Source organism: Zingiber officinale, unplaced genomic scaffold (assembly GCF_018446385.1).
Source record: "Zingiber officinale cultivar Zhangliang unplaced genomic scaffold, Zo_v1.1 ctg171, whole genome shotgun sequence".
In the NCBI taxonomy this organism is placed as follows: domain Eukaryota; kingdom Viridiplantae; phylum Streptophyta; class Magnoliopsida; order Zingiberales; family Zingiberaceae; genus Zingiber; species Zingiber officinale.
The window spans coordinates 14,932-77,140 of NW_024589861.1; the positions used below are offsets into that span (position 1 = coordinate 14,932).

The 62,209-nt window shown below is 37.9% G+C and overlaps 3 protein-coding genes and 1 pseudogene across 3 annotated transcripts; 2 read left to right on the forward strand and 2 right to left on the reverse strand.

Moving 5' to 3' along the window:
• Positions 1-36,763: 36,763 nt before the first annotated feature.
• Positions 36,764-39,986, forward strand: LOC122036541. The gene is made up of 12 exons (XM_042595890.1): positions 36,764-36,970; positions 37,053-37,131; positions 37,249-37,318; positions 37,410-37,490; positions 37,579-37,695; positions 37,872-38,246; positions 38,360-38,754; positions 38,915-39,014; positions 39,097-39,156; positions 39,223-39,309; positions 39,373-39,501; positions 39,595-39,986. Exons 1-12 carry the CDS (start codon positions 36,958-36,960, stop codon positions 39,907-39,909), a joined length of 1,821 nt encoding a protein of 606 aa, XP_042451824.1. The 5' UTR covers positions 36,764-36,957; the 3' UTR covers positions 39,910-39,986.
• A 238-nt stretch (positions 39,987-40,224) lies between these two features.
• LOC122036542 (E3 ubiquitin-protein ligase RHF2A-like) lies at positions 40,225-45,084 on the reverse strand. Its single transcript, XM_042595891.1, has 9 exons — positions 44,883-45,084; positions 44,488-44,642; positions 44,330-44,376; positions 43,834-43,896; positions 43,631-43,739; positions 43,223-43,551; positions 43,038-43,133; positions 42,646-42,957; positions 40,225-40,507 (listed from the first exon to the last, which is right to left on the reverse strand). Exons 2-8 carry the CDS (start codon positions 44,617-44,619, stop codon positions 42,660-42,662), a joined length of 1,074 nt encoding a protein of 357 aa, XP_042451825.1. The 5' UTR covers positions 44,620-44,642; positions 44,883-45,084; the 3' UTR covers positions 40,225-40,507; positions 42,646-42,659.
• A 1,520-nt stretch (positions 45,085-46,604) lies between these two features.
• LOC122036540 (probable auxin efflux carrier component 1c) lies at positions 46,605-48,924 on the forward strand. Its single transcript, XM_042595889.1, has 5 exons — positions 46,605-47,710; positions 47,782-48,031; positions 48,096-48,181; positions 48,245-48,479; positions 48,565-48,924. The coding sequence occupies exons 1-5, from the start codon at positions 46,666-46,668 to the stop codon at positions 48,629-48,631; spliced, it is 1,683 nt and encodes a 560-aa protein (XP_042451823.1). The 5' UTR covers positions 46,605-46,665; the 3' UTR covers positions 48,632-48,924.
• A 7,069-nt stretch (positions 48,925-55,993) lies between these two features.
• On the reverse strand, positions 55,994-58,812 carry LOC122036543 (annotated as a pseudogene).
• Between the last annotated feature and the right edge of the window lie 3,397 nt (positions 58,813-62,209).

A 62,209-nucleotide genomic window follows, 5' to 3' on the forward strand; every position in this document is an offset into this window, starting at 1 on the left:
CTAACCCGACCGTGTCTATAAGACACGGTTGTGCCCCACCCCGTGCGGCGCCGCCTACCTCCTCCAAGAAACCCTAGCCTCTACCTTTCTCTCTCCCAAAAACTTCCCCCTCCCCAATACACCTCATCTAACCCTAATTTCTCCTTCTAGAGTCCACTTTTTCTTAAATCTACATCTAGATCTAATAGATTTCCAAGCCAAGACTTTGGAAAAGGAAGCTAATCCCCTACACCTCCTCTCCCCTGCTCCTATCCTCTCACAATGTCGCAAATCTTGAAGAGACTTCGTCGAAGAAGTGGTGGATCTGGAGAAGAAGATACACCGGGAGGTGACAAAAGAAAAAGGAAAGCTTCATCATCAAGAGGCAAAGGGAAGAGGGTAACACACGACGAAGGTAACAAGAATACATTTAATATTGTTTTTAGAAATCAAGATAAAAAAGCTAGATATGATAACCTAGTCGCTAGGAAAATTGTATGCACGAAATATATGGATCCCGCCACTATAGATATATTAGGAATTAGGGATGATATTGATTGTATGATTAGCTCTTTAGATTGGAATGATATAATGTACTTTCCCCCCGGGGCCACATCAAGGACCTCCTTATCCCCCACCCCCGCCACCATATTGATTTCATCGAGGCGATGAAAAGTCTAAGTCTGGGGAGGGGTGTTGTTGCACAACCTGAGTCTGGTTGAGAGTCTTTCTTTTGTTTTTGCATATGTTATTTGCTTTCTTTTATCTGTTTAGTTTAGTTTTATCTATTTGCATTTTATTTGTTTCTGCATGCACATTATTTGCATTTTCTTATATGTGGCATATTTGAGAACATCAACCGTCCACTTTTTCGGCCACTTGTCCAATAGCAAAATGTCTAACTTTTTCTTAGTTCATGAGTGATCCAGATTGTGTTAGTATATTTGGTGTATCTGTTAGGGTTGCAAAGTTGCAAACATAGTCCCATATTGGAAACGCATGGGAAAGATCATGAGTTTATAAGAGAAAAGATATCTCCATTGGTATAAGGCCTTTTGGGGAGAGCCCAAGAGCAAAGCCATGAGGGTCTAGGCCCAAAGTGGACAATATCATGCTATTGTGGAGATATCTAAATTCTTTTCGATCCAACAATTGGTATCAGAGCCCGGACTGCCAGAAGGTTTAACCGCCGACTGTGCACAAGAGCTAGAGCAGTCAGACGGGTCAACCCGTAGCGAGGCGGGTCGGCCCGTGGCGGGCTAACCATTTGGTAGGGCGGGGCGGGCTAACCCACCAACTTGGCGGGTTGGGAAATTTCTAACCCAACCCATTCTAAGGCGGGTTGCGGGTTTGACGGGCCAACTCGCGGGCCGATCAATTTTTTAAAAAAAAATTAAAAAATATTTCATATCTTCAACATTTTACTTCGAAAAAGTTTTCTACAATTAAATGTATATATAAACATGTATTTTAAATATAAATGAACACAAACGAGTACTTATGTTGGATGAAAAATACTATTTTTATTTCAAAATTATAACAAAGAAAGATAATAAATTGGCATAAAACTTAGCTTACATATGTTTTTCAACCCGCGAGCCAACCCAAGCACGAGTGGGCCGACCCGCGCAAGTCGCGGGCCTAGGCGGGTCGGCCCACAGCGGACTTGGGTTGATAAAATTCCAACCAAACCCGTTTAAATTGTTTGGCGGGGCGGGCCAACCTGACGGGCCCAACCCAAATTGACGGCTCTAACAAGAGCTATGGTCTAATTGAGCCATGTGGGTACAATATTGACCTCGAACAAAGAAAGTGGGGGCTCCTATGTTCGGATCAAGAGGACCAGACACCAGGCAAGAAGTCCTAGTAGGTCGGGTGGACCGAGGGGCAGGAAGACCTGGTGGGTCGAGGATCGGACGTGGGAAGCCTATGATCTTTTGTTTGAGGGGGGGGGATTGTTGGGGTTGCAAAGTTGCAAATATAGTCCCATATTGGAAACACATGGGAAATATCATGGGTTTATAAGAGAAAAGATATCTCCATTGGTATGAGGTCTTTTGGGAAGAGCCCAAGAGCAAAGTCATGAGGGTCTAGGCCCAAAGTTGACAATATCATGCTATTGTGGAGATATCTAAATTCTTTTCGATCCAATAATATCCTCTTTCTCTATCTTTAGTAGCATGAAATAAGCTAAGTATTGTACGGAGTTCAGTATAAGTTTTTGGCCTAACCTTAAGGACTTACTTTCACTACACTTACGTACTTAAACTTGAATGGTAGATATACTTTTGAAATAGTTATGATTCATCCAAATTGTTTAGTACTTGTGTTCTCATGGTGATTCCTTATTTACATTTTGGTTACTGGATAACCTCGGATCATGGAAGCTCATTCAGAAAAATCTAAATCCCAACATATGCATCGCATGTGTAATAAATGCTACTCTATATCACTATGCTTAATAAAAAAATTTAAAAAAACAAATAAAAAAAATAAGGGATAAAAAATAGTTGTCGTGAGTGGAAACTAACAATTCACTCCGACCGAGTCAGGTTACTAGGGAAATGAATGTTACGTTTCTCTTGATTCCGAGAAGTACCCTTTGAGATCTTGTGTAATTTAAGGAAAACGAACCAAGTGTGCGGCAGGTAAGTGCCTATCACTGGGAATATTAGGAATTCAATTGTATGACGACTTAACTAGGACAAAGAATGGAAACTTGAAGAGCTTGAGCTACTTACTACACCGAGCACAGAGGACTTATGTTTAGGTCATACTTAGGTTATTCCACAGTCATGCTTATCAGTGAAGCTAGATGATAGAGTTAGGCGAATGCACTAAGGATTATGAAACACTACATGATTTCATGAACATAGTTTGTAGCATTTTGCTTGAGGACAAGCAAAGGTTTAAGTCTGAGGGTGTGATGTGCGCTAATATTATGATCTTCTACGCATGTTTTAGCACACATTCACGTGACTTATGCACATATATTCTTCACATGATCGCATCTTTTATCTTGTATTCATCATATCTATTGTTTTGTTCGGATATCTGCTCTTTGTTTGGTTTTATGTTGATAGGAAAGATTTTCGGAGCTTGAACGGAGGGTATTGATGCACTGGAACCAACCAGACAACACGGTCGTGCAACCCTGCACGGTCGTGTGCCCAAATAAGAGAGGAAGAGCACACGATCGTGCAACCCTGCACGGCCGTGCGACCACAACAACAGCCAGTCAGCACACGACCGTGCAACCCTGCACGCCCGTGCCACCCCAGACAGAGAAGGAGACTTGCACGGCCGTGCACCCCTACACGGCCATGCCCTAGGAGATAGAGCCCAAGGGCTACACGGTCGTGCAACCCTGCACGGTCGTGCAGCCACACACTGAATCGAAGAAGGGTACGACCGTGCCGCCCTTACACGGTCGTGCCGCCGCGGCCAAACCCTAAGGCTATATAAGGGTTTTACCCATTTTTGCCAAGGGGGAGGCGAGCCGTCAGGGAGAAAAGGATCTTGGAGCAATTCTACGCTGCTTTGGATCCCCGTTTAGCGAACTTCCACCACCACATCGACTCCAGAAGCTGAGAGTTGGATCCGAAGGCCACTCTTCAACACCCGATAAGCATATTCCTTCTTACTTGCTGAGAATTGTATGTTTGCCTATACTATATTTTCGGATATCTCTCTAACATTCATGGAGTAGATTCCCTTGTTCTGGGATTAGGGAGTAGTCGTGGTATAGATTGATATAAGACTCGAATTGTATTTGTACTTGCTGGATGAACCTTCATGCTTTGTTTCAATTGTTAATTGCTTACTTTTGATTGTAAAGAACTTGTCAGTCTCGTAGAGGATTACCACTAGATCGTACACCCGAGGGGCCCTAGTGACAGGGATAACCCGTTCACAGACATCTAGGATAGCTCCATGAGAGGAAGGCAAATTCTCCCCAAGGGAGCGAGAGATCAGGCTTAGCTCTACTCACCATTCTTAATTTACCAGTTAGAGTTATGCCCTCAATATTTGCCGAGGTGCCCTAGTAACAGGGGTAAATCGTGACAGGACTTCTTAGGGCATTACCCTATTATGTCTCTTGAGAATACCTACTTAGCTTCCAACAATAGCAGGAATAAGGACAGAGAGAATAAGACAAACCGAGACACATCAATACTACCACGACGAAATCGACCCCCTAGAACTCTTCATCACCAAGTAATATTTCAACCTTACGACTCTCGACTCTCTCCCTCGACCCTTCTTTTCCCTTAGCCTGATCAAGACCGTTGGTAGTCTAGCTAACCATAAGTGAGCGATTGCTAGTGCTTATAGTCGGTCCCTGTGGGATCGATATTTTTATTACTGACGATGAATCCGTGCACTTGCGGAAGTGTAACAATAGCTCAATAACCTTTTCTTGGTTTCTCTTCTCTGTATCTTTTCTCTGGTTTTTTTGCGATGGCAAGTTCCTCATAACCCCTCGTCGGCATCCCGTGGCTCTGGTACACTTCTACCGAGTCCCAGTTTGACGTCGGAGACGCTGAGAGTCTGAAAGCCGCCTTTGAGCTTCCTCCCGAATATGAAGTCATCCTTCCTTCTATTAGGACCGTGATTTCTGCTAGAAGGGGGGTGAATAGCGTTTCGTCGCGCTTGTCGGTTGCTTCGTCTTGATAATGTGCAGCGGAAATAAACACAAGACGCATACAATACTAACACTACGGATTTACTTGGTATCCACCTCAAGAAAAGGTGACTAATCCAAGGATCCACATGACACGCTCACTCCACTAATGAAAACCTCCTTCTCGGTCATAGCCAGAGGCGGAGAAGCCTCGTACAGTACTCACACACAAACACAAACACGAACCCAAGAAGAAGAAACAGAAATACAATGTAATACACCCTTCTTCTTGCTTACTTGTGCTTGTCGTCGCCTCTTGAACCTTGGAGAAACTCCCTAAGTGCCTTCAAGAACTGGCGTGAGTAGATCGGAGAAAGCTCGTAAAGAATCGTTGAAGAGCTGCGCAAAAGATCGCAAGAGATCTGCTGAGAAAAAGCTCCGCCTGGCTTTATACAGTGGCTCCAATCGATTGAATTCATCCCCAATCGATTGCCACATCACATCCGGATAATCCCAACCATCCATCACCTGCATCCTGCGCAACAACCACTTCCCAATCGATCGACCGATCGATTGGGATCGGCTGAATCGATCAGTCGATCGATTCAGAGCCTTTCTGTGCTCTCGCGATCGCGGGAGAGCTTCTGCTGCACAATCGATCGACCGATCGATTGGCAGCTCCCAATCGATCTCTCGATTGATTAGGAACGCTTTTGTGCTCGCGATTTCCTGACCCCAATCAATCGACCGATCGATTGGGCCATCCCAACAATCGCAGCACACTCCAATCGATCGACTGATTGATTGGAGTCTGTTCAATCGATCGCCCGATCGATTGAACACCCTGAACTTGACTCACACTCAAGTCCAGCTCCCCAAACTCAACTCTCGATCAACCGTGACTTGTTGGGTTTGCACGCCTAACATTTGGCTACTCCTGACAAACCTCGAACTAGCCTTCTAGCCTCCTACATCAGCCTTGCGTCCCTCGGATATCTCCCCATCCTTCATGCCTTGCCTTCTGGAGCTTCCATCGGCCTTATCCTAGTTGTCGGGTTCTCCTAGCCAAATCACCCTAGGACTTGCTTTGCCAAGATCACACTTGGGCTTTCCAATTGCCTGGCTCATCACCAGGACTTTTCTTTTGCCAAGGTCACACTTGGACTTTCCAATTGCCTGGCTCCTCACCAAACTTTCCTTTTGCCAAGATCACACTTGGACTTTCCAGTTGTCTGGCTCCTCACCAGGACTTTCCCTTTTCCTATCTATAATAGGACTTTCCAATTGTCTGAACTTATTAGGACTTTCACCATCCAGTATGGTCAACACTAACCTACTTGGATTTTCACTCTTGTCAACCTTCATGTTGGACTTACCTTTGCCTAATCTCCAATTAGGACTTTCCCAGTCAAGTCTCCTGTCAACCTTGACCTACTTGACTTCTCTCTTGCCTAACCTCGAGTTAGGACTTTCCCAGATGCCTAAACTCCAGTTAGGACTTTCAAGTCTCCTGTCAACCTTGACCTACTTGACTTCTCTCTTGCCTAACCTCGAGTTAGGACTTTCCTAGATGCCTAAACTCCAGTTAGGACTTTCCCATTGCCTAAGCTCTAGTTAGGACTTATCCGGTCAAGTCTCCGGTGAACACTGACCCACTTGACTTGTCTTCTCATCAACCTGGTCAATCCCTTGACCATCTCCACAATCGGACAATTGCTCCAGCAATCTCCATATATTGTCAAACAGACAATTGCCCTAGCAATCTACATATATTGTCAAACATCAAAACTCAAATCCCAACTCAAGCTAGACTCAACTCAAGCTTAGTCAAATTGGTCAAACTTGACCTAGGGAAATTGCCCAACACCTTCTCCTTCCGATCAGTCGAATTCTCCTCCGCCCGGCTATGTTTGCTTCTTTTGGTACCATTTTACCGTCGGTCTGCGGTTCCCTATCCACCCCTTCTTTTCCGCTGTGTGTAAATATTTCCGAGTCTCCCTTCATCAACAAGTGTCGAACTCCTTTCGGCTACTATGTGGGGTGGTGGTTCTCTTTCACTTACATGACATTCCCCTCACTCCCCAGGCCTTTCATTACTTTTATTATCCCAAGTTGTCTGAGCCGGAGACTTTTCTTTTCCAAACCCGAGTATGCTTGGTTTTCTTTGATAAAATGTTGACCTCTAACTGTTGGTATGCATACTATAAGCCTAACTTTTGTATGAACATCTGTTTTGAAATATTTTGAAATGAGAATCACTTTGGTCAAATGTTTACATTTTATATTTATATATATGTTAATGCAGTTGTCTATTTAATTTATATTGTAGATAACATGGTGTGTAGTGCCACACAGAAGATCATATTATCGGTTCCTTATAAATTATAAATAGTAGCTCATAACCAAGATGCATTGGGACAAACCATTTGAACGGTTGTAATGTAATTTGATATTAGTCTGTCTTGACTATAAAATTACACTAGTACACTATGTGTGTATTGAGCAGGACAATTTGAGGTCGTTTGATTTATACTGATTATATAATAGAACAGAACATCTGTTATTATGGGTATGCACCCTCTTAATCCCTATATAATTACAAGCACGTATACTTAGTATTTATTTTTTTAACTTATCAATGGGTGAGATTTATTTATTAAATCAATAAGCCTGATAAGCTGGGAGATAGTACTGTTTATATGGTGTGTTGTTGATTATAGAAGAAATCTGTGTCCTAATTATTTAGGTTGATGATGCCCCCTTGAGGAGCTCATAAGAATTATCATGTAAACCCTGCAGGTGGACTTAGTCCGGCATGATAATAAAGTTGAGTGGTATTACTCTTGGAATTAGATGTTAATTAATTAAGTTGTCTGTAACTCATTTAATTAAAGGCCATACGATATCTTAAACACAGGGAGATTAACGTACTCATGATAAGAAGAAGCCTATATTGTAATATGAGATTGGTACGATAGTTCAATAATAACCCTTTAGTGGTATGGATTATTATTAATGGACTTGAGTTTGGTGTTCGGGCCGAACACAGGAAGCTCAAGCCCATCAGAAGGTCTAAACCAATTTCTCCTCTAGGTCCTTGTTGTAGCTTCTATATAAAGCCTCGCATCCACCCATCCAGGTTGTAAGTTGTTTTGGTTTTCAGCGCCACCTCCTCTCCTAGGGTCGGCGGCATCACCTCCTCCTCCTAGGGCCGACGCCACTTCTTCTCCTCCTAGGGCCAGTGCCACCTCTTCTTCTCCTTGGTGGTCGGCGCCTCTTCTTCTTAACCGTAGAATTTTTAACTTAGAAAAATTTTCTTGCTTTAAATTTTTTACTTAGAAAAGTTCTCAAAAATATGTTAATTTTTTCTAAAGTGATTACAAATTTTTGATGATATCGATAATTTTCAAAAATTTCAAAGTTTTCAAAAGTATTACCCTTAGAGGTTCTCTTGGTATCCAATTTTTTTATGTGATCAAAGGGGGAGAAGGAAAATGTTAAGTTTAGGGGGAGGTAGATTACAATTTTTTTTTATTTTTGTACTTTATTGCAATATTATCTATTTTACTTTTATGTCTATTTACCCTAGCTTAACTTAGGTCGCTCACATCAAAAAGGGGGAGATTGTTGGAACCTTGGGGTGTTTTGATGTGATCAACAAAGTTAAGTTAGGTCCTGTGGTGTTTTAATCTTGTGTCTAAGTGTGCAGGAGCACAGCGAGTCGAGCAAAAGACACAGCTAGCGAGAAGGACGACACGGGAGAGTGCCAACGAGCTCGGTGTGTTCGAGTGACGAGTTGCTGCGGAAGAGTACGTGGGCGGACGAGAAGGAAGCGCGTGGCGTTTTCGAGGGATGAGAAGCCGGAGAGGAAGGTTGCTCGAGAAGGCCAAAATTAGGTTCGGGTGAGCCTTATTTCGGTTGACTGAAATCACCTAAGCGAGCGGAGTTGGAGCGGAAGGCCCGGACCGAGGCGAGTAGCACTGGAGCAGAGGGCCTGAACCAAAAGTCAACTAAGTTGACTTTTGTGGTCCGGGCTCCCGGACCCATTCTGGACGCCCGGACCGTCCGGGCGCTCGGAACCTGATTTTGACAGGATCGTATTTGACTGTGATCCATTGAGAAGAGGATAAAATTTTATCCCCCTCCCAGGCGTCCCGACCAAGGCTATAAATACATCCTTGGCCCAGAAGTTTTATAACACAACAAGAATTAGTCATACAACACTTGTGAGCTTCCATTTCTAGTTTAGCTTCTCTTTTTGCGCTTTCACTGCTATAAGAGGCTTCTCCGCCTAAAGGAGATCTTTTTAGTGTGTGATTCATTCCTTGGATTAACAACCTCTCCGGTTGTAACCAAGTCAAGTCTGTGAGCCTCTTCTTTTAATTTATTGCATTCTTTATTTAATTTTATGCAAGTATTTAAGTTATAAGTTCGAGAAGGGTATTTTGTGTTTGTATTTTTTAGGGCTATTCACCCCCCTTCTAGCCAGCCAAATACTATCGCCCGGAACTCGTTGAGGGTCGATCGGCCCAGGATAACATTGTAAGCCGACGGCGCGTCCACCACAATGAAGTTAGTCGTCCTAGTTCTCCTCAGTGGCTCCTCTCCGAGCGAGATGGTCAGTCGGGCTTGTCCGAGCGGCAACACCTCATTGCCCGTGAAGCCGTAGAGAGGGGTCGTCATGGGCAGCAACTCGCTCCGATCAATTTGTAATTGATCGAACGTCTTCCTAAAGATGATATTCACCGAACTCCTTGTATCAACAAAAGTCCAGTGAATAGTATAATTAGCGATTACCACCCGGATGATCAGCGCATCGTCGTGAGGGATATCCACTCCCTCCAAGTCGTTAGGGCCGAAGCTTATCTTGGGCCCTTCGACCTTCTCCTTGCTGCATTCCACTACGTAGATCTCCAGTCGCCAAGCGTATGACTTCCTAGCTCTATTGGAGTCATCGCTGGTCACCCCTCCGGCGATCATGCCTATCTCTCCTCGAGATGCGTTATTCCTGTTTTCTTCTTCTCGAGCGGATGGTCTATTTCGCTCAGCCGATACTTAGGAGGGGTCGGTGTCATCTCTCTACTGATGTTGGTGGTACCACTCGGGTGCCCTTCTGCCACCCTCTCGTCACTCAGCAGAGCAATGTCTCTATCGTCGATCGGAAGAAGGTGATCGGTAGCGATATCCTCTTAGGGCCGGTCGGCTAACGATTGGTGTCAGTCCGCGGCAATCCCGTGTGTTGTGAGTTGCCGACTGATGGAAGGAACAGAATATCAGCGTCTATACTTTGCCCTTCGACGCCTTCAGCTGACCGGACGCCACATGTTGTACGGCATGTGCCCTGGTCTCCTGGTGTGGTCGCGCTCCTTTAACCCTGGTCCCTTGGGCAGTTAATGGCTGCTCGATCGTCGTGCTCGGTCGACGTCTCCTTTCTTCTGGCCGCCTGGGTTTCTTCCACATTGATATATTCGTTGGTCTTCTTGAGTATGTGGTTGAAGTCCTTGGGTGGCTTCCTGATGAGCGATCGGAAAAAATCTCCCTCAACGAGCCCCTGGGTGAAGGCGTTCATCATTGTCTTGGACGATACCGAGGGGATGTCCATGGCTACTTGGTTGAAACCCTGTATGCACGCTCGGAACGTTTCTTTCGATCCCTACTTCATGGAGAAGAGACCGACGCTCGATTTTTTATAGCGTCGGCTGTTAGCGAAGTGGTGTAAGAAAGTAACTCGGAAGTCTTTGAAGCTACGTATTGATCCGTTTGGCAATCTTCTGAACCAAAGCTGCACTAATCCGGAGAGGGGTAGTGAGGAAGACTCGACACTTCACTCCATCTATATACTGGTGCAGCGTGACTTCATTATCAAACCGATCCAGATGATCATCTGGATCGGTCGATCCGTTGTATGTTATGATCGCCAGCGGGGTATAATGTCTGGGTAGAGGGTCTTGTAAGATCTCCTCTGAGAACTTTCGGTTGATCTATTCGGGTGACGCGTTGCTTCGGGACGTCTTGCCTTTTCGTGCATCCCGAACGGGAGCATCATCTGAAGACGATCCCCTCTCTTGATTCGCCTGGGCTATTTCCGAGGGGGTTTGAAACAAAGCGCGATGGAAGGGGATCGGCGCGGGTGGCGCTTCACCCTGTGTGCCGGTCGACCTTCGGTTCTGCCCCTATACGGAGATTTGCTCCGCTCAGCCTTCTTGCCCCACACGTCTCCTGGTTGCTGATGTTGCAGGCTGCAACGCTTGTTGATAGGCTAACACCTGTTGTTGTTGCTGCTCGATCATCTTTGCCGCCCGGGCTTGAACGAACATCTTAGAGTGTATACTAAAAGCCTAGCTTTTTGTAAACATTTATATTTGAAATAAAAAGAATCACATTGGTCAATATCTACATTTATATGCTAAGTGTAGTTGTTCAATTGATTTATATTGTAGATAACATGGTGTGTGGTGTCACACACAGAAGATCATGTTATCAGTTCTTTATAAATTATAAACAGTTGCTCACGACTAAGATGGAAAGGAACAAACCATTGGAATAGTCGTAGTGTAATTAGGTATTAGTTTATCTTGACTGATAAATTACACTAATACACTCTAAGTGTATTGAGTAGGACCATTTAAGATAAGTTCTTTTATACTGACTTAATAAGAGAACAAGACCTTAGTTATTATGGAAGTGTGTGCTCTTAATCCTAATATAATAACAAGCACATATATTTAATATTTATTTCTTTGACTTATCAAAGGGTGAGATTTAGCTCGATAAATCAATAGGCCTGATAAGTTGGGAAATGATATTACTTATAGTGTGTGTTGTTAATTATAGAAGGAAACTGTGTCCTAGTCATCTAGGTTGAGAATGTCCCCAAGAGGAGCTCATAAGGATTGTCATGTTAAACCCTGTAGGTGGACTTAGTCCGACATAACAATAAAGTTGAGTGATATTACTCTTGGACTAAGACATTAATTAAAATGAGTTGTCAGTAACTTAATTAATTAGTGGATATTCGATATCTTAAACACAGGGAGACTAACACACTCATGATAAGAAGGAGCTCATAATGTAATTTGAGATTGGTGCGGTAGTGCAATAATAACTCTCTAGTGGAATGAGTTATTATTGATGAACTTGAGTTGTGTGTTCGGGGCGAACACGGAATACTCAAGCTCGTCGGAAGGTCAAAAACGAATTTCTCCTCTAGGTCCCTGTCGTAGCCTCATTAAAGTCTCAAGTCCATCCAAATAAAAGCTCATATTGGTGTCCAAGAAGGGGGCCGGCCCAGCAAAGGAGGGGCCGTCCACTATATTTCAAATTAAGAGAGGGGGGTGTTTTGAATTTTTAAAATCTTCTCTTTGTAGATAACTACAAGTTTAAAAGAATGATTTTAAATTTACAAAACTTTCTGATCCGACGGTTAGAACAGGGGACCCCCATTCTGAGGGGTCAATGCCACGTGGGAGTCAAAAGGCCAGGTGGTCGACGGGCCGGCCGACCGGTGAATAACCGATGGCAAAAGGCACCCCGACAGAAGTCGGGGTTCCGGCGCTCAATTGAACAGTAGCGAAGAGCCGAGCGGAAGGCCTAAGACAAGGTGACATACTGCTAGCAGTCCCCATAGCACCTTACCGAGGATCTACCCAGCATACCGAGGCATACGAAGAGTCGGACGGGGTGTGATTGGTTTTGGGTGTGGAGTAAGATGAGTGCCGGCCGGACGCCCCGTCCAGCCGGCCGGACGGGCACCTTGTCATGGGGTAGGGAAAGGACAATTTATATCTTATGACAGCGGTCAAGTCCTATGACTAGGCCATACTCCTAATCTGGCGACGAGGTGTTCTGCTGTCCCATCGAGAGCGTGCTTGAACTGTAGCAGTATGGTGTCAGGTAAGCTCTCTGACAAACACATACCGAGGTATGGGCTAAGAACACGTGTTTACCTCGATTGGTGTGCATGAGTTTCTTCCAGCCCTATATAAGAAGCCTTATACTTCGTCGGAGGTACGCGTTGAACACCTTTGGAGCCACTTTTTCTCACTGCTTGCTTGCCTGACTTGAGCGTCGAAGGGTCGCCGCCGGGAACCCCTTCCCGGCCCGACTTCTGTACAGGTTCGCTGGAGTTTCGTACGACCAGCCGGGGATCTACATCAGCGACTCGGAGAGCGCCACGTGCCCAGCGTCCGTTGATTCAGCATTCGGACAGGATCACTTTCCGTATTTGAATTAGACCACATGGTTTAAAAGAAAGTTTAAAAGTTTTAAAACTTTTCTTTTTTAACCATCCTCATGGTTGTTGGAAAAAAGGAAGGGAGTTTTAAATTTGAAACTTTCTATTTTTGTAACCATGTTAAAAAAGGAAATTTTAGAAGAGAAGTTTTAAATTATAAAACTTGGTTTTAATTTTTTTAAAAAGCTTTTCTTTTTTAACATCCACTTTAGGTAATTAAAAGAGAGCTTATAAAATTTTATAAGAGTTTTCCTTCTTTGCTTATAAATTTTTTACAAGAATTATTTTCTTCCTTTTAAGGGGCTGGCCAATCAAATCAATGATTGATTCAATCAATGATTGAATTAATCAAGAGAAAGGAAAAGGAAAAATAAAAGGGGAAAAGGAAAAACAAGAGAAAGATTTTAATTTTTGTAAAAAGTCTTTCCTTATTTGCCTTGGGCAAGTAATATAAAAGAAGGGGAGAGGAGGCCTCATGTATTATCAATTCTATTATTTTCTCTCTTCTCTTTAGTCTTCTCCTAAGTTGGTTGCTACTCGGAAAACCTAGAGGTTCCACTGTACAAAAATTTTGTACAAAGGTCTGAACCTTTTCCTAGCTACCATGTGTTCTTTTAAATTAAATTTTGGATCGCCTGCGGAACTTAACACTTTTGATCCAAAACTTAATCTATATGTTCTTTTAGGTTTAGACTTGGATCTCCTGCGGAACTTAACACGTTCGACCCAAATCACCTTAAGTTATTAATTCCATTAAACATTAATTTCCATAATTGGTTCCCAGTACTGACGTGGCGAGGCACATGGCCTTCTTGGATATGGGAGCAACCACCACCGACTAGACAAAACCTTTTATGGAAAACTAATATTTAATTTCCTAAAATAACTTTAGGTTAACCGAAAAGAACAATCAAATCACAAGGAAAAGAAAAACAAAAGAACACTATATCGAAAACAAATTCGAAACACTAGAATCGTAAGCCTCTTGTATTTGGTATTATTTCCATAAATAACTAGCATGATGCGGAAATAGAAATTACTAGTTATACCTTGTAGAAAAACCTCTTGATCTTCTACCGTATTCCTCTTCTAACCTCGGACGTTGTGTGGGCAACGATCTTCCGAGATGAGAATCCACCAAGCACCTTCTTCTTCTCCTAGCTAGGTTCGGCCAATCACAAAGAAGCTTCACCAAGGATGAAAAACAAAACACCAACCAAACTCCAAGGGATACAAGCTTTCTCTCCTTCTTCTTCTTCTTCTCCAAGTAGTATCCGGCCACCACAAGAACTCCAAGCAAGAGATAAGTTTCGGCCACCACAAAAGAGGAAGAAAGGTAGAGGATGGCCGGCCACCACACCAAGGAAAAGAGGGAGGAAAAATAATAGAGGTTGTTTTCCATGAAGGCACCCTCACCTCTTCTTTTATATTCCTTGGCCTAGGCAAATTAGGAAATTTAATTACAAAATTTCCTTAATTCTTTTGCCATGTAAAGAAAAATTATTTTAATTAAAACAATTTTCTTCTTTTAAACACAATGGCCAGCCACTTTAAAAAACAAAACAAGTAGAGTTTTAATTAATTAAAACTTCCTAATTTGTCTCCGAAAATTTTTAAAAAATAAAATTTCTCCTTTATATCCTTTTATGGTTTATAAAAAGAAATTTCTATAATTTTAATTTTTCAACATGTGAATAATTTATAAAGAAGAGAAATAAAATATCCTTTCTAATCTACAAATAAGGAAAGAGATTTAATCTCTTTCTTTAATCTTTTGTAGAGACTTATAAAAGAGATATTTTAATTTTTAATCTCTTCAATAAATTATATCTTTCACATAAGAAAATTTTAAAATTAAAATTCTTTTTAATTAAATAGGGCCGGCCACCTAAGCTTGGGTTCAAGCTAGGCCGGCCACCCATGAACCAATGGTTTGGCCGGCCCTAGCTTGATCCTCAAGCTAGCTTGGCCGGCCCCTATAACATGGGTATGAAGGTGGGTATAGGTGGGTATAGTACTCTATAAATAAGAGGCTACGATAGGGACCGAGAGGAGGAATTAGTTTTGGTCTCCCGATAAAATTAAGCATCCCGTGTTCGCCCCGAACACACAACTTAATTTTATCAATAATAATTCATTCCACTAGAGAACTATTATTGAACTACCGCACCAATCCCAAATTATATTTTTGGGCTCCTTCTTATTATGAGCGTGTTAGTCTCCCTGTGTTTAAGATATCGAATGTCCACTAATTAAGTGAGTTACTGACAACTCATTTAATTAATATCTAAGTCCAAGAGTAGTACCACTCATCCTTATTATCATGTCGGACTAAGTCCACCTGCAGGGTTTAACATGACAATCTTTATGAGCTCCTCTTGAGGACATTATCAACCTAGTATCTCTAGGACACAGTTTTCTTCTATAATCAACAACACACACTATAAGTGATATCATTTCCCAACTTATCGGGCTTATTGATTTATCGAACTAAATCTCACCCATTGATAAATTAAAGAAATAAATATCAAATATATGTGTTTGTTATTATATTAGGATTAAGAGTACACACTTCCATAATAACCGAGGTCTTTGTTTCTTTATAAAGCCAGTATAAAAGAAACGACCTCAAATGGTCCTACTCAATACACTCTAAGTGTACTAGTGTAATTATATAGTTAAGATAAACTAATACCTAATTACACTACGACCTTCCAATGGTTTGTTCCTTTCCATTATGGTCGTGAGTTACTGTTTATAATTTATAAGATACTGATAACATGATCCTCTGTGTGTGACACCACACACCATGTTATCTTCAATATAAATTAATTGAATAACTACATTTATCATAAATGTAGATATTTGACCAATGTGATTCTTATTTCTAGATAAATGTTTATACCAAAAGCTAGGCTTTTAGTATACACTCTAACAATCTCCCACTTATACTAAAAGACTAAGCTGCCATATCTGCTGCCATACATCTTATTCCCAACCCTTCAACATGTCCATCAAAAGCTCTCGCCTTAAGGACCTTAGTGAAAAGATCTATAGGTCATCATCTGATGCATTCTAGGCAGCAACAACTTCTCCTCGTTTATACGATTTCTCGTATTGGGTGGTACTTGCGCTCTATTTTGTTTACTTGCCTTATAGACTTATGGTTTCTTCGAGTTTGCTACTGCACCAACATTATTACAATAAATTGTAATAATCTTTGGACAAACCAGAAATCATATCTAAGTCTATCTTGAGGTTATTGAGTCATTCAGCTTTTATGGCTACCTTAGAGGCTTGCCATATACTAAACTTCTATGGTGGAGTTCAGAAAAACACCTATGCTTATCACTCTTCCATAGTTATGACTTTACCTCCTAAAGTAAACACAAAACCCCGAGGTTGACTTATTATTGTCCCTTTTCCGATTGGAAGTCAAAATCCATGCAACCCATAAGGACCAAATTAACTGCCTTATAAGCTAGCATATATTCTCTAGTGCCTCTAAGGTACTTTAATATATGCTTTGCTGCAGTCCAATGTCCTTGTCTAGGGTTACTTTGATATCTGCTAACTATGCCCTTGGCAAAACAGATTTCTAATCTCGTGCATAGCATACATTAGGTTGTCTAACTGCCGAAGCATAAAGAACTGCCTATATGTCCTCAATCTCCTTTGATGTCATCGGAGACATCTCTTTAGATAAAGGCACTCCATCCTTAAAAGGTAAGAAACCTTTCTAGGAGTTTTGCATGCTTAAAACGAGCAAGGATTTTTCCGATGTATCAAGCTTGGGATAAGTAAAATATTCTCTTCTTGCGATCCCTTATTACTTTGATCTCAAGAATATATACATTCTCCCAAGTCCTTTATATCAAATTATTTGGACAACCATACCCTTACTTCTGACAACATTTTGATATTGTTTCCAACTACCAAAAATGTTATCTACGTATAGTACAAGAAATACCACCACGCTTCCATCACACCTTTTGTATACACAAGACTTATCCGGTTACTAAATCCATAGATCTGGATTACTTTGATAAACCGGATGTTCCAAGACCTTGAAGCTTTGCCTCAGTCCATAGACTGATTGAGCTTGCACACAAGATGCTCTTAGCCCTTTGCAATGAACCCTTCTGGTTGCTTTATATGGATGCTTTCTTCAAGACTTCCATTAAGGCATGCTGTCTTGACATCCACTTGCCAAATAGATAAAAGAATCCGGATAGACTTAAGCATGGCCACCGGTGAAAAAGTTTCCTTTTTCATCAAGCCTTGCTTTGAAAGTTACTACCTTCCTGTCTATCCCTCTTTCCTATTATAGACCTTTTTACACCCAACGGCTTTTACACCATTTGGTGATTCTACAAGCTTCCAGATTTTATTAGAATACATATATTCTAATTCTGTTATTCATTACTCTTTGCCAAGATGCTGCATCTTTATCTTGGAGTGCTTCATTATATGACCGGAGATCAAGTTCATGTCCTCCAGGGATCGAGTCCAAAAACTCTCCCAAAACATGAACCTATTTAGGTTGCCTAACAACTCTCCCACTACAACAAGGCACTTTCTGTAATTGTGTATCATTTGTGATACGTGTTGCAGTTTCCTTGTGGTATCTCATCTTGTACAGTTGGTACTAGATTAGACATGTCTTTATTATTTCCTTAAGAACAAATTTTCTTATGGGCACATGGTTTATTACATAGTCCTTTTCTAAAAATCGGTCATTGATGCTAACAATGACCTTCTGATTTTTAAGACTATAAACCTACTTTCATTTCACTAGGATAACCCACAAACGAGTGAATTCCTGTCCAACTTATCATTGTCTCTCTTTTGCATATGTGCTGGACTACCCGAATCCGAATTTGAAATTAGCTGCAGTTATCAAAGAATCTGTAGAGGTCCGACTTGAAGTAGCTATAACTTTCATTTCCAGAGTATATCCTTAAAATGATTTTGGTAATATTCTAAATAACTCATCAATCTACTTATTTCCATAAGAGTCCTATACCTTCCTTTTTCTACACCATTCTGTTAGGGTATACCAGGTGCAGTTAGTTGGGATTGAATCCCTACTTCTGATAAATGACTCCTAAATTCTCCCAAGAGGTATTTGCCACTACGATCTCACCGTAGTGTCTTGATACTTTTACTTTTGACGTTTCTCCACATCAGTCTCGTACTCTTTGAACTAATCAAAGCACTTAGACTTGCGGCACATCAAGTAAATATATCCGTATCTCAAATAGTTGTCTATAAAATAGACGAAATATTTGAAACAACCTCTTGCCTGGATGCTTATAGGATCACACAAAATAGAATGAACCAATTCCAATATATCTTTGACTCCATACCCCTTAGACTTAAAAGCTTCTTGGTTATTTTTCCTTCCAAATAAGACTCGTAGGTTGGAAAGATTTCCACTACTAATGAACCCAAAAAGTTCATCAGCTACCAATGAATCCTACTCAAGTATAACCTAGCTTTAGATGCCAAAGATATAATTGGTTCATTTCCGAAGGTTGCTTTCTCTTAAAATTAGAAGATGTGTTACTAATTTCCATTTGTTGCATCGTGGGAATTATTGGATTATAAATTGTCAACCAATATACTAGAATAGATAATTTTCCTATTTTTCTTGATAACAACTTTGTTATCAAAATAGACACAATATCTATAATAGTTTAGAAACTGAAATTAGGTTCTTTCTAAACTTGGCACGTAAAGACAATTACTTAAAATCCATATTTTATTCTTATCAAAGGATAAACATCTCCCACTGCAACAGCTACCACTTTTACAGTAGTGCCCATGTGGATGGTGATTTACCTTTCATTTAGTTGTCGGGTTTCCTGGAACCCTGCAATGAATTGCAGACATGATTAATGGCATCTTGTATCTACACTCCAGGTTCTGGTAGATAACACCACTAGACATGTTTCAACTAATGAATTAAATACACCTAAATTGTTCTTAGTTCTAAGAAGACAGTCTACCTTAATGTCCAAGTCCTATTTCCAATCATTACAATTGGGACTACTAAGTCTTTTTCTATAGTATGACTACTAGGGGTTGACAAACATCCTAAGAATCACAAAAACATTTGGTCAAGATCAACTCCTTAAAATCTCCATGAATTTTGTGTATACAAAATCGAAGAGGAGATTTTATTCATTAATTTTATTATCTCGTCAACTTTACTTTACGAATAAAATTAATAGTTGATCCATCTTTGATCAAATATTTGGTCAAAACTCTTTGAATTTAAAATAACATTGATTCCTCAAACAATATTATTTAAATTTACCAACACCTCAAACACCGTGAATTTTGCATGCCACGTTAGTGTGGACGTATACAAATTCAACATTTGTAAAAGGAGGGTTTTACCCATTAACTATCTTGTCAACGTATCTTTATGACAAATAAAATTATCTCAAACACCGTTAATTTTGTATGCCACGTTAGTGTGGACGTATACAAAATCAATCATTTGTAAGAGGGGTTTTAACCCTTTAATTTTATTATCTTGTCAACCTAGTTTTATGACAAATTAATAGTTGGTTTCAGGTGTGCTCACAATTAATAGCAGTGACTCCGATGGGGAGGATACTATTAGATGTGTCTAAGTGTATACCATTACTTGACACTAAGTCCATTAATAAGATTATGCCCCTTCCGTTGGGGAAGATCACACGCTCTTAATTAACTTCCTATAGTCATCCAAAAATGGAAGTTTGTTCTAGTGATCCACAAACAAGCTCATCCGTTATGGAGGAAGGCACTCAGAGCCAACGCGCAAGCTTGTTTGCATCACTTACAAACCAGTAATGGAGACCATGGGATTTACTTAAAAATCCCTCTCCCACTTAGTTATTTATAAATGAGGAATTTTAACTATGCTAGCCTACTAAATATGTAAACCAACATGCACACACAGCACAATATAAAAGCAATAAATAGAAAATCTAATTTTCAACTATTATGGCTTTTATCTCTAGTTGTCCTCCGTGTGTTGTCATCCCAAGCTGCTGCCATATTTGGCCACCGCTACCGGGTCTAGCTGTCGCATCCATCTTGCTCCTAGTTCCGCTGCGCCTCTGGTCCTCAGAAGGTTCCACGCTTTGCAAGATTAGATTCGCGACATAAATAGAATTTTACATTTTTGATCCTATATTCCATAAAAGGAATGTACATGTATCTAGATCAAAAATAAAATCCTAATAAAATTAAATACAGCTCCTGCTGTATTTTATAATACAATCATGCACACACAATAAAATGCCCTTGACATGTCCAAGGGTCCAATCACACACATAATAACTATAAGCCATAATAGTTGGATCCTGCATCCACAAAGTTAGCACATCCTACTATTAACCTGCCTAAATTATGTATGACATGTGCATAATTAAACTCATACCAAATACACAGAGGCAAAACCCTAGCTCTGATACCAATTGTTGGTTGCTACTCGGAAAACCTAGAGGTTCCACTGTACAAAAATTTTGTACAAAGGTCTGAACCTTTTCCTAGCTACCATGTGTTCTTTTAAATTAAATTTTGGATCGCCTGCGGAACTTAACACTTTTGATCCAAAACTTAATCTATATGTTCTTTTAGGTTTAGACTTGGATCTCCTGCGGAACTTAACACGTTCGACCCAAATCACCTTAAGTTATTAATTCCATTAAACATTAATTTCCATAATTGGTTCCCAGTACTGACGTGGCGAGGCACATGGCCTTCTTGGATATGGGAGCAACCACCACCGACTAGACAAAACCTTTTATGGAAAACTAATATTTAATTTCCTAAAATAACTTTAGGTTAACCGAAAAGAACAATCAAATCACAAGGAAAAGAAAAACAAAAGAACACTATATCGAAAACAAATTCGAAACACTAGAATCGTAAGCCTCTTGTATTTGGTATTATTTCCATAAATAACTAGCATGATGCGGAAATAGAAATTACTAGTTATACCTTGTAGAAAAACCTCTTGATCTTCTACCGTATTCCTCTTCTAACCTCGGACGTTGTGTGGGCAACGATCTTCCGAGATGAGAATCCACCAAGCACCTTCTTCTTCTCCTAGCTAGGTTCGGCCAATCACAAAGAAGCTTCACCAAGGATGAAAAACAAAACACCAACCAAACTCCAAGGGATACAAGCTTTCTCTCCTTCTTCTTCTTCTTCTCCAAGTAGTATCCGGCCACCACAAGAACTCCAAGCAAGAGATAAGTTTCGGCCACCACAAAAGAGGAAGAAAGGTAGAGGATGGCCGGCCACCACACCAAGGAAAAGAGGGAGGAAAAATAATAGAGGTTGTTCCCATGAAGGCACCCTCACCTCTTCTTTTATATTCCTTGGCCTAGGCAAATTAGGAAATTTAATTACAAAATTTCCTTAATTCTTTTGCCATGTAAAGAAAAATTATTTTAATTAAAACAATTTTCTTCTTTTAAACACAATGGCCAGCCACTTTAAAAAACAAAACAAGTAGAGTTTTAATTAATTAAAACTTCCTAATTTGTCTCCAGAAATTTTATAAAAAATTTCTCCAATAATTTTTATCCTTTTTATGATTGGTTTATAAAAAGAAATTTCTATAATTTTAATTTTTCAACATGTGAATAATTTATAAAGAAGAGAAATAAAATATCCTTTCTAATCTACAAATAAGGAAAGAGATTTAATCTCTTTCTTTAATCTTTTGTAGAGACTTATAAAAGAGATATTTTAATTTTTAATCTCTTCAATAAATTATATCTTTCACATAAGAAAAAAATTTAAAATTAAAATTCTTTTTGTATTTTTAATGGCCGGCCACCTAGACTTGGGTTCAAGCTAGGGCCGACCACCCATGGACCAAGGCTTGGCCAGCCCTAGCTTGGTCCCCAAGCTAGCTTAGCCGACCCCTATAATATGGGTATGAAGGTGGATATAGGTGGGTATAGTACTCTATAAATAAGAGGCTACGATAGGGACCGAGAGGAGGAATTGGTTTTGGTCTCCCGATAAAATTAAGCATCCCATGTTCGCCCCGAACACACAACTTAATTTTATCAATAATAATTCATTTCACTAAAGAACTATTATTGAACTACCGCACCAATCACAAATTACATTTTTGGGCTCCTTCTTATTATGAGTGTGTTAGTCTCCCCGTGTTTAAGATGTCGAATGCCCACTAATAAAGTGAGTTACTGACAACTCATTTAATTAATATCTTAGTTCAAGAGTAGTACCACTCATCCTTATTATCATGTCGGACTAAGTCCACCTGCAGGGTTTAACATGACAATCTTTATGAGCTCCTCTTGAGGACATTATCAACCTAGTATCTCTAGGACACAGTTTCCTTCTATAATCAACAACACACACTATAAGTGATATCATTTCCCAACTTATCGGGCTTATTGATTTATCGAACTAAATCTCACCCATTGATAAATTAAAGAAATAAATATCAAATATATGTGCTTGTTATTATATTAGGATTAAGAGTACACACTTCCATAATAACCGAGCTCTTTGTTTCTTTATAAAGCCAGTATAAAAGAAACGACCTCAAATGGTCCTACTCAATACACTCTAAGTGTACTAGTGTAATTATATAGTTAAGATAAACTAATACCTAATTACACTACGACCTTCCAATGGTTTGTTCCTTTCCATTATGGTCGTGAGTTACTGTTTATAATTTATAAGGTACTGATAACATGATCCTCTGTGTGTGACACCACACACCATGTTATCTTCAATATAAATTAATTGAATAACTACATTTATCATAAATGTAGATATTTGACCAATGTGATTCTTATTTCTAGATAAATGTTTATACCAAAAGCTAGGCTTTTAGTATACACTCTAACAGGTCGGCCCTTGCTTCTTTTCATGCTAGGGCCGACCACCTCTTGTGGATACTTTGTGTGGCCAGATACAAAGAGAAGGAAAAGAAGAAGAGAAGTAGGAATTGCATCTATTCTTATTCTATTGCTTGTGTGGTCGGATCTCTCCCCTTTCTTTTTCCCTTGCTCTCTTTGGTTCCTTGGTGGTGGTGGTGGCCGAATACTAGAGAAGGAGGAGAAGCTTTTGGGTGGTGTTCATCTTGGAGGATCGTCGCCCACACGACATCCAAGGCGAGGCGAAGAATACGGCAGAAGATCTCGAGGTTATTAGCATACAAAGAAAAGGTATAACTAGTAATTGTTTTCCACATCATACTAGTTATTTTTCTTTATATGAATTCCAAACACAAGAGACATTAGATTCTAGTTTTTCGAATTTGTAATTCGAGTTGTGTTTTTTTTTGCTTTTCGAATTTGTGATTAGATTGTTCTTTTCGGTTAAACCTAATATTATTTTAGGAAATTAAATATTGAATTTCTATTAAAGGCTTTGTCGAGGCAGTGATGGATGATCACATACCCAAGAAGGCCTAGTGTCTCGCCATGTTTGACCTGGGAGCCGATTTTAGAAATAAATATTTAATTAACTTTATAGCATAGGTTGATTTGGATCAATAATGTTAAGTTTCGCTTGCGATCCAAATCTAAACCATTAAGAACAGATAAGTTAAATTTGGAATCAATAATGTTAAGTTCCGTTTGCGATTTCTAATTTAACTTCTAAAGAATATAATAGGTTGTTTAGGAAAGATTCGACACTTGTACAAAATTTTTATACAAGGGAACCGGTACGATCTTCCTAGGACCAACCAACAGAGCTCCTCCTGGGTGAGATCACGGTGGTGAGTCGTCCAGCGTCCTCCATCTTCTCGGCTTGGATGCAGGTGATGTTCCCATAGATGACGCCAAATATGATTCTATCCGAAAGTCGAAGAGACGGAAAGCTGGGGATGTGGCGCTCACGTTGATCTCCTGTGGACTCCGCTAGGACCTGCAACACAAACTACGTTAATGCCGAGCCAGGGAAGGGGTCCCTGGCGTTGGTCCTCCGAGGCTCAAGTCAGTCACCAGCGATGAAGTGGAAAGCGGAGCAACAAGAAGACTGTAGCGCAAACAGTGAATATCGCATACCTCCGCTGATGCTTGGACCCCCTTTATATAGAGCTCCGATAACGCACGTGCATGTTTTCCAAGGCGAGCACACTTCTCAAAGTTTTCTCTGAAAAGATTTGTTAGGAAAGTGTCCCTTACACAGTACCTTAACAGGCCGAGCATATATCTGAAGTGAAAATGGAAGCTTCCGCTGTACGAAATTTTGGCAGTCCATACCCGGTGTCGACAGCACGAACTCCCAAAAGGATATCACTGGATATCATCAGAGGTGTACTGCTAGGCCGAGCGGGTTGGCCGCTCGGTTGGAATTCGGCCACCCTGGTGCCCCATCTGACCGGCAAGAACCTCGCTGTTCCTCAGTGTGTGTCTGCTCGACCGTAGGTTCACTTTGTTATTGTCGAAGCTCGCTGCCAGACCGAGCGGGGTAGCCGCTCGGCCGAAGTGTGTTGCCAGGCCGAGCGGAATAGCCACTTCGCCAAAGTTAAACTCTGCATATATATCAATCTCTGTTGTTTGGCCGAGCAGGGTAGGAGTTCGGCTTGGCTTCTGCACATTGTCTCCCTTGAGCGTCGATTGTTTGATTGCTCCCCGTGTCGAAGGTCACGGTGGGTCGGAACCTTCTCCCCAGTCAGGTCATACTTCGCCCAACCGGTTGATTTTATCTACGCGTTGACCGCTTTGACTTTTACCTCCTTTGACCTTCACCGTTGTAGCGAGGTGGGACCCTTTATCATCACTGCATCATTAATATTAATGGTAATAATAAGTTTTTAAAGAATAAATATAATTTATTTATATTTTTTAAAATTTAAAATAAATTTATATATATTTTCATAGGATAATTTCATTAAGGTTTGAAAAAGTTTGTTTAAATTATTAAGAATTTTTGAATTAATTAATTCAATTAAAAACCTAAAATCACTCACTAAGAAAATCTCCTCTATTCTCTTAGCGAAGCGTTCTCCCTCATCTGTGCTCGCTCGCTGTCACCTTTCCACTTAGTTTCACCTATGTGATCGCACACACATGTCGCCGCCGACAATGTCTTCCCATCTTCGTCTGAGCACTTGCCGCCACCACTCCCCTCACAGCCTCACCCACAATGCTATCGTCGTCAGCCGCCAGCCAACACCTTCCCCTCTTCCGCTCCACAAGCCACCAACGCTGCCTCCTCACATTCCCTCCGTAGTCACTACCAGTCGAGACGCCGATAAGGATGTTTTGTTCCAGTGCCACATCAGTATCGTTTGTACCATAAAATCGGACCAATTCCACCAATACTATATAATTCTGATGATTCCTTTTCAATCCCATTAAACTGATCCTCGATCGATCCAGATCCATTTTCTATTTCTGGATCATAGGATCATATGATCTAGATCGAAAGTTTACAAACCATGCCCTCTACTATCAATCACAAGCATGTCAAAGCATGTAGTTTCATTAGGTACTTGATAAGAAGACTCACCAAGATTGAGGTTGAGTTGTGAGTTTTTTTGTTTTTTGATATATTCCTTAAGTTGACTGGTTCAATCTCACGTAAGTTTTTTATCGGTCATCGAAGAAGTGCTCATGATTATTCATCCTGAGTGGTCCGTGTTCTTGAGTTTATCAACTCATTTGAGGAATGAGTTTTGCTAGAACTTTAGATTGAATTATCTCCATATCTCTATGTTCCAACAGTATGCACTTCTCAATGTACAAAAATGATTGCAAGTAAAAAAAAGTATTTATTCATTGTTTTATATAGTAGATATAGGTTTTAATAGTTAAACAAGTAAGTTGAGTTAAGTTTTATGGTATTTAAATTTATTTGATAAGACAATCGAATCGAGTCAACAGAGTCGTCTCAACAATTCTTACGACCCTATGTGAAAAAAAAATTAAGATCTTAATATTTTTTTTAAAAAATATTAAAAATATTATTAAAGACATTTAATTTTATTAGTAAAATTTAAAATGATAATTTCATACATTGTCGATGATTATTTATGTAATTAGAATATGTCATGTAGGAATAACTTTATCTTAGTCAAACATCACTTCTTTATTAGTAAAATTTAAAAAATAAAAAATATTTTATGTTAACTAATTTGGCAATGAATAATAAATTACTGTAATATTATTAATATATATTTTAATTACTATTTTAAAAAAAGTTATTAATCAACTTTAACTTCAATGAAGGAAAATCTTAACGCAATATGATAAAATTGTTATTGTGTGATCTAGAGGTACTAGGTTTAAGTAGTAGATATAGTCATTGAATACAATAGATCCTTCCCAGGATACCTCATTAACAGGAGCTTTATATCAATTTTAACATCAATAAATTGTTAATTAAATTTATTTAGCCAAAAAATTTAGCTAGCAAATATCAACAACGAATTATTAAAAATAAGAGTGCCCTAAACTCTAAAGCCTATAAAAATATCAATTAAATATAACCAATAAATATTTTAAATTTCTAAACCAAACTTAATTTTTATTAGTAAATTAAATTTTTATCATTAAAAATTACCAAGCAAATTTTAATAAAAATAAAAATAAATTATCAATCAAATCTAACATTAACAGTAAAAAATTAAAATTATTGATTAAATAAAATTTTTTAAAAATTAATGACCAAATATAATTCGAATAGTAAAAAAAATTAAAATTACTTATTAAAATAAATCTTCATTAAAATTTATTTTAACCATAATTTTAAATATTTAATATCCAAACTTTATATATATATATATAATTTAGTGGGCTCTATTATAATAGGGGTCCTAGGAATATGCCTTAATGATCTATAGCTTGAACCGACTTTGCGAGTCAATCTGAATCTAAAATGAACTAAGCCGTTGAAATGATTGTTCAAACGTTACTTTGATTCTTTTTTATAAGTTTGAGGTTAGTTCAAGTTTGACTTGAACTTGATTCATTTAGCTATTATCGAGCTTTTAGTTCAAACTCGTTTGATTGTTTAAATTTTTTATAAATTTAAATTTATTTGATTGAGTTATTAAACTTAATAATATATGTTTGTTTGTTTGTTTGTTTATTTATTTTAAAATTTTCTTTATTTATTTATCAGGTTGATGAGAATTTTATTAATGAATATAGTTCATAAACTTTATTTGTGAGTATTTTCATGTTGTTTATAAGCGGTTAGTTAGAGGGTGACAGATTTACTATAATAGGATAAGGATAAATTTCCAATGAACACATAGTCCTGGAGAAAAAAATTTTCTCACCTCTTACTCACTTGACAGTCGATTAGAGCAACCACAATGGTTAAAGCTCTTAGAGAGCTCCTTAATTTGTTGTCACATCTACACTACATTAAAAGTAAAAAACCTCAAACATCTCTCCACTATAAAAAAATCTCTCAACAACTTTTTCATGGACCCCACACTTTTCATTATATATATTTTTCATCTCTTCTTCATATTTTTCTATTATATATAATTAAATTTTTATAAAATTTAAATACATAAATTACTAACGCAAAATAACATTAATAATTAAAAAAAATCATAAATATTATCATATGTCATATAAAAAAATATAAATTATAATAATATATAAAAATAAACTTAACACATCTATACTAGATTACGTTTCTATTTAATTTTTTTTTTAACTACTTTCTCATATATATGAAGTTGTCCTTGTGTCATCTTACTAATATCCTTCCTGAAAATTTTATAATCTTTATAAAAGATCTTGATTTCCCGTAAAGTTATTTTTTTTATTTGATATTGTTTAATATTTTGTCATTCTTGATGTTAAGAATTTCATAAACCTTATTAAATTTTGACCGTTTAACATCTAAAATTTAGTCATTGTTCAACTACTAAGTTGTTCAATGGCCAAAACAAAAAATAACCGTTTTTCTTGATGTTGCTTTTGGTTTTTATTTTACAAATATTAAAAAAAAATATTTTAATATTAAAAAAACAAAAAAATTAAAAAAAGGGTTCCATGGTTCTTCGTTTAATCCAAGGAACTCTCTCCCAATATGGGAGGGAACTCCTTTTCATTGGCCACATAGACAATGAGAGCTCATCGGAGCTCCCATTGTAGATGTCCTTATAAATTGATCTTATAATTTATCTCTATTTACATAGTTTGGGAACGAATTGTGGGATACGTGTAATCATTTTTTTTTACAATAAATAATTTATTTAATCAATTTTATGTATATTAAATAAACATAAATAAACTCTTACTAAATGCCATTGGTGATTAGATTAACTTGTACCTGAACCACTAAAACATTAAAAAGAGGATTACGATCAAAGAAATCACGCACACACAAAACCTAAAAAGGGGGCATATTCCTTCACTCCAAACAAACAAAATTCAGAGCATCTGCTTATTGTTCTTTAATTTGTCTCTTGGAATTTCTTAATTAGTCTGCTGATCGGACAAATTGGTGTGACTATGCACCATCTCGGAGACAAAATAGTTAATATATTTCTGTGAATTGTAATCAGCTGTCCGAATCTCTACCTTCTCTCTGTCATCTTGCTCTGTAAAGACTCAATTAAACAAACATGTCTAATTTATACTTTTTTCAGACAGAAGCGAATTAATCCCCTCGGATTCTTGGCTTTGGTCTACTAAAATGAAAATGAAAAGGCACCAACCTCAACATATAATAATAATAATAATAATAATAATAATATTTAAAAAATTTTACAGTGCAAACAAATTCAATTTTATAAGTACAACAAAGTAATTTGGTAATTCTTTTTGCATAAAAATGAGGTCTCTTTGTATTTTATTGGAATCATCAGCATGACGATTCTTCTTCATTTATTATAAAATGTAAGTGTATTTTTTTTAAAATTTTTGATACTATTGGTGGCAAAAAGTGAATATGTTCGTCTTAATATTCTCGCCAACTCGTCTCAGGGCTAACACGGAGGAGGTAAATCATGGGCGGATACTAACCTTTGGAATAATGACTAGCACATAAGAAAGATATTTATCTATTATAGCTACTATGAATTTATAGCTAGTACATAATTATAACATCTATGATTCAATAGCCACTGTACAATTATATTCATAATGATTATAATATAGACACTTCAATTCTAGTTAATACTAATAACACTATATTTTAACAGATATAGTACATAATTGTTGTAATATGAATACTTCATAGTCAACATTGGTCAATATATTATATTGTAACAATATCTTAACTCTTTTCAATATTAATAACACAGTGATGTATCAATTACATATCTATCCCAATAGAAGCATTTTATGTCTTATCAATATTGGTTAATATTATTTTACAATAATTGTAAATCATAGTTAGTATCTTATTTCTGATAACACCCATTAATATTGTATTATAGAAGCTAAAATTATGTAATTGTTATTTATCGTGTTTGAAAATGTTGAAGACAGTTAGTTGGGAATATAGGTCAGTAGTTAAACCTCACGAAGACTCTGTTCCATCATGTAAAATCATGAATATCAGTGTTGGATCAAGGAAAGAGCCCCGATATTGACCCTCTGATACTCATATTAGTCATCGAAATAGTAGAAAGATGGCAAAGAACCATAGCAATAACAGGAGCTCAAGCACAAATAATGCATACATTCGCCGGTACATTAACCCCCTTTATATAGTAATCCAATAGTAAACGTGCACACTTCTCAAGGCGTGTGCACTTTTTCCCAACTGTCCTATGAAAAAACATATAAAAAAAGTGTCTCTGACATCATTCCTTAACAGAGCATGCAAATCTCTTATATGATAGTAGAAGCTTCTGTCGTACGATTTACCTATTAATCCTTCAGACCCACTAGGCTCATTGCCACCTACTCGATTGACTTTGGTGAGCCAATGATTTCTTGCCTTTGACCCAAGAGCGGAACTAGGTTTTAGGCTACCTGGGCTATAGCCCTGGGACCTAACCAAAGTTGTGTTAATTTTAAACCTTGATTGCATTGATTTTTTCATTCCCAAATAGAGCAAAAGGGTCTTTAGCCTGGGGAACTTTTGTAGGACATTTGTAGCCTGGGTGGGCTACATATCTTGGCTCCGTCATTATTTTGACTATCTTAATTTTGATCTCCACATCAATTGTTGTTCCCATATTTAACTCATACTTGATGGACTCTTTTTATCATCATATCAATTATAATTGCTATTGTAACAGTTAAAAAAATCACACCCGCTACAATTATATAATAGTTATAAATAATAGCTACGATAATTATGTAATGGTTATAATCTCGTAGTTATTATAACAGCCTAAAAACAAAAAATAAGAACAATTTTGAAAAATAAAAGGTCCAGTATCAGGATAAAATCTTCTTTTGATAATAAATGAAAAAAAAAACATCCTTCCGATTATTGCTATATATGCATGGTGGTCGATGATTATGATTAAGTAAAGAATGCAAGATGGGGAGCATCAACCATTGCGTGTGGAAATGGAAAACATTAAAATTAATAGTTGTAACCCGTGCGGACTAGTGATATGGATGTCTTAACTAATCTATTATTACGTTAATTATACCATGGTCTATCTACTATATTATTTAAACCTCTCTCTTCATGCTTTCATTGCCTCATTCAATTCCTCTCTGCAAAGGGCTACAATTAGTTCTAAATAAACTTGGGTTATATGGCTAAGTGAGAGGGTGATGTTGGAATGGCTCGATCAGATTGAATCATAAATCTTATGTTTTATTTGTTTGTGATTTCATCGATTTGATTGAGCCGTGCCAATATCGATCTTTGCTTGGTCTACGATATATCGTCATCTAGATGCTTATGTTAAGTTGGAGTGGCTTGGATTATAAAGCAAGGTATGAGCTAAATTATATTTAATTTTTCTGTTATTATTCATTCTCAACAGATGCATCAACTTAGAGGAAACAAATTAGTAATAATTTTGTAATAACATATAAATTAAATTTATAGTAGTCTTTAGTTAATTACTTTTTATAACTAAATAGATGTAAGCACAATTTAATAATTATAAATATGACATCAATTGTAATGATATTAGGCTATTATATCTCTAATAGCCACTTTATAAAAATCACAATATAAAATTATACCTTTAGAGCTCTTCAATTGTCTATATATCTTATGTTACAATAGGCTCAATCCGAAAGATTTAATTGAGCTATGATCAATATGATCAACACAACTACATTTATGAGCTTACTCTTCAACCCTTGTAAAATTATTATTTATATTATTTGGATAATATAGGTGTTCAGACTTCATCCAATTAGATAAATGGTCTTCCCCTTATTTATAATCCGGATGACGCCAAACAAAATACCGATTATTCTATAGTTAGCTTTAATTGAGAATTTTCAAGGAAGACAAGAAATCATCAAACGCAGAGAATTCCTCTTTAGGTGTAATTGAATAAAATTAATTCAAATAAAGATAATGTCTTAATATCAACAAAATAAATGTTTAATAGTCTCTAAACCCCTAAACCATGTAAAATAAGAAAAATAACTTTAATAAAAAGGACTAAAAGTCTTTGAAATCTCCTAAAAGACTTTAATGATATTTTTAGAGTATAATACTGGGTAGTTATGAGTTACACTAATAATAAATAATAATCTCTAAATAAGTTTTGATTTAATATATTATATGTCCCGTGATTCAATATGAATAAAAAAGTTATAATTTTTCAAAATTATGTTGTTTGGCATCACAAACTCCCGCATTATAATTTTTCAAAGTTATGTTGTTTGGCATCACAAACTCCCGCATCACCTGATAAAATTGAAGCACAACTTATGCATATTTAGAGGCCGACCTCTAGAATATTCATTTTTATTGAAATTCAAATTTGGATCTTCTTATTTGTTCCCTTAAGGGCCTCTCTAGTTATAGGAGCTCCCATAAAGATTTTTCCCTTATAAATCACGTCAATGTCATATCAAAAGTAAAAGATCTCATCTATCTCTCCACTATCAAAATTTTTTTCAACAACTTAATTATGAGTCCCATTTATTTTTTTTCAAAAATAAATCATTATCAAATTATAAACACCATTTTAATTTTTTTAAGAAATAAAAAATTAATAGGAGTGATTTCATATTTGGGAAGCCGCTCTCAAGCTTAATTAAAAGAAACTCCCTCCTATTATTTACCATGTCATTCAAATGGGCTCCCATTACGAATGCTCTAAGGGCATTTTCAAGGGTGGAAGCTCTCATAAACTTCGACAATGTCACATTAATACCATATCAAAAATAAAAAATCTTATTCATCTCTCAACTATAAAAAACTTCTTAATAAATCTTTTATAAGTCCCACATTTTACAAAAAATACAATTACAAAATTACAACCTCTCAATAACTCCTTTACTGTGTTTTTTAAAATAAAAATTATAATTAAAAAATAATTTTAATTTTAAGAGAAAGAGTAAGGAAAGGCTCGCGGTAGAAAGCGAAAAAAACTCCCTCCCACTATGGAAGGGAGCTCCCTCACTACTATCACATCAGCAATAAGTGCTTTCATTATGGATGCTCTAAGGACATCCATAGTAGTGAGAGCTCTCCATGAACTTCCTCAATGCTACATTAGCATCACCTCAAAGTAAAAATCTTTGCATATCTCTCTGCTATTAAAAAATCTCTTAATAATTTCTTTATGAGTTTCATTTTTTTTCGTTATATTTTACCTTCTATATAATTAAAACCCCCCACACCACACATCTCTCCCTTAATTAAAAAACCTCTCCACTATCATATTTAAATTAAAAATTTTATTTTAATAATTGATCCGGCGGTAAGAAGGGGGGATCCACTTCCTGAAGGGTCTCAGCTTGAGGACAGATGGAGGGCTGACTAAGCGGTTAATGGCCGCGCCGAGCAGCTGAGTAGGTCCGAGCGGAACCAAAGATAACCCAGTCATGAGCTGGGGTTTCCGACGCTAAGGCAGGAGAACCGAATGGCCGATCGGAGCGTCTGCCCGGCTGGGACCGAAGGTCCGAGCGGGTGGTCCGTTCGGCCAGGATAAGGGCGAGGGTATGAAGGTTAGCCGAGCGGCCTATTCGTTCGGCTCAGGATATGGGGTGTCAGCAAGGGCATGTCTGATGATTACGCCGTACACAAGAGTGTACGATGGAGGATCTCGCCGTCACATTATGGAGAGGTTGATATAGTGGCGGTATGGCCTTATGGGCGTCTTTCTGACAGACCCATACTTGGGCATGATCCTTCTGACAGACCCTTACCTGGGCATGGTCGAAAGCAGGTGATTGCTTTGATTGACGCGCCCAGGCTCCTTCGAGAGGTCTATATAAGGTCTCCATTTCTTCACCGGAGGTACACAAGTCTTCATCCGGAGGCCACCTTTTTGTTATTCCTCGCCTGACTTGAGCGTCGGAGGGCCGTCGCCGGGACACCCCTCCCGACTCGGTTTTGCTGCAGGTTCACCGGAGCACTCGAGGATCCAGCAGGGAACGCCACGTGCCCAGTGTCCGTTGACTCCTGGTTCAGACAGGATCAATAATAATAAAAAAACATGAAGGAGCAGCCTCGTAAACATGGAGTCACTCCTTGCCAAAGTATGACACGTTAACAATGGGAGTTAATAAAGAACTCTAATTTGGATACTTTAAGTACTTTCTTACTCTAAACACATTATTATTATTATTATTATTATTATTATTATTATTATTATTATTATTATTATTATTATTTATTTATTTATTTTGGAGAGGTAATATTCTGTCCTATTTTAAAAATTATATGAGCATGATAATTCTATTGGGCCTAATATTTTCCTTCAACTTTTCTTGGATTGTAGCCCATTCCTTTAGTTTATCATTCAAGCTCAACATCATCTCACCAGCTTAGAGATGATCTACTTCCAATAATCAGTGTACACTTTTCTAAATTATTACAATGGTCGATGATCATGATCGGTCGTTCCAGATTTAATGTTATCTATATGTTTTTTCATTACTTTCAATAATCAGCGTTCTATTAGCTTTTACCTTTTAAATCTGACACTGACACTGACACTGTTTATGGAGGAGAAAGATTTCTTTTAATTTTTCACTTCTAAAAAGCCAGAAATTATCTATTAATGAATCACTTATTTGGCCACTGTTGAATTAATCATCCTGGGTTGAGCTTGGTGTTTTCGACAAATTCCCTGCAACGTATAGATGCTACAGAACAGGAAGCTAATTAAGCCAGCCCTTCTCTATCTTTACTCTACATACGCTGTCACTCACATGGATTCTTATGTTCACTGACAAGAAGATCACCTACTACAAAAGCACAAGATACTGCAAAAATTTTGACCTTGGAGGCGAGCCATGTCGTTCCCAATATATATAATTATTTAACTTGGATCGAAGTTATGCATTCCACATGATTGAAACTATCAACGACAGCTCCAAACCACATGGAACCTCGAGCATGTTTGTCGTTTGATTGTTTCTGTATTGCAGCTTCGTTTCTCCCCACTGCACGCCGTTAATAATAAAAAGAGGAAGAGGAGAAAAAGAAATGAATCGTAAAGTTCAATATTACCTACCTAATTTTTATAATTTCAAAATACAAATCACATTGCCGTTATACTCCTTCCTTTCCACTAAATAATTATGTGGGTATGTACACCGTTAATGTACTCCTGCAAGTCTTCTTAATATATGCACACCATCACGAATCTTAATACATTCACACCATCACGATCTGAATTCGATAACATAAATTGATAGTAGTAAAATTTTAAACTTCGAAGGTTTAAGAAAATTTGTCATAAGTTCATTATAAGATTCAGGAATAAACTAACCAACACCAATAGATTTCTAGTACTCCCTTAGTTTGAAAAATATCAAAATTTTAAATGTATCGGACAGTTTTGTCTAAAATTGACTAATAGACCTAGAAAACTTTGAATTATTTCAAATTAAAACAAATATACTCTTGTAAACTTCATTAATGCATACATGTCCTCATATCGAATTCAATAGCATAAATTAAAAGTGGTGAATTTTAAAATTTACAAAGGCGTGAGAAAATTTGTCACAAAGACAATAATACTCATTAACCAATATCATCAATGAGTTCCTAGGACTCTCTTAGCTTGAAAAATATCATACTTTTAAATTTTTAAACTTCTAAATGTGTCAATTAGTTTTGTCTGAAATTAATTGTTGACTTAAAGAACTTCGAATCATTTTAAATCAAGATCAATATACTTTTGTAACATTCTTAATGCATTCATGTCCTCATATCTTAATTTGATAGTATAAATTAAGAGCAATAAATATTTGAACGGGTAAAGTAAAAATTTAGAGATGCGTACTCAAAGATATATAATTATTTTGTGGAAAGAAGTGAGGAGTATAACAAGAATGTGATATGTGAAATGGATAATATTGAAATTTCCTCACATGGTTCAATAAAATGTTGAGAAAGCCTCCGGGAAATGGTGCAGCGACATGACGCATTCTCAATTTCCCAAGGATCGAGTTACAATTTCGACAAAGTAATGAATACATTTCTTTTAATGAACAATTTACCTAAAAATGTTGGGCTTATGAATCATCCATTGTCCGTACTTCCTAATTTATTTTGATGATCAATGAAAATCTTCTGTGAGATGGACCAATTAAAAAAAAATACTAACAAAAAAAAAAGTTGACTTTAGAGAATTGAAACACGAGTAATTGTTGTGCGAGGTTCAATCATTGCAGTGCAGTAAAGAGGAAGAATTGAAGTTAAATTCCTTCCCTCTTCCGTGCCAATGGCGATGTAGGTGAAGCATACCACATTGGGCTGCCTATCAACTGCCTCTTGAAGAAATGACAGTCCATAATCCATTATTTTAAGCCCTGGATTCTGTGACAAACAATACTACCAATGGCGTGAAGACCAATGAGGCATCTTCGCTTCTTTTTTGGGTGGGAAAAACTACCATATGGAGGAAGCTTCATTCAGCCATGGTGTTCATGCCCCTTTACGCTTCCATTAATTTGCTTTCCAGAGTCATATTTTCTTATCTTTTCAGTTTGTCAAAAAAAAAAAAAAAAGCTGTAATCACTCTTTTAGCAAACTGTACGTAGAGGAGTGCCCCAATAGTCACGTAATTCTAAGTTTTTCGAAAAATCAACTTTCAATTTAAGCAGTAGAATTCAGGTATGAGTAGAGTATGGTCACATTCAGAAAACTCAAAATGATTTTGAAATTTTTAAGATCAACAACGAGTTTTAACAAGTATGGCAGACTTAGATCTTTTAACAAGTAACTTATCTTGAGGTTAAGAAGATTTCAAAAATCTAATACTCTCGATTTAGAATGTGAAATTTAGATCTGAGAATGTGATTATATTTAGGAGTCTCTTGAAAGTGTAATGAATTTGATTTGAAGTTCCTAAGATCATTCATGAATTTGGATCAAAACTCACTTTGACCTTCAAATCAAATTATGAGCAATTATGAGCAATTGACAGCTAATAAAAGGGGTATAATGAGAAACTATGTGTTTCGAGAAACAACTACATATTAAGGAAATTTAATTACGTGGTTCAATAAACTATGGTTTTCTTTAATCTCAACACTTTGTATCCTAAGCACTGTATTGTGGCACGAAATGGAAGGGACGAAGGGTTTATGACAAATATGATGCTTCCTGAACAAACCCGAAGCTTCACTGTACTCGAACGGGAGAAGGCTATGAGACAGTTTGGATCTGTCCTCCAACAAAAGAAATCTTTCCAGCAGTGAAGTGCAGTATACTTTAATAAGAAACATGTTTTCCACCGAGATCAGAATCACATGACCTGGACAAGGTTCTTCTACTCCAAGCACTTATTCCTAGGAAAAGTTTGCATGAGACAAACTCAATTAATGACTCATGGCACTGGGCCTTGGCTGATTTTAGCATCTGATCTTCCCCAGACTGACACACTGACCCAATTTTTCTCTCACAAGTCAACCATAGCTTGGTTCACCTACATCACCATTGCCTATCTAGGAGCAACACCGAAGTGACTATCAGGTTAAGGAAGAGCCCACTGAATGATCTATTAAACAAGTGAGGAGTTTGGTGGTTGAACTGTTTCATGAATTATTTGGGTTAGTTTGACTGTTTTCTCCACGCATTTGGCTTCTCATTCTTCTTCCTTCCTTTGATGTTTTTGTTTCTTCATCGTTGTAGGAATTAGAATGGTGAAGTTCACAGCTGCAGCAAGAGACTCCATTGATGCAGTTTCTGCAATTCATAAGCGCTCAAAAAGGTTTCACTTTTGTGTTCGTCGTCTCTCTTCTACTCTTCTACTCTTCTTTAGGCGATTGTATGAACGAAAACCGTCTTCTACTAGATTTAATCAAATCCTAGATTTCTGAAATGACAGTGATTGTGAAAAGAGAATCAAGAAAGATAAGCTGGATGCATTGATCCAATCATTTCATCATGTTAGTGTGGTAGAGCTCTTTCCCTCCTTTTCTTCCCATTTTTTTTACTTAATGAGTTTCCAAATAGCTTTTTGGACTCTGCATTTGATATGGTTGCAAGGATAAAGAAGAAGACATTCTAGCTGAAATGAACAAAAGATCATCGCCAAAATATCTGATTGAAAGCTCTTTAAAGACAGAGGTAATATGGAAATTGTCCAAATGAATCTTGAGCATGTAGAACTATTTATTCATAGACGGCCTCTCACAGTCTCACTTCCTCAATGCAGATCCTACAACTGGAAAAATGCCTCAAAGATCAGATTGTGGTACGCCGGGCACTCGAAAAAGCACTGCAGCACGACATTTCTTATGTTGATGAATCATCTATTAGTTGCATCCCAAAAGTAAGCTCTTTCTTCTCTTAGCAGCATCCCTCGTGGCCTTTCAGCTGCTTCTTTATATATATATATATATCCATATATATTTCGATTATAATGGAAGATGCCTACATGACGAAGAATCAATATGAACCAGTAATTCAGATTTCACAATTGGCTCATCCAAATTTTTTTGATGTCAGCCAACAAAGGAACTAATAAGAGAGATTGCAATGTTAGAGTTAGAAGTTGTGCATTTGGAACAACATCTTCTATCCCTCTACCGGCGAGCATTTGAGCAACAAATACCCAATGCACCACACCATGCCGTCGAAGATGAAACTACGCGACTGCTAGTTCCACAATCAGCACCATTTCCAGAATCTGCCTCGCATGATCTGTCTTTTAGAGAAGTAGCATCGGCAGTTCGAGGTCAAGAGAAGAATAGCCGCAGAATTCACCGCAGCCATTCGTCGTTAGTGCCACGTTCAGTTCGTTCAGCTACAGGGATACCTTGTGCTAAAAATCTAGCTCGAGCGTTTGGGGCATGCCATACTCTACCACTGTCTTTCCTTGAAGTATGTGATCATACTAAACCCTCTTCTTTCATGGTCACACTCTAAAGATGATAGCAAAAAGAAAGCTCTTTCTCCTTGGTTTCTAACAGTTGTTGCCTTTGGTCTATGGACAGCATGAGCAAAGCTTCAATTCAGGGGTGACGAGCCTCGCAGAACACCTCGGAACTACAATCAAGCATCACATTCCTGAAACACCAAACAGACTCTCTGAAGACATGGTCAGGTCAATGTGTGCCATCTATTGCAAACTTAGGGACCATCATGGTGTTTCATCTTCACCTACCTCCTCCTTCTCGTCAAGGACCACTTTCTCTCCCCGTTATACCAGAGAATTGTGGAGTCCTTGTCGTAAGAGGGATGCAATTCTTGACGCCTGGTTTGACAATTCTAGATGTTCTGAAAGATTGAAGGAGTTAAGCGGACCTTACAGTATGATGGTAGAAGTGTCTTCCATTTGCAAGGCCAGTAGAAGGTGCAGTGATATCCAAGAAATGCTGCAAAGCTACAAGTAAGGCACTGCCTGATTCATATTTGGTAATTGGAACTTTGATCTCTGTTACAAATGTAAGCACAGTGACAACTGAGATCCAAATAACTGCTTGATCTCAGTTTACACATCATATAAAGCTTTTGTTTGTTGAGTTTGGAACTGACTTGTCCTGTTACAGAGTGCTTATGCAGAAACTGGAAACAGTTGACCTAAGAACGATGAACAACGAGGAAAAGATCGCATTCTGGATCAATATCCACAACGCAATGACGATGCATGTAACTACTTCATTTTCAGATAATTCATCATCAACCATTTAGCTTCCAGAAATTGACCCTCATCTCCTGCTGTGATCGACAGTCATACTTGGAGCATGGGATTCCAGGAAGCAACATGAAAAAGGCTTCATTGGCCACCAAGGTAATCTAAAGTTATTTTTGTTTTATAGAGATTGTAAGCTTGAAATGTTGATATTCTTCCTCTCAGAATGTGTACAATGTTGGCCGTCGAATGGTAAATGCTGATACTATACAGGGTTTCATACTCGGTTGCCGAATGCATCCTCCTGGGCAGGTATTTATAGCGCTTTTAATCCCTTTTTTGCATGATACTATGCTCAACTCTTCTTAATTGTAGTGGCTGAGGGCATTACTCTCCTCGAGAGTAAAGATCAAAGACAATGATGAATGGAAAGCCTTTGCCATTGAAAGCTCTGAACCTTTAATTCGCTTCGCACTTTGCTCAGGGAGCCATTCGGATCCTGCAGTAAAAATTTCTCACACTTATGTTTCTCTTCATCTGCAGCATGCTGAAAGTCTAAAACCTGTGTGAAATGGCTTTGGCTGCCTTCTGCTCCAGGTTCGAGTGTACAACCCCAAGAGATTATTCCAACTGCTGCAGGCTGCAAAGATGGAGTACATCCATGCGACCGTGACGATTGGCAAGGGACGCAGGATTCTTGTGCCAAAGATCTTGGACTACTTCGCGAGGGACTCCAACTTGTCCTCCCAGGAACTGGTGGAGATGATCAAGTGCCATCTTCCTGAAAGTTTAAGGCTCATCGTCGACGCATGCCAGGGAAGCAGTTCTGCAAAACTCATCGAGTGGGTGCCACACAACGTCTCTTTCAGATACTTGTTGCCTAGGGACCTTGGAAATCTCAAGTCTCATTAAGAGAATAAAACATGCATTAATGTATGAATCCTTTGTAAAATTGTTGCTTTCCAAGTAATTAACGATCGTTTTGTTAACGGGCACACCCATCAACTATTCGTTGTTGTAACAAGTCTTTCCTAAGCCCCTGGGATTCAGTCATCATAGTTTGCTATTGAGACAACTTTAATTCAACATAAAACAAATCATCAATAAGGCACGTTCTAATCATTTTCAATTATCAAGTAAAATGCTCTCAATGCTAAAACTTTTAAACCGGTGTCAACCTGCTGTTTAATGAGCATGATACAATGAATAGAGGAACAAGATCTCCCAAATACAAATCTTTTTGTGGCATATACTTTCAGTAACCTCGAAAAGGACAGATACATAAACACAACTATGCTTACAATTCAGTAACATACATTAATCATAAGTGTGTATAGACAAAGCAATGTAGCTGTTTATTCATGGAGACAGATTCCTCAACAATAGATGACATATTTGACCTAATAACAGACAGTAGGCAAACTTACAACATCGAAACAGAATACCCATTTCATGACATTTCTTTGGTCACTTTGAATTCCATCCATAAGCACTGTATTGGACAGGATATCTGCACAACATCTTGGTTCATGAACGAGATGCAAGAGGAGGAAAATTAAAGAGCAAGGGAATACATGTATCAATGACCAGTCATATATGCAGAAGCATTCTTAGCATAAGAAACATTGAATCTAGATGATACAGATTCATTGTTGTAGGTCAAAAATCTGAGAAGATTGTTGAGATACACACACTATAAAACTCACAATTTGTGCTACCTAAATCAAACAAAATGCCAGGTTAGTTATGCGACTGCTTAGGAACTATAACAGTCATGAAAACAGCACTGAGGAGCAAAATCCTAACATCCAGAAGATAAAACGCAAAATAGAACGGATTTGGTGAAAAGGTAATGTGTTAAAAGAGTAGTAGAAAAAAAAAAATTTCTCTTGTCAAACGGAATCATCATTTCACAGTAACTCTAAAATCAACAAAATTGTACTCTAGAACTCCAAATATCTTTCAGTTGAAGATCTAAGTGCTTTGTCAGTCAACTTTTGGATTGCTCAATTCCATCAATCTGAAGCTCTAAAATCAACAAAATTGTACTCTAGAACTCCAAATATCTTTCAACTGAAGATCTAAGTGCTTTGTCAGTCAACTTTTGGATTGCTCAATTCCATCAATCTGAAGCCTAGCATGATAGACTTGTAGTCATTTCATGAACACCATTTCCTCTAATATAAATAGCTAAAATATCATCAACACTAAAAATCTAGTAAAATCAAGTAGAAACACACCCTAAATTGAGTCTTTAATAAAATGGAACCTAAAAAAACATCAAATTTAGTCTATATTAAAACACTTAAAATTAAATCTTGATCAACTAAGCTAGCACCAAAATTTAGTTAAGCTAACTCCATATCTGAGTAAGTCAGCAAATCAATTTTTAATGCAGCTAGAAACAGCTACACCTCAATCTCATTAAACTAATACTTCAATTTAATTAAGCTATCACCTTACATAATGGTCTAATTGGTGGCCACAAACAAGTTCTAAATTGATTTATAACCACAATTCAAATTTTACAAGTCACTGTTGAATAATGATGTCTTGTTCACTTCAAGCTATTCAAACAAGAAAGTAGGCAAATGGTCATTTTTTCCAAAGGCTCTTAGAGCCATGCAAGATATTTTAAATATAAGTCTCTTTTAATACTTGGTACTATTTATCGTCATGACATCGAATTTGCCAAGTAGACCAGGAGTTCACTGTTGAGAGCACTTTAAATTGTCGTAGTCATCAGGTGGGCCATCTTATCAATGGATTCAAACGCTCTTAGGTTCCAAAAGGACCTGTCATTGTAACACACACACTAGATGATGAACGTTGAGAACACTTTGCATTGTCCTGGTCCTCAATTGGGCCATCTTAGTGGTGGATTAAAACATTATAAGTTCTAAAAAAATTTGTAATTGTACAAAAAGAATTTTTAATTCTTTCAATACCTAATTGCTCTAACAAATACTATCTTTTTCAAGATATTTTAGTAGTAGTTCTCCCTTTGAGCTGCTTGTTAACTTCATAACTGTTGGATAATTTAGAGCAGAATAATATTCACACCACTGCAATATCATTTAGAGGATTAAAATTCTGAGAAATTGTGAAGACACTAGATTGGACAAGGCCTCCAAGGAAAAAGAAATTTCTTGAGGAATTTCACAGCTCATTTCCTCATATTATTTTCAAGAAAAGCTGCACTGAAAAAGATAATGAAAAGGAATGGAGTTTGCCACGTATCTCTATATGTAAAAGAACCCTCGTTATAGATAAATTTAGTGTCTAGGTATCTGGTAACAAAACAAGATGATTCATAGCAGATTGGGAACAGCCTCATAAATAAATATATCAAGGGTTGCCAAATTGTGCTTAAAAGATCTGAAAGTGCTTTAACATGGTATCTGTGGCAAGAAATTCCAGTCCATAGGAAAACGTACTTGTAATTTGCAATGCATATAGTATTATTGTAGTAAAACCCATTTTCCTGATTTGCTAGTGCCATTCTAATTGTTACACATTGATACTACATTATTTGATCAAATTTATTTCTATAGGCATGCTTTGACTGTGTATATTGAATTGTGACTGAAATAATCAGCATATTCTAAATTTGACAAATTAGCACAACTAATCAGCATACTAGTTTACCTGATTGATAAAACTCAGTTTGCACTGGAGGCTGGAAGACAAGGAGCTGAGGTATCAGTTGGGAGACTGACCACATGATTCCCAGTGACCCCTTCATCGTTTGATATTGCAGCTGAGTTGACCGCAACAGGTGAAGCAAAAGCACTAGCACTGTTATCCCTTGTTGCTAGGTGATTTACCATGCCTGAGCCTGTGTCAATTTGTGTATTTGGTTGCCTTCTAAGTTCAGAAGTAAGATTAGGCACAGCACTATTACGAGAGAAAAGCCTCTCTCTCCATCCCCGAGTACTTTTGCTGATAGACTCTTTGTACCTAGATGGTAACACAATATGGCCATTTCAGTCCATCTGACCGTCTAGGCCTTAAAAAATGGCAAGCAAGACATTATATACCTCATTGAGACAGCATTTAAACGAGATCGCACAGATTCTGAGAGAGATTGAAAATCTGATGGTCCTGGCCTGTCTTGAAGGACTGGAACTGATTGGCTGGCGTAGGTAATGTGCAAATACTATTTATCATACAATGCAATATACAAGGAAACAGATGAAAACAAAGATGTAATTGTATGGAGGACCTGTTGGTGGTACTGGGTCTGCTATGGTTGGTGCTGGTTTCTGATGCTATTGCATCATTCTGTTCGGCTTGAATTGAGATCGGGTGTGTTTCTTCTGTTGAGGCAGTTGGTTCGTTTTCTTCTTGTGCAGAAGAGGAAGATCGATAACCAACATAGGGTGCATTTGGATGTGGAGAGAAGATCAAAAACTGTGGATGGGGATGAGATCCTGACCGACCACGATGCCCATCTCTCCTGGAAATATGGTGCACCCTTCCCATTGCTGCTGCAGCAGCTAAGTGCTGCATTAAGCGCTCTTCAAATTCAGCTTCACTTCCACCTCCTGGTAACTGCAGTATTGATCAAAAAGCTTATTATCTTCTATAGAAGGATAAAACTATGAAGTATGAAATTAACATGACTACCTACATGCTGCAATTCAAAATCTCCAAGAGCTGGATGATGAAAGATAGTAGTTGTTTGTGTTTTGTTTAGTCTAATGTTCCTCTCCCTTATTACAGCATCAAGCAGTTCCTGGCTGCCATGTTCAGCATTAAACAATGAACTGAGGATATGGGAAATTATCCTAATAGATTTTGTCATTTTGCAATCTATGCCAAATCAAATGAAACCTGGTAGGATCCTTCAAAGAGATGGACTGCCAACACATGGGGCATTGGGAACTCCTCTGGCACCTGCTTGCAAATTCTTGGCATGAATACCTCAGTTCTACTAGCATCCATGCTAGGTGCTATTGATATTGTAAATGAAGAAGAAAAGAAAGAGATGTGCACTAAAGATCATTGAGCCAACTTATTTCCGAAGAAGCACATTAACAACCAAGTTAATGGATAAAATACAATGAAACTTGGCCTAGCTTACAATAACGACTGAATCTTACACCACTGAGCAACAACAGTGAGAGCATTAATAATGACTAGAAATTGATAAGGCTCATGCCTTATTAGGTGGAAACAGGATCATGGAATGCATATTTCCTTTGACCTTAATAAGACCTGCAGTGCACGGTCGACAAGATCCTGACTTTGCTGAGCAGCAAGCATAACGACTAAAATAATCGGTCCTTAGCAACAAATATACAACATCATGAACAAAGTCGTTGATTACCACTCAAGAATGCACTGGAGATGGAACTCATGCTTGCAACCAGTAACCTATACGAGCAACGACAGCAATGCAAAAAATGAGAAAAATAAATAAATCCAGATTAAGTAACAAAATTGATGATTTTATCCGATCAATAAAAGATCCACTAAACCGCGTACTGTCGAAGGATCACTTTGGCAGAATTCTTCAAGACATATGCTGCAGGCATCGTCGCAGGCGTCTTGGATGCCCCCTTCCACAAAAGCCGCAGCTGACGACAAGTCCTTCTCCATCTTTGCGCCCTCCTCCATCCCTAAACCCTAAACCCGATAAACTAACAAACCAAAAACAAGCAACCAAAGAAGTCAGAAACAGATCGACATCACAGACGGTCAAAAAAAAAAAAAAATCTTTGGAATACAACTCGATCGACTTGAAAAAACGTCAAACTAAAACCATGGGGCTATCGCTGACTCTGATAAAGCCGGCATCTTCATGGATAGATCGCCACGATCCATGATTAATCCTTGTAATTTAATCGAGAATCAGAGAAACATAGCGGAGAAAACAGTACCTGGAAGGAATCGGAGACGCTAGGTCGAATAGAGGCTCTCCCTGGCGCGTGCCTCGAGCGTTGATGATGAGCGCCTAATAATTGATCAAGTAATCAGAGGAGGAGACTTCTTCCACCTTCATTTTGACCTGGGAAGCCGATTCCCCATTTCCACGAGCATTGCAAGTGGTTTAGGAGGTCATCAATGGCCGATGAATGCGATTAACGAAAGCATTGTTTCGCTCAATGAGATTTATCAGGTTGAGTTGTCGTCAGCTAATTGGCCCTCTAAGCTCCGTGCTCTTGTGGGCCACTCAACTCACCATTTGTTGGGCCTTGTTCACTCTCCATTTGTCAGCCCATAATATATTATTTAAAAAATATAAATAGAAATATATTTTTACAATTATTTTTAATAAAAAATATCTCTGCAGTTATTTTTTTTAAAAATATATTATTCTTTTTAGAATAACCTTTGGAACAAATTGGTTTGCACGACAATTAATTGTTAAATTTATCACAATTTTCATAATTACTATTCCTTTTATTAAATTATTCTTTTGTGCCTTTCTTCAATTAATATATATAATTATCATAGTCCGTATCATTTAATTAAGATGTTTATTAATCATTTAAATAGATATTTATATAATCTTAAATATAATTTTTTAAATTTTTTCTTAATACAATTCAATATTTTTCTTAAATATTTTTCATTTATTATCATATTCATTATTTTATCACTATATATTCATTTTAATATCCTTATTCTTATGATTTTTTTAATATATAATTCTATCAAATGGCACGGACATGAGTTCTAGTGGACTATCCAACATCACAAAAAATTCAAACTAGTCAAGTATAATGTGTCATATGTAAGATTTAAAGCCTTCTAAAAAGCTCTATCCAACATTTACCATCAGACCATAACTCGAGGGTTATATTCTGAATTAATATTCCGGCATAACTTCATGTATGACCTATATGATTTAATCATTATTTTATAAAAATTATTTTTAAAATTTAAAGATATTTTACAATCATAAATAATACCCTACTGTTTTCCGTATATGTTAAGACTTTTTAAGGTAATTATTCATAAAATTTCCTCTATTTTTCTCAATTTCCATGGACAATTAATACTCAAAGATACGGTGGAATTAACCAATTGCTCCTTTTCTACCTCTTTTCAAGTAAATAAAATAATGATTTTATTTTTTTATTCTTAAATTCATAAATATGGATAAGTAAAACACACGGATGTAGTCTCCTTTCCCAAGAATAGCCTGAAAATTCTCCAATTCGAAATATCCGTCAACATTCAATTGATAATGAAACACTTCCAAACGTTTTAATTATTAAAACATTCCAATTTAAATTTCAAATATCATTTTTTTATGAAGGAATATTTTAATAATACAAAAAAAATTTCAAGAGATATTTTGAAAATTATCTAGCGTTGGATGATAGTTTCAATTACCAATCATAAACTATTTTAAAAAGTAGGGACGTATTGGTAAGATGACCAGAATAAAGACCTATTTCATTTTTTTATGAAGGAATATTTTAATAATACAAAAAAAATTTCAAGAGATATTTTGAAAATTATCTAGCGTTGGATGATAGTTTCAATTACCAATCATAAACTATTTTAAAAAGTAGGGACGTATTGGTAAGATGACCAGAATAAAGACCTATTTCTTTGCGAGGAGAGGCAGAGGCCGAGGGAGAAGCGAGGGGGAGGAGAGGAGTCTTATCCTTCTCTTGTGCTGTAAATCAAGAAGCAGGCGAAGGTTTTAAGATGATTTCCGGGAAGGAATTCTACGAGGTGATGGTGGCAATGGTGCCGCTGTACGTGGCGATGATCCTGGCGTATGGCTCGGTGAGGTGGTGGAGAGTCTTCTCGCCGGAGCAGTGCGCCGGAATCAACCGTTACGTGGCTCTCTTCGTGGTTCCATTCCTGTCCTTCGACTTCATCTCAAAGAATGACCCTTACAACATGAACTTTCGCTTCATCATGGCCGATGTCATCCAGAAGCTCATCGTCCTGGCAGCGCTGGCCGTCTGGGCCCTCGTCGGCGGTCGCCGGGCCGGACTTGACTGGACCATCACCATCTTCTCCATCTCCACCCTCCCCAACACCCTCGTCATCGGCATTCCCCTGTTCCTAAGCATGTACGGCGATGGCTCAGCCCCTCTCCTGTCGCAGATCATCGTCATGCAGTGCATCGTCTGGTTCACGCTTCTGCTCATCCTCTTAGAGTGCCGGGCCGCGAAGATCATGATCGCTGATCAGTTCCCCGGCGCGTCCTCTGGCGCTATCGCTTCAATCACTGTCGACCCCGAGGTCGTTTCCCTGGGCAACCTCGACGTCGACGACCCGATCGAGACAGAGTCCTGCGTCGATGACGACGGCAAGCTCCACGTTGTCGTCCGGCGATCCAGCGCTTTCAGATCCGACCTCAACCACTCACGCAATTCCTTCGATTTTACCTCCAGCTTCTCCAACGATGATATCTACCGGCAGCAGTCGTTGCGCTACCCCTCCGGCGAAGGGGCGCGGCGGTCATCGAGCTATAGTGAGGCCAAGCTCAACACCCGGTTGCCAAGGTTCCGCCACCAAATGCCGTATAGCTCTCCTCAGCCGACGCCAAATCCTTCCGTCTCCACTACCTCACTCACAGGGGCGGCCAGCCGACAGCCCCACCTCCAAAAAGCAGCGAACGGCGGGAATAAGGACCTTCACATGTTCACGCGGAGCTTCAGTGCTTCACCAGCCATCCACGCGTTCAGAAAGTCGCCGGCAGCGGAGCACCAAGTCACAGCAGCAGTTACTACGGCCGAATGTATAAAATACCACCTTTTCTCGATTAACTATCTTGTTCCAGCATTAACCAACGCACATTGGATGATCTAGTGCCAGAGGAGTTAAGCATCAACAACAAAACGTTCGAGGAAGACGAAACAGCTCCACCTCACCAAGGAGGCGATGGGAAGACCAAAGAGGAGGCGACCGCCGACAAAAGATGCCCCGGGGAAGTAACGGCCATGCCGCCGACAGTCGTGATGATGAAGCTCATCCTGACCATGGCCGGGCGGAAGCTCATCAGAAATCCCATTACCTATTCCACCTTGATCGGCCTCATCTGGTCTCTCGTAAAATTCAGGTATATAGCCACATAAACCAATCTCGCAAATTCACAGGATCGTGAGTCTAATTATTGACTGTAGGTGGGACTTGGAGCTCCCCAGGATCATAGATAAGTCCTTGGAATTGATCCAGAATACCGGCCTCGGCATGGCCATGTTCGGCCTCGGTCAGTCTCCAAAATCCCCTGTTTCCTGCATTAATTTCGCTACTTAACAATTACAATTCGCAGGTATGTTCATGGCGCTGCAATCGAGACTCATAGCATGCGGGTACAAGCTCGCGATATACGGCATGGTCCTGAAGTTCCTCCTCGGCCCAGCCGTCATGGCCATACCCTCAGCAGCATTCGGCCTGCGCGGCGATCTCTTGCGGATCGCCATTGTCCAGGCAGCTATGCCTTGCAGTGTTGTTTCCTTCGTGTTCGCGAAAGAGTACAATTTGCACGCGGACATTCTCAGCACAGCGTGAGCACATACCGATCTCTTGCCCTTCTTCTCTCATCTTCTTCATCGTCAATTAATCAACTCCTTGCTTGAAACTTTGTGACAGAGTGATCACAGGGATGATCGTTACTGTGCCCGTAGCGCTGGTTTACTACATCCTCTTGGGCCTATGAAACCGATCTTCTAACTCACTCACTATTACAATTAGATGCAGCTTTACCGACCTGGTTTTGTTGTCGATCGAACAGGCCTTCTTCAAGCTCTATCCTATAATTGTCATTGTTTTATGTTTGCCATGTGCGAGAGACCGGGCCTTCTTGTTCATGTGCCCATGTAATGCCTTCGTTTTGATTGTTCGGCACATGTTTATGTGGCCATCCCTTCCTTTTGCCTCGCAAAAGAACGCAGAGAAACTTGTGCCTTTCCCAGAACAAATTGCACTGTTGGAATTGTAAATCAAATTGCATTGGCCTTCATTAAGCTAGCCTAGCCTAATTTGATTGAATGCTTAGAAAGAAATCAAGTTGCTTTAGACTTCTTTTTTTTTTGTAATGGCTATAGCTAAGTTGTTTCGTGAAAGCAATATTGAGAGAGAAAAACACAGAGTTAAATTATTTTCTTAATCATATTCTTTCACATTATTGTAGCATTCACATAATATTATATGATCACATAATATTATATGATATTGTTCGAAATCAGTGAAGATAATAAGTTAGGGTGTGACTTTATTGTTGACTCGATGAAGACTCCGCATAATTTTGGAACACAAGGAGCGTTAGTATCAGGTCAGGAAAGGGATCTTCGGTGTTTGCCCTCCAACGCACAAGTTAGTGGTCAGTCTCAGAGAAGAAAGTAGTGAACTGTAGCAAACAACACGTGCAAATAAGAAGCATCCTATATCTCCGCCTGTAGATGGAGACCTCTTTTATAATGTCACCGTTGCATTATTCACGCATCTCAAAGCATTAACATGTTTCCCAAAACTTTCCTAAAAAATGATAGGCCATAAAATGCCCCTGACCTCTTTCCTTAAACGAGCCTGCAAATAGTTGTGACTTGACAGACTGGAAGTGTCTAAAGGACGATTTGTTGACGGCATATTCTCTGTCATTTTCAGCATAAACTTTCAAAATCGTACGATATGACAGATATCTAAGTTCCGCTATAAGTTGACCGACGACCACTCAACAGGTATATCGCCAACTCGGCCGTATAGAATATAGCTATTGACTTGTTCTTCACTCAGTTTTCATGTTGTGGAGAGGCGTACTGTATTCGATCGACCCTTAGGTCAAATCAGCAAGGATGGTGGGTCGGGTAACTTAGTATTTAGTTCTTAACCTCATCTGTATTTTTCAGAGGACAGTCGTTTGGACGGTCTGGTCGGCTTTTCACATCCAACCGACGCCGAGAGCCCGCTCGACTAACCCTGCCTGGTTCGCAATTCGTAATCTCACGATTCGATCAACCCTGCGGCTTTAACCGTTTGACTTTGACCTCCACGTTAGTCAGTCCTTACTTCTTTGGCCCGGTTTTGGGTGGACCCCTCTTTATCACTGTATTACAAGTCTTCCCCTTAAGTCTAGTCGAACGAAAATTCAAGCCTGATTAACTGGACACTTAGTATTTTCTACAACTCTTCTACTCGACCGGACACTTTGCTATCTGAATCGTCGCTCGGCTTGAACAATTACTACTCATACAACTCCTAAGAAAACTTATTTCTTCCTGGTTGGGAGACTCCGAGGTTGACGTCGCTCGGCTCGAATGTAGGCGACACTTAGCTGTTTGTTATCTCTTTTCTGATTTCTTTCCTGAGCGACCTCCAATACTCATAGTGTCTTTTAATTACTGTTGACACCATCATGATTTCTTGGAAATCGCTAAATCCTTTGCCATTAATATAAAGCATACCGAGCATGTTTTTTTATTGTGCGCCTACTGATTATTTCCATTCCTCATTAATGTCACCTATGATTGAATGTCATGTGTCACGTTTTCATGCCGTCGAATGTCTGATGTAACAGACAACTGTTAGGATTCGATGCGACAACTGCCTTTTTGAATTGGGACGACAAAGATCGAGTCTCATTTTTCTAAATCTTTGATCGAACGATTCTGAATAATCAACGACAGGGTTTTTAAACCCTCTGCTCTCATCGGCACAACATCGCTTTCTTCTTTGCCTTTGCCTTTGTCTTCGTCTACTTCTTTGCTCTCTGCTTCTAGTCACCGGTGATTCTCATCCAGTAAGTTCCTTCTCCTTTTCACTTTCGATCTTCGATCTTCCTATGGCTCGTTCTCCTTCTCCCCCTCCGGCAATCTCCAGACTGTGGTATACCTCCACTTTGTCGGATTTTAATGGCGACGAAGTGGATCAAATGACAATGCTCTATTATATCTCTCGTGATCACAAGATTGCCATCTCGTCTACCTATGATCACCCCAATACCCCTCCTGAAGGGTTTCTAACATTTTTCAAGGATTAGTTCTACATCGGACTCCATTTTCCAATCCATCCTTTTTTTGTCGAAGTTTGTAGATATTTCCATATTCCGTTGTAACAACTAGTGCCTAACTCCTTTAGGCTACTACGCGGAGTAGTAATACTACTCTGCTTGTATAAGATTCCTCTTAATCCTCATATTGTCCATTATTTTTATTACCCTAAGCAGTCCAAACTAGGTGTCTTCCTCTTCTAAGCTAGGTCAGCGTTGTGTACTTTGATAAAATATCCTCCTCCAACAAGGGCTGGAAGTCCCACTACTTCTACATCCAACTTCCCGGTTGAGTTGGCTTCCCGACCGACTGGCAAATGCAGCTACCTAACTCCCTCGAGCTAAGAGGATATTGGTGGGAGCCGACCTACCTCCAAGCCGCAGCGTAGCTGGCCGGCCTGAAATATCACATACACAAGTTGCTATTGAAGGGTGTTTTGTATATGTTTGTGCTAAGTCCTGTCCACACTCAACTGCCCTGCACTTTTGGTGCGCCGCTTTTCCTTTTCTTATTTTTGGGTCTAACTGATTTTTTCTTCTCTTCTGCAACAAAAGTGATGTTTAGGGTTTTACTCAGCGGCTTCACTAAGTTAACTGTGGAAGAGTTGGAAACTCATGGAGTTGACAAGCTAGAGAGCCATGGGCTATTGCCGATTGGGACCTCGGAAGCGTAAACCGGTGAAGGAGAAGCGAGCTGAGTAGTGAGGAGTGACGTTGTTGCCAACACTGGCGAGCTACCTCTCGAGCGGCCCTCATTGGTGCCTGTAGAGATGCCTTCGAAGTCGACAACTTCCGTAGAGTCATTGATTTAGTGCCAACACCACAAAAGACTCCATACAAAAGATACTACCCGCTCGGCCACTTCCGTCCCCAAACTTCTGCTGCCGCATATACAAATTGGCCACCTTCAGAATGGGGAGAAAGCTGCACTTTTGCTACTTCCAAGAGAGCAACTGGCGAGCCAACTCCCCCATCCTCCGACCAGACCCCTTCGCTCTCCTAGTTGCCATCCGACGCAATCGTCATGAAGCCTCTATCTTATCTGTCGCCAGCACAAACTGGCCCTACGGTCCCTTTCTCCACCATCTGCTCTGATCCAACATCGAAATCCAAAGGTAAGGCTAGCTCGGAGTCGATAGACTCTGTAAGTACCCCGTGGTAGTCTTGATGTGGTCAACTAAGTTAAGTCAGATCCTATGTATTTAATCCTTGTGTCTAATGCTCTATTTACTCTAAAGCGCGGATGAAGAAGGGCCTCAGAGGAAGAGAAGAGAAAGGGTAAAGAAATCCCTTCCTTCTATGTTTGTTTATCTTGATAGAGGAAGATGGATACATGCAACGTAACTTAATTTGTAAATAAAAAATTATACATGCGTCATTTTTTTAGGTACATGGTATAATTTTATGAGTGAAAAAGGGTACATGTGTCATTTTTTTTTGTATATGGTGTAATTTTGTGAATGAAAAGGGGTATATACGTCATTTTTTTCCATCCGCTGATTTTCGTTCAATTTTGAGGTGATCAATTTTGGCTCCAAAACCATTCATTGATGGATTGTGTTTCTCTTCCATCTGAAAATTTTAATGAAGTAAACGACGGAAACTTTTCCACTGTGGAAACTTTTTCTTAGTTTTGGTTTTCGTTTTCTCCAGTAAACTGACCATAAGTGTGCAGGAGCTTAGGAACATAAGAAGTCAAGTAGAAGATGTAGCTAGCGAGAATGATGGCATGGAAAAAGGAGCTGACGGGCTTGATGCATCCGAGGAACGAGATGTTGTGAAGGAGTGCACCGGTGGACGAGGAGGACATGCACGACGTTCAAGGGACGAGAAGCCAAGGAGGAAGTCTGCTCAAGGAGAAAGTCGGAGTTAGGTTCAGGTGAGCTCAACTCCGATTAGCCAGAGCATCACCCACGCGAAGAGATCAACCTTTGGGAGTTGATCTGCCTTATGGAAGGCGTCTTGGACCACGTCGAAGGCGCCTTCAAGCTGCGAATAACATTTTCCAGAAGTTATAAAAAGACCCCTATACCTAGCAAATATTTAACAACTCATGTATTGATTTCCTAATTTATTTCTGAACATCCAACGAGTGTAAGAGACTTCTCCGCCTTCAAAGAAGGAGATTTTCTTATGCTTTTCTTCTGCTTTGGATTAACAACCACCTATGCTGTAACCAAGTAATTCTGGCATTCTTACTTATACTTTTCTAGTTGTTCAGTTTATTTCAGCTTTAATTTAATTGTACTTTCTAACGAAGTTGAAAGATAGGGAAAGGTGTTGGTTTATTTTTTTTAGGGCAATTCACCTCCCCCCTCTTATAGGTCTATCTGCACCAACAAGTGGTATCAGAGTTCAACTGCTTCAAAAAGACTAACCGTCAATTGAAGTACAAAGATGATGGCTGGACCCAACATCTACCCGCCTAAGTTAGAGAGGAGTTCGCGATATAAAAGAAACGAATAGAGGTATTTTTTAAAACTGATTTTGAATTATTATTAATAATCAAATATAATTTTGTAGCCCTCAATGACTAATAAGGAGCCGAAAAGGAGGAATCCCGGTGGACCAAAAAGGAACAAGCCGACTTCGTGACAAACGAACGAGCTAAGTTTCACCTGCTGAGCGTACTTCCACCCGAAGTTAGTCGAATTAGAGATTACAACTCAGCAAAAGATCTTTGGGAGAAGTTCATGGAGCTACACAAAGGAACATCCGAAGCAAAGCTCGCGAGACGGGACCTGCTCCGGAACCAAATCAACAACCTCTGGATGGAAGAAGGTGAATCAATTGCTCATCTACATGGAAGAATAAGGAGCTAATCACTGGATTAACAAACATCGGAGAAACGAAAACTAATCCGGACGCGCAAAGGTATGCTTTAAATGTATTCTCGAGAACACCGGAATGAACATATATAGTAGACTTCTACTATATCTCCAAAGACCTCGAGGTAAGTACACTAGAAAATCTTTTTTTACTTTCAAATTATACGAGTCTCGGTGTGCATGACAAAGAAAATGACTAAGTCAAAACCTAGCACTGCAAGCCTAGAGGAGCGTACCCAATTCAGACTTATCGATTAACGAAGACGAAGCAACCTTCATGGTAAGAAAGTTCACTAAGTTTTTCAAATCTAACAAATTTAAAAAGTTGTAGACCAAGAAGTTTGTTCTGAGAACATGGAAAGTAATGTGCTATAATTATCAAGAAGAAGGGCACATCTAAGATAACTGCTCGAAACTGAAGGAGAAGGAGAAGAACAAAGGACTAAGCAAACCAAAGCACAAAAATTTGAAGGCAACGTGAGACGAATTATCATTGGAGTCCAAACTGGAGGAGTATGCCAGACTAGCACTCATAGTAAGTCACCACGAGGAGAGCATCAATGAAGGGGAAGCTACTTCTGAGGAAAGCAACAACGAAGGGAGAACATCCAACTTCAAACATGATATGGTAAGTGGGGTATGTCTTCTGCCCCTTGATCAACTATATTCTTGAATAACATTAATGACTAAATGTTTATGCAAACTAAAATCTAAAAATAATAATTTAAAGAAAGAAAATATGGATTTAAAAAGAAAATTAGCTAATGCATGTCTACTAGAATTGTTTGATAAACTCAAAAATAATAATAATAAATTAAAAGAACAAATAGAATCCTTGAAAAATGATTATGCATGTGCAACTCCGAAAGATGTACAAAATTTAAATTTTAGAAATTACAAATGACCAAATTGGTATATCAGGAACTATAGGGGTCAAATTAGAAAAATTCATAAAAATTATGTTCCACCAAAATTTTTGATTAATCTAGTAAAAAATAATTTATATTAGATTCCTAAATTATACCTAGTATAATTTAAAATTAATCTTATGCATACTTTAAATTTTAATATATTTTATTTTTTCAATATTTAAATAAATTATTTAAATGCCTACTGTTCGTATTTTGAGTTAAAATTTATTTTATGTTGTTTGATGATTTAATCTACAAAAAATTTTTTTTGAAAATTTCTTTTCCATTAAAATATTTTCTATAATTTTTTTTTACTAAAACAATATTTTGAAAATTAAATAGATAAATATATCGAGGATTGTCAAATTGTGCTTAAAAGATTTGAGGTGGCGTTTGATTTAGGGATTTGGAAATGAGAGAATGGATTCATTCTCAAACCTTGTATTTGGTTGATGGGAATGAAATTAAAATTTTAGAATGAAATCCAAAAACTTGGTACTGATGAAACTCACCTTCTCCCTTGAGTTTTGATGGAAATGAGAATAACAATATAATTAAGTTTTAGACCAAAATGTCTTTAATATATTTATTCAATTTTTTTTTCATATTATTTTCTCTGCCCTTTTTCTCTCTCATCATACTTTTTGTCTCCTTATTCTATCATTATATTTTCTCTCTCTCATCATATTTTTTCTCTGTTCAATTTATCTGATTATACACTCTCTCTTCTAATTTTCTTTCAACACACTCTCTTTATTCATTCTCTCTCATCACAATTTTTCTCTCATCATGCTTTCTCTCCCATCACATTCTCTTTCCTTATTTTTTTCATCAAATTTTCTCTCTCCTCAATCTTTTCCATCTCTCTCATCACACTTTTTCTCTTATCATTATCTCCCATCACACTTTCTCTCTCATTATAATTTTTCTCTCCTCATCCTCTTTGCATTATGCTCTTTTCCATCACACTCTGTCATCTTTTTTTTCATCACACTTTCTCTCTCTATATTTTTTCATCATATTTTCTCTCTTATCACACTTTTTCTTTCATCATATTTTTCTCTCACATTAATTTTTTTTGTTCTCTAAGGGTAAAATTTTTTTTTTTGATTTATTCCGATAGAAAATATTTTACTAACTAAAATTATTTTTAAAAGTGAAATTCATGCTCATACCGATTCTCATTCCACAATCCTATGATTTTCATTTTCATTCCGATTTCTAGAAAAGAACCAAACGCCACCTGAAAGTGCTTTAACATGGTATATGTGGCAAGAAATTCCAATCCATAGGAGAGAGGACTTGTAATTTGCAATGCATATTGTATTATTGTAGTAAAACCCATTTTCCTGATTTGCTAGTGCCATTCTAATTGTTACACATTGATACACCATTATTTGAGTAAATATATTTCTAGAGGCATGCTTTGACTGCGTATATTGAATTGTGACTGAAATAATCAGCATATTCTAAATTTGACAAATTAGCACAACTGATCAGCATACTAGTTTACCTGATTGATAAAACTCAGTTTGCACTAGAGACTGGAAGACAAGGAGCTGAGGTATCAGTTGGAAGACTGACCACATGATTCCCAGTGACCCCTTCATTGTTTGATATTGCAGCTGAGTTGACTGCAACAGGCGAAGAAAAAGCGCTACCAATGTTATCCCTTGTTGCTAGGTGATTTACCATGCCTGAGCCTGTGTCAATTTGTGTATTTGATTGCCTTCTAAGTTCATAAGATTAGGCACAGCACTATTACGAGAGAAAAGCCTCTCTCCCCATCCCCGAGTACTTTTGGTGATAGACTCTTTGTACCTAGATGGTAACACAATATGGCCATTTTCAGTCCATCTGACCGTCTAGGCCTTAAAAAATAGCAAGCAGGACATGATATACCTCATTGAGACAGCATTTAAACGAGATCGCACAGATTCTGAGAAAGATTGAATATCTGATGGTCCTGGCCTGTCTTGAAGGACTGGAGCTGATTGGCTGGCGTAGGTAATGTGCAAATACTATCTAGCATACAGTGCAATATACAAGGAAACAGATGAAAACAAAGATGTAATTGTATGGAGGACCTGTTGGTTGTGGCTTTTGTGCTGGTTTCGATAACCAACATAGGGTGCATTTGGATGTGGAGAGAAGATCAAAAACTGCGGATGGTGATGAAATCCTGACCGACCTAGATGCCCTTCTCTCCTGGAAATATGGTGCACCCTTCCCATTGCTGCTGCAGCAGCTAAGTGCTGCATTAAGCGCTCTTCAAATTCAGCTTCACTTCCATCTCCTGGTAACTGCCGTATTGATCAAAAAGCTTATTATCTTCTATAAAAGGATAAAACTATGAGTATGAAATCAACATGACTACCTACATGCTGCAATTCAAAATCTCCAAGAGCCGGATGATGAAAGATAGTAGTTGTTTGTGTTTTGTTTAGTCGAATGTTCCTCTCCCTTATTACAGCATCAAGCAGTTCCTGGCTGCCATGTTCAGCATTAAGCAATGAACTGAGGATGTGGGAAATTATCCTAATAGATTTTGTCATTTTGCAATCTATGCCAAATCAAATGAAACCTGCTAGGATCCTTCAAAGAGATGGACTGCCAACACATGGGGCATTGGGAACTTCGCTGGCACCTGCTTGCAAGGTCTTGGCATGAATGCCTCAGTTCTACTAGCATCCATGCTAGGTGCAATTGATATTGTAAATGAAGAAGAAAAGAAAGAGATGTGCACTAAAGATCATTGAGCCAACTTATTTTATAAGAAAAAAAAATAATCTCAATTAACTTTATTGATTATTTTTAGCATGATCAGTCTAGTCCTACGAAAGTTTCCAATCGATCATCAGGATAAATCGGGAAACGCATGCTGTGGTCAGTCCAAAAACCTAACATCCTATGATTACATCTTTTATTTGGAGGAAAAATTTCTACAAATACATCGTAGTTGGGGTTCGAATCACGAATATCTAAATGAAAATCTGAATATCTTACCGTAATACGGTGACCCAGGGACAACTGATTTCCTAAGAAGCACATTAACAACAAAGTTAATGGATAAGTTTTCTCCCATGAAACTTGGCCCAGCTTACAATAACGAATGAAACTTACACCACCGAGCAATAACAGTGCGAGCATTAATAATGACTAGAAATTGATAAGGCTCATGCCTTATTAGGTGGAAACAGGATGATAGAATGCCTAGTTCCTTTGACCTTAATAATACCTGCAGTGCACGATTGACCAGATCCTGACTTGCTGAGCAGCAAGCATAACGTCAAAAAATAATATGTCCTTAGCAACAAATATACAACGTCATGAACGAAGTCGTTGATTATCACTCAAGAATGCACTGGAGATGGAACTCATGCTTGCAACCAGTAACCTATACGAGCAACGACAGGAATGCAAAAAATGAGAAAAATAAATAAATCCAGATTAAGTAACAAAATTGATGATTTTATCCGATCAATAAAAGATCCACTAAACCGCGTACTGTCGAAGGATCACTCTGGCAGAATTCTTCAAGACATATGCTGCAGGCATCGTCGCAGGCGTCTTGGATGCCCCCTTCCACAAAAGCCGCAGCTGACGACAAGTCCTTCTCCATCTTTGCGCCCTCCTCCATCCCTAAACCCTAAACCCGATAAACTAACAAACCAAAAACAAGCAACCAAAGAAGTCAGAAACAGATCGACATCACAGACGGTCAAAAAAAAAAAAAAAAAATCTTTGGAATACAACTCGATCGACTTGAAAAAACGTCAAACTAAAACCATGGGCAATCGCTGACTCTGATAAAGCCGGCATCTTCATCGACAGATCGCCACGATCCATGCCTAATCCTTGTAATTTAATCGAGAATCAGAGAAACATAGAGGAGAAAACAGTACCTGGGAGGAATCGGAGACGCTAGGTCGAATAGAGGTTCTCCCTGGCGCGTGCCTCAAGCGTTGATGATGAAAGCCTAATAATTGATCAAGGAATCAGAGGAGAAGACTTCTTCAACCTTCATTTTGACCTGGGAAGTCGATTCCCCATTTCCACAAGCATTGCAAGTGGTTTAGGAGGCCATCAATGGCGGATGAATGCGATTAACGAAAGCATTGTTCACTCTCCATTTGTTGAGCCCATAATATATTATTTAAAAAATATAAATACAAATATGTTTTTACAATTATTTTCTAATAAAAATATTTCATGTAGTTATTTTTTAAAAAAAATATTATTCTTTTTAGAATAACCTTTGGGAAAAAATTGGTTTGCACGACAATTAATTGTTAAATTTATCGCAATTTTCATAATTACTATTCCTTTTATTAAATTATTCTTTTGTGCCTTTTCTTGATTAATATATTTAATTATCATACTCTTGTATCATTTAATTAGGATATTTATTAATCATTTAAATATATATATTTATATAATCTTAAATATATTTTTAAAATTTTCTTAATACAATTCAATATTTTCTTTAATATTTTTCATTTATTATCATATTCATTATTTTATCACTATATATTCACAATAATATCCTTATTTTTATGATTATATATATATATATATATATATATATAATTTAGATATCAATAACTAACATGAGTTTTTGTGGATGATCAACATCACAAATAATTTAAACTAGTGTCTTAAGATTTAAACCTTCATTATCTAAAGGGCTCTATTCTCAATTAATAATCCGGTCTAACTCCATATATTACTTATATGATTTAATCATTATTTTATAGAATTTAAAGATATTTTACTATCATAAATAATACCATATTGTCCTCTATTGTTTCCGTATATGTTAAGACTTTTTAAGTTAATTATTCATAAAATTTCCTCTATTTTTCACAATATTTTTAATCCATTGTTTAAGAAGATATATAATTTATCTAGATAAATCTAAATAATTTTTGATTTTTTTTCCTTTATTTATTTTTTCTGTCGTGTTACGAATCATTAACTTACCACTCTTTTCATTTATAGAATTTTATACATCCATCTAGGAAAGTCAACCATTTATATTTATTTAATTAGACTTAATTCCATTTCCCATCAATTTCCATGGACAATTAAAACGAAGATACGGTGGAATTAAGGGTGTAATCTAGTCGAGTCGAGTCGAACTCTTGAATATTTGAACTTATCTTGTTTATAATTGAGTAGAGCTCGAGTTTTATTTAACGAATATATTCATGGCTCACGAGCTTATTCGAGTTTTTATTGAGCCTAAACAAGCTTAATAAATATAAATCATAAATTTAAATATTGATTAAAAACTATCGACGAAATTTTTGATATTTGGAAGAATTGGGTTGGCGCTCAATTTATCGACCGAAATTATATTTAGTCGGCAAATACAGACGGAATGTATGAATTCCGTTGGTATATATTAACGACAGAAAACTTATCCTGTCGGCAAAGGACAAACAGCATATAACGGAGGTTACCGACTGAATCAAATTCCGTCGGTATATCACCGACGGAAAAGTTAATTCTGTCGGTGATTCCCGATGGAAAAGTTAATTCAGTCGGTGATTCCCGACGGAATTAAATTTTTCGTCAGTAACCACCGACGGAATTAAATATTCCGTCAGGAATCACCGACGGAATTAACTTTTCCGTCGGTGATATACCGACAGAATACAATATTCCGTCGGGAATCACCGACGGAATTAAATATTCCGTCGGTGATTTCCGACGGAATAAACTTTTCCATAGGCATTGTATCATAAATACAGTGTTGCAGTTCGATAACTTACCTACGGAATGTAGATTTCCGTCAGAAATTACTGACGGAATATTGAATTCCGTCAGCAATATGCAGTAAAAAATTTGAAATCTCTGTTTTGCATTTCCCACTTATCATATATACAATTTTTATACAATAAAATCATCAAAAACGATGGTAACACAAACACAAATCATACATAATTAATCACAATCAACAACCAACACAACATACAATATGCTCACAAACAAATGATAAAAATGTCTAAAAAATAATACAAAACATACTAACAAGTGGCCATATCTCCAAAATTCAATACAAAATAAAACATAACCAAATATCAAGTACTGACAATCATAAACATCCAAAAGTATTGACAAGTCAACGTCAAATACAAAATATCCAAACTTACCATGATACATCACCTACACATATATCCAAATATAATTATGTAAAAGTCAAATATAAGAGATTATAATCAGACTGAATCGTTATAAATGTAATATATAACTCAAAAATTGTAATATATAACTAATTTTGCATGTAATAAAATATCTGGATTATATTGTTGATATCCAATGATAGTATGGTGGTGAATGTATCAATATGGACTCCTGCAAAATGCAATACAATTTAAGATAAATATTTAAGAATATCCAAATAGAATAATTATATTTTACTTAATTAATGTATGATAAATTAAAACCCCTTAAGAATCTGAAACCTAAAAACAACTACAATATACTTTAAGCATACAACTACTAAAATTGAGGATGATATGCCAACTACGGCTTGGTTATTGGTGTTAAGGATGGTTAATCAATCAAATAAGACACTGTTAGTAGATCAATAATATAACTTCTTTATTTTTTCTTCTTCTTCCAGTAGCATGGTTAAAGTGTGGAAAAATTATGCAATGGTTATGAGAAATTTTATGATGGAGAAAGTAAACCAGATGTTCGGTTCACAATCAAACAACACTAATATTGAATTAATAACAACTGGGATGATTGCACTAAGAAAAAAAATTAGTTGTAATTGAACATATCTCAGAAAAATCTAATCATCAGCAGGGTCTAAGAGGTCTTGAGTCTCCTGTGACTCAATACCATGCTCTGACTGGGGATCTTGTGACTGGGGCTACTGTGATCGGTCCCATCTAGCAATGGCTTCTCGCATCTAGGACAATGCCTGCTCCTGAGTAGTCCATCTCTCCTCCCACCTCTGATCCATGGTAGTCATCTGAGTCTTCAATTCTTGATTTTCTTTTCTTAATGACTTCACCTCAAAAGAAGAAGAAGAGGAACTGACACGCCCCCTAGGAATCCTCAAGCAATCAAATACCACCTTGGCCTGGGAGCCAAGACCGTAGAGGGAGGAGTTCTTTGTCCTTCCACCCACAACATCATAATAAATTTTATTTATTTGCTGGGTGGATAGATCCTGTGACTCCCCTCCCTCTACTGGTGGCTGAGATGCTTGAGCAACCCTACTTGTCATTTCCTCCTGTGTAGAAAAAAATATACAATTTATATCTTGTACACAATTACTAGAGTTAATTAATAATGAATAACGATTAATTATAATAAAGTTAAAAATTCAAACCCCAATGTTCTTCGATTGAAGATCTACATATGTGTCATCCTTTCTCTTGCGAGTCTTAAGAAAGATCTCCAGGCAAGTGAGTTGTCTTTCTAAAGAACGCTCTTGAAGCACAAATAAGTTGGTTCACAAATATACAAGCTTGTAAATAAATAAAAATTTA

Bases quoted from the DNA above. Each gene is read 5' to 3' on its own strand.
- LOC122036541 (XM_042595890.1), top strand. The intron at 37,696-37,871 runs GTAAGCTCTTTC...TTTTGATGTCAG, and splicing joins CTATTAGTTGCATCCCAAAA to CCAACAAAGGAACTAATAAG. The intron at 39,157-39,222 runs GTAATCTAAAGT...TCTTCCTCTCAG, and splicing joins AGGCTTCATTGGCCACCAAG to AATGTGTACAATGTTGGCCG.
- LOC122036542 (XM_042595891.1), bottom strand. From the start codon at position 44,619: ATGGAGGAGGGCGCAAAGATGGAGAAGGACTTGTCGTCAGCTGCGGCT. The intron at 43,897-44,329 runs GTAATCAACGAC...ATTTGCAAGCAG, and splicing joins CTCCAGTGCATTCTTGAGTG to GTGCCAGAGGAGTTCCCAAT. The intron at 43,134-43,222 runs GTCCTCCATACA...TACCTACGCCAG, and splicing joins AGACCCAGTACCACCAACAG to CCAATCAGTTCCAGTCCTTC.
- LOC122036540 (XM_042595889.1), top strand. From the start codon at position 46,666: ATGATTTCCGGGAAGGAATTCTACGAGGTGATGGTGGCAATGGTGCCG. The intron at 47,711-47,781 runs GTATAAAATACC...TGGATGATCTAG, and splicing joins AGCAGTTACTACGGCCGAAT to TGCCAGAGGAGTTAAGCATC. The intron at 48,480-48,564 runs GTGAGCACATAC...ACTTTGTGACAG, and splicing joins GCGGACATTCTCAGCACAGC to AGTGATCACAGGGATGATCG.